Below are 72,089 nucleotides of genomic sequence, written 5' to 3'. Positions count from 1 at the left end.
TTCTATTCCGTCTCCAAGATAACAGCCAGTGCTGTATGAGTCACAGGAGAGCATAGCAGGCAAGGAAGAAAGCATAACCTGAAATTCAATTGAAAGACACTGGCACAAAAAAAAAAAAAAAAAAGATTATATTTTCTTGACACTGGAGTTCTGTCCCGATTTCATTTTTCTTTTAGTTTGGGAAACTGCTCTTGAATACTGGAAAGTGAACATAGTGTGAACATTTGCTTTCTTGCCCCTCCAATACATGAAGATCTCTCACATCTCTTCCTTTTTGGAAAACATTTTAAAGCAGGAGTGCTATAGCTCTTCCCAAGAGGCACAGTTCTCCTTTGTCAGAGTATGTGCAGGGTATTTTTTCCAAGGTTGGTGAGAGGGATGCAACCTACAACATCTGCTAATGGCTGGAAACCTGCTGTGCCTCTGAATTAGATTTTTATGACAGACGAGATGTGTCTGCCAGGAAAGAGGCCTTTAAACTGGTCCATCTATTATTTTTTTAATTTACAGAGGTGGCATGCACACCTTTTCAGATATGTTTCAGGAATTTGTTTCAGGAAAGAAAAAGCAAGAAGCAAGATAGGCACAGAGAGGATGAAAAGCACAGGGAAAGAAGTCCCCATGACTGTTTCACTACCTACACCATCACACCCTAGCAGGATCTGGCCCTTGCAACAAGACATCTACTAAAAGGCTGTTAAATCCCTGGCTCTTGGACACCTCTACCTCCTTTGGTGGGCTCAGAATACTGAATTTCTCTGCTCAGTCTTCAAGGTTACCTCCAATTTTCAAACCTCTTCAGTCAGTAAAATAGAAATTAAGGCAATTTAATCCAACAGTTGCCAGGCTTTCCAGGACCCCCAAGCCTGCTGCAGTTCACAGTACAGGCAGAAAAGGATTGTTTTCCTTTGGAAGTTTTTATACTGCCATTTATATTTTTATGATGAGAGAATTATATACTATGTAATTTTCACAAAGAAGACCCTTGAATTCTAAAAATAACCCTCCCTTTAGCATACACACATGCATGCATGCACATATACAGTGCATTTTTGAGGGAGGCAGTATAATTTGTTGAGTGGGATTAAAAAAATACAAACCAACAACATCCAAACAAGCACCAAAACAAACCACAAAACCAACCTCCCTCTCTGCCTCTCCACAAACAAATAAATAAGTTCCTAAGGCTTGGTACCCATAACCTTTGTCAGCTTCAGCCGTAAATAAAACTGAGGGACAGACACAGCCTTAACAAAAAATTGCCCACATTCTGAAAAGATTAACATAAGAGATTACCAGACGCCCTACACATGGATATTATGGATACAAAAAAGAACGTTCCTAGAAAAATTAATCTTTAGTTTTAGCCAAACACTCAGACTCATGCACTACTTCCAATCTTCCTGGTTTTTCAGCCTTAGCCCCCCATTATCTGAGGCTCAACCCTCTCTGGTAGAGACTCACTCATGCCAAGGTGTAGCAATCTGATGTTCTACAAACACAAAGAAATTACTCCTGTGATCATTTTCATTTCCAACTCCCCAATCTGAACCAGCAGAATTGTGTCTGCAATTTCTACTAGTTCCATGGATTTGGATTTCTATAGCAAACAGAAGATAAGGCATCGAAATTAAATATTTGAAACTATGGGTTCCAAAGTTTGATATTTCAGCTGAAGTAAGCATTCCCAGGCACAGCTGTTTGGCCTCCAAACATCTTAATTAAAAACCTTTTGGGGGGATAATAACATTTGCCATTCAATCAAACACTGGACAATTTTACAGCTGATACCAAATGTTATATGATAAACTAAGAGCTGAGTTTCAAAGCATCACTGGCAGTAACGACAATTAAAGACAGAGTTCATCTAAAAATCTCACGTAATAAGTTTCTTTTACACTCGTTGAAGAGGAAATATTTTTGTAAACTACTGTGGGACTTTTTTCTAATGTCAGTATAAAAGCTAATTCATGTGCAGTCCAGCTGAAATTTAGTTAGACCTGGGCATTAAATTCTTCATGAGCAATTCTATGCACCTGTTACAGAAAGCAATTTTTTTGGAATGGTATTCTGAAATCAATCAAACACCACTGTTTTAACAAAAAAAAACTCAAAAAAACCCCAAAACCAAAAAAATCACCAATGAGGGTGTAGTTTAACAGGAAAATACAAGCTGTCAGCAATACCCAGAATAATGTCACAATGCAAGGATGGAATTCTCCATTAACGTGCCTACTTTACAATACATCCTGAAAAAGGGAAAGCAAGCTCTTGATGTTTACAGAATTCACATAATGCATACCAAAGTTTTTTATAACTTGAACATCACATAGCTGATGTTCAAGTTATGAAAAGGTTTTTATGTGTTACGTGTTGTTCATAACACTATAAAAGCAAAGTATTAATTTCACTGGTTCAATGTGTTGTGTGTTATTTTTTTGTGGTTGGATTTTTTGGTTTTTGTCCTTTCTGTATGTAACCATATATTCTGTATTGTTATGCTTAGCTCTCTCGTATTCCATTTTATTTCTGGTGGTAGGTACTTAGTCATCTAACACAAAAGAGAAATTATCTTTCAATGCTAAGAAGAAAGACTACTTTATTTTTGGTTGGTTGGCTTTCTTTTGTTAATGAATGCAGATGATTTAAAAGCTAGATTAAATTGCTATCTAGTGCAACAGCAAAACAATTAGTGTAAAACCATATCCGTTAATTATTTCTGTGAATGAATGACTGACTCAATACTTCAAAAAGTCCTACAAGTAACTTTCCAGCAGCCCGGTACTTATTGGAAAGAAGTAAGGAGAAATAAACTGTTGCTGCTTTAGAAAATGAGGTCACAAGGAAATTCATTAGATGGACAGAAATCCTCAAGGCCTCGATTCTGCAATTAGATGCAGGATATTGGAGGACTGTGTCTCTGGAGAATCCTACTACTTTGAAATAGAGTTTCAGTTGTCTGCTGTGGGATACCAAACTAGGGTGGAGGGTCTGTCTCTGTTAGAAGGATTGATGAAATAATGACATACTTGAATCATTATAATTTGCAAAGTTTTGCATCCAGTTTAAGTCAAATAAACAGGATTTCTTTGAATTTCTGTCATAAATAAAAGGTCAGGAAACTGTTAATAGGAAAGATGAAGACTGAATCCTAATTGCCTGCTCTGCAGCAGGAAGAGTTTCTTCACTTTGCATATGCTACTTTTTTACCTTTCTAAATTAAATTTTTATTCGCTGGAAGAAAAACAAAACCAAACCACAACCAGCCCTTTGTACTTTTTCTGCCCTCTACATAACATATGCTTTGAATATTAACACACTTGAAAGCCCAGGGAAGGATCTGTTCCTTTCCACAGTGAAGCTACTCAGCCTTAAACCTAAGGGTCATCAGACCAAGGATCACAAGAGAATTTCTATACTCTGTAGATATTGAAGTCCATTATTTGAATTACAGCATTGAATCATAGAATATCTGAAGTTAAAAGGAACACATAAAGACCATCAAGTCCAAGTCTTCAGTCCTTGCAGGACTATCTAAATCTAAACCTTATGATGTTGTCCAGACCTTGCTTGAATCCTGCCAGGTTTGGGTCCATGACCACTCCCCTGGGGAGCCTGTTCCAGTGACAACCACTCTGTGGGTAAAGAACCTTTTCCTAACATTCAGTTTGAACTTCTCCTGATGCAGCTTCATTCCATTTTTTGGTGTCCTATCACTGGCCATCACAGGAATAGGACAAGGTCCTGATAGTGGAAATACTTAACAGTAATGTTCTGAAATTTTTTTAAGAGCTCCTCTTTGCCCATAGTGAAGCCACAGAATTTATTTCATTGTGTGCTAAGAAGAACTTCTGAGTTTCTCAGAGTTGAAAATCTCCCATCCCACTTTTAATTTCACACATTGGAAAAGTAAAGGGTGATGTTATTTGCACATTTTAAGGAGGTGAGTCTGGGGCCAGGAGTTTTAAGTGTTTATTGACTGTGCAATAATCAATAGCTCGAGCTGCTTAAGCTATCACTGCCAGAACAAAAAAAAAAAAAAAAAAAGTGTTTATCCTGCCTTTTGGGCGTGGAGAGAGGTAGGGTCATCTGGTGAGCAAAAGCTTTGGTGTGTGCCAGCAACTCTGGTGCAGCAGCAGAGCCTGGGCTAACAAACCTCTCCTGCAAGTGAGAGGCTGCAGCAACCACAGCACAGCATTAATATGACCTTTTGTGTCTGGACCAGAGAGAGTGTGAAGCAGTCTGGGCTCAGCTCCTCTTTGCCTGCAGGTGGTACTCTGAGGACCTCCACAGAGCCTGCATGTCCTGAAAATGAGAGTTATAAAGAGCCTACCTAGAGGACTGCTCGTTACAAGGACACCCAGCAAGGAAACCTGCAGAGGAAACTAAAAAAAAAATAAAAAAAAATCTGCATAATTTTATCATCTTAATCATGAGACTGTCCTTTTTTCCTTCTACTATCCCTGCTCCATATAGTATCCATCTTTCACATTCTGCAAGCAAGATGGCAGAAGTTAATATGAAAAAAAATGCACCCCAAAAAATAAGCAGCTCCCAGCAACACATAAACTGAGAGGAAAAATCTTGCAGTCTTATTTTCTTTTTTCAACGATGATTAGCTACGTGAAAAATGCAATTAATCTTTCCCTAATTGTTTTGTTTTGACATTCATAGTAGCTCTTTTTTAACTGAAACCCAGCATGTATATGTCCTCTGTGGAACAACAGGTTGTTTGCAGGCTTTTTCTTACTACAAAAATTATACCATCTAGGAAGCTAACATAAAAAAGCAGGACCTTTGCACTTTTCCATTTCTCAGAGAATTGGAAGGAGATCACAAACACATTAATTTCTGGTTAAGAGAATAAAGTATTATTTTTAATTTAAAAGGGAATTATTCTGGACTTTGACAAATCAGCTTCATAAGGAGGTTTAAATTAAAATAAAGTAAAAGGGAGCCCTCAAATGGCATTTTGTTAAGAAAGAGGTTGACAATGAATTGGAAGAGATTAAATTCAGATTACTATAGGTCTATATGCTAATTATGGAGGTCAGATTAATTATAAAATCCCAAAATATAATCAGGCTTCTTTATTTCAAAGTCATGTCCTCTAAGTTGCCTGATTCAGTTTTTATAATTAAGCTCACCTTGTTAATTCTAGTAAGTGAAAAGAGCTTTGTCCACTGCACTGGAAGTAAATAAGGGATCAGTCAGGACTTGTGACTGGGAATATTAGAAATTAGCCTTGAGGGGAGCAAAGAAAAGAGCACAAAAAGGAGATCTTGGTCCTTCAGTGTCTCATGGGGTCACCAAAAGGGGCCACAATCCACTAAAATTACTGCTCTTATTGCCAAACTGGCCACAATAGCCTAAAGATCTGAGCATAGTGATCTGGGCCCTGTGCAAGGGTGGGAGGAACAAAATCAAGCATTCATACAGTAATTTAAAGAGGAACTAGAATAATAATTAAAAAAAAACAATTTAAACAAGGAATAAATTGGAAAAAATATTGAACATACATAACGTTCAGCTATAATGAACAAGTGAATACACTATAAATTGTGTTTTTCCTGTGCTCAAGTAGATTTCCATTACTGACAATAGTAACTTTGTACTGCCTCATGAAGAAACTGTTGATGATTGTGTGGTCAGAATTATCCTTCTAAATTTTTTTGGCAACTAAAATACTGTGACTCTTTCAGTTTATGAATATTTTTTAAAATAAAATACCCACTGAAGCAAGATGAAGATAAATATATTAGTAGCAGAGCTTCACTGCAAAATACAGCATTACATTTGGTATTTGGGCTCTCTTATGACCCCCTGTCGTGAAACATGCACAACGTCCTCTGCCTCTAATCACACACCAGGGTGCCATAAATCCAAAGCATCAGGAACACACTGCAAGATCATTATTTCTCCAAATAAAAGCAGTGTGAATATATATAGCCACCTTCCCTCAGTCTACAGTTAAACCCTTCTATGCACCACAAACCTGACTTATAAAATGTGTCCTTTGAACTGGGACAGCGAGTGCTAATGATAAACAACAGGTTCCTGTAAATTCTAAGAATTGGCTACTAGTCACAAAAAAACTTTGATTAAATTTGGTTTAGCACTCATTAACCTGGCATGATGCATAGAGTCAAATGCAGGGAAAACCTTTCATTAGCTGCAGTTCAGCTTCAGGTGTCATGCCCAGTCGAGCAGCTTGCCCACCTCCTCCTCTCCAAGGCCCCAGCTCTGCTTTGGAGCACTTCTGAGGGGAAACCGTTTCCCAGACTAAGTCTACAAATTGTTTTCAAGCTGCCTGTCCTCCCTCTGGAGTCATTAACAGCTAATTAATACTTGGTCTATTTGTCATCTTGTCTGCTCTTCCCTCAAATAATCAATTTATTTAAAAAGGCCATGTCCTAGCAGAGACTGGCAAACCTTGCCCTTCAGAATATGCAGCTAACCCAGACATGGTCTCAATGTCAGTAGTTGTTCTTTAAGAACAAATACTGTAAAAACTGCAGGAATTTTGGATCTGCACACAGAAGATATGCAGCTTATTGTAAAGGAACAGCCAGCCTCTTCCCAGCAATGCTGCTATAAATTTCAGATTCATCAGTTTGCAGATGACAGCATGGAGCCCACAGAGATATCTTTTAAATAGTTTAATATAGAAGAGAGTTGAATTATTCTCAGAATTCCTTTACGAGTGTAAAAAATAAAATTTTAAATTGAACTGTTGACAGGACGTTTTTCTCTGATGTCACAGCAGGATTATCAAAGAGTAGTTGAAATGCTGATATGGAAAAAAGCCTCTGAAATATATATATAGGGGAAATCCTCACTGCCTGAGGTAATGTCAATGCCCAGCAGGCAGCTCAGCCTCACGCAGCTGCTCACTCCCTCTTCAGTGGGATGGGGAAGAGAACCAGAAAGGTAAAGTGAGAAAACTCATAGGTTGAAATAAAGTCCTCCTTGTTTCCCAGTTGTTTTTATTGCTGAGCATGACAGCATATGCTCTGGGATATCCCTTGGGTCAGCTGGGGTCAGCTGTCCCATCTGTGTCCCCTCTCAGCTCCTTGTGAACCCCCAGCCTGGTGTGTGGGATGAGGAGCAGGAAATGCCTTGGCTCTGGGTAAGTGCTGCCCAGATATAACAGGAAATATCCCTGTATTATCAAAGTGATTTTCAGCACAAATCCAAAACACAGTCCCATGCCAGCTCTTATGAAAAAATTAACTGCATCCCAGCCCAAAGCAGCACAGGTAATATTGTGATAACACATACTATTAAGGGGAGTGACTATGAGGATTACACATTACTTGGAAAGGGATAAGACATCATTCATCCAGGCTAGTAAGACATAAAATTCATGAAGACACTATTAATTCTAGAGTAAGGTAAAGATTGACTGAAGTCTTCATCAAGACAACAGTCAGTCTGGCAGTGCCATACCTGCAGGCACAGGAAGGCAATACCTGTACTTAGAGAGATAATGCTCACAGAGCATTACAACCTTCACCTACTGCTATTGCAGTACTTCTGGAGATAGAGGGAAAACTTCAGCAAGTGCAAGTCTTTGCAAAGCTGTTCAGTGCCAACTGTAACAACCAGAACATCCCTCTTGTGCATGAGTGGAGAAAAAGGGTGGGGCTATCTGAATCCACAGCAGTTGCAAGCCTAACATTAACCCAATATCGCCTGTGGATCAATATGATAGGGGACAGATTTGTCTCTCTAGACTGTAGCAAGCATTTCTAGTCTAAACTTCTACAGAACCAGATGTTAAAGGAAGTGAGAAGTACTGTTGTCCATTGCCAGACAGACACCCTCTATATCATCCCTTCTTTCTGTACCCTGCCTACTCCTCTACTGTGCCGGTCCAAGAGTAAAATGGTGTTCCTTAAAAGCAGAACAGAAAGCTTTTGTCTGGTCCATTGTGCTGTGCTGCACTTTAATTCAGGCTTTGGAGGCAATGCACGACTGAGAAAGCAGTGTGGGAAAGGGACTGGAGCCAATGGGCACTGGAGCTACACTGACAGAGTTGCCAGCAAGGATATCTGTGAAATGATGGCTTCACTGTGGCTGCCCTTAGCAGTTTACTAATATTTATTTGAGTGGAGCAAATGAGACACAGCTGTATGCAATGCTGACATGCCAAGAAAGCAAACCAGTTTGGGCAATCCAGTCATTAAACTCACTAATCATGTTCAACTGAAACATTCCCACAATGAGTTCAGAATGTACCACACTGAAACCTGTGCTTTAGCACAAGCTTCTAGAAATACAGCCTCTAGAAATGCAGTCTATCTTATTGCTAGAGTGGTCTGAGCTATTCCCAATTATTTCCAGAAAGATCTCACATTTTGAATATTTTCTCAAAGATATCTAGATCATATAGCTAAAATTCCTTCATAGTTTGAACTCTGCAACTCAGCACAGGCTTTTCTGGTCAAATAGCTATAGGAGACCTAGACAAGGCTCGCTCACAGAAGCAGATGTCAGCTTGCACCTATTAGCAGCAAGGGCAGTATTAAGATGAACATATGTTTGCATATTAAAGATGTTACAGCATCCTTTTTCTTGGCAGTAAGATTATGCTTTTGCAAATACCATTGACAGAAGAAACATCTACTGACCCAGTAAGAATCCTAGGAACAATATTCCATATGCCAGTAGAATGACATCTAAATTGAGGAAAAGGTTACATATGGACATCAAGGTAAAATTAGCTACAACCAAAGGTTAATGAAATAATACAATCACTTAATTTTACAGCTTCTCCTGAGAATTAACAAGGCTTTATTTCAGAAGAAATAGAGAAAGAAATATACATGTTCCTCTCTTTGCCTTTCACTCTGCATTTTGGTTTGGGAAGACTGAACACTACTTACATTGATGATATTATACTAGGCACTGCTAGAGAGAGTTTGAAACATTAGCAATAAAGTTTATGCCCTTTCTAACTTCCTCTTCTCTTTTTAATGATGGGAAGAAAATGTCAGTTGGAGACCTATTTCGTTTGAGTTAGCCTATGCTGAACATTTAGAGGTAGTCTGAATAACTCCAGCACAGACCTTCATTATTTATTTGACAGCTGCAGTCAGAGCCTGAACTCAAGTCATATCATGCTATGCCCTGTGCCATCATAAAGTGAGGTAAAGTGTCTCTGGCAAGAGAGTTTATAGGCTAAATTTGGGCTATAAACTGGCAGGTCTTTTGACATTTTAAAAAATAGTCTAATTTCGGTGGAACTTCTTGGGTTCCAACAACTTGGGTACAACTCTTTTGTACCTGATAATATCAGGAGCCTGGTGTTACCCCAAGAAAGTCTGTGCTCTGTGAAAAGTGGGTGAGCCTTCCTTACACAGCACTCAGCTCAAACTGGTGAGAAAACTGCTTCCAAGGCCTGGCTACAGGGACACCAGGCTGGACACATCCTCTTGACTGTGGCAGTCAGTCAAAAGTGATTGAGCACATATGGATAATATGATGCCACCTTATTCCCAGGAAGTTGTACAATATCTGTAGCTGACAGTCTGTGCCTGCTTTGTGGACATAACAGACAAGTGACTGATGAACACAGCAGAACAGACAGTCACAGTGCCACACGTGGGTAAGAACAATTTGAATTCAATATAAACATCATGGAGTTCAAGGAAATCACTCTTCTACGGGATATACATCAAATTAAGTAAGGGTTGAAGTCTGAAAACCTCATCTTTTCCTTAGAAGGGAAAAAGCAGAAAAATAAAAAAACATTTCTCAATAATAGTCAAAGTTCCCAGAATTTTATTTTCTCATGATCTGATTACATATCAGAGGAAATTTGTAGTCTGGGAAAAAAAAAAAAAAAGGCAATGACATCCTCTGTCTATATCAAAACTGAATATATCAAATTACTTTTGTACTCCATTATTCCAATTTTAGAATGGTTGACCCACAGGACCCAAGATACCAGAGGAAATATATACAATATATAGTTAGGACTCCCAACAGACTCGAGCAATATTGACTGTAACCATTAGCATCCAATGATTACAAAGATAAAGCAAAAGGCTCTTTGACATATTTCTTGTTTGGTTTTTTTTTAAAATCTAAAATTAAAAGAGTTGAATAATAAATAGCAATACCTACACTACAAAACAAAACCCAAAGAGTATTATTTTCCATTAGGACTACTTAATTTCTGACTCTTATCTTCTGCTGATAAAAGGAAGTACTATGGCTCACTACATTCAGTGCTCAGGTCAATGATTTTAGGAGGTATTAAAGTCAGGTATTTTTACATGCAGAAAAGAACTTTTCATTTCAGTGGCACTGAATCTTTAAAAGTGTATATGCTGCACCTTTTGCAAGAAATTACTTTCCTTCAGTCAGTGCTTACAGAAGTCAGACGTGGTCAAGGAAATACTGACTGATTAAAAACAAGCTGCTGAAAATTAACCACCCACAAATGTCCCCTGCAAATCTGATTCCACTTAGATTTGTATGCCAAAATAGAAAAATTCTGGCAAGACACCTATTAATCATTTCTATTGTCATCCACTTGAACCTTTAAATAGAGTTATTATATTTAATACTCTTATAGAAAAATAGAGACTGAACAAAGTTATTATCCAATGACTGTACATACTGCAAGCATTTAGCTTTTCCCCCTACTTTGTTCAGATTGATATTAAAAAAAAAATAAATTAGCTTGGGCACAGTAGAAAATCCCAAAAAGCTAATCTGAGAAAGGTCAATTTTTTTTTTTTCCAATTCTAGTGAAGATTGAAAAGTACTTCCAATTTTGGTATATCATTAAAGACAGCATTCTACTGCAGGAAAATTGGGATTCCAAAAAGGAATGTTGCACACTGGGGATCTGACACTGTTTAATGATTGGGGGATTTCTCAGTGAAATTTTATTTAACCCATCTCACTGTACTAACCTGTACTCTCTACTATTGTAGAGGTACATCTTCACCTAGATTTATTTTTTCCAAGACTGGCATTCCCATACTTCAAACTTCACTATATCCATTTATAGTAACTCCCTCACCAGAAAACTTGTGGGATTTTAAAATTCAAACAACTAGAGCATAGAAGTTTTATTATCCCCCAAAATACAGTTGAACAGTTGCTGTGATTTGACAGGTGCCTTTCTGTTTTAACTGGGTCCTAGTACTCTGAAGAAGCCTCAGAATTGCCAGCTGTAAGGATCACGATAACAGATGAATACACATTAATAGCCCAGTTAATTTAATTTTTTTTTTTTGCTAATGGAGCTACATCCAACAAGGCAAAGGGGTGAGTAAAGAGTGCACCAACAGGCTGACCACCCTAAAGACCATGCAACCTTCCTGCAGCTGCATCCCTGCTCACTGAAGGCACTGCTGTCCCTGCCTTGGCTTCTGGCTCACCTCCCTTTGCAGAGCCTCTCTTGGGCTGTTCCCCGACACCCTGTCCATGAAAAAAATGCAAGTGATTGCCAACAAAAATTCTCATTTCATTAGAAAGAGCTGATTAAAACCTAAAGGAAAATCTGCTTTGTTTTTCCCTCAAAACATCCTTCAAGATTCTACTGACAACTCCAGAAAGGAGGACAATTATTGTATTAGCATTATGGAACTGAACTTGGAAGTGCAGAAAACTTCATTTCACACAAAACAACCTACTGTCACAGAATAAATCCATTTGTTGTGATGACAAATTATCCTGGACTTCACCTCAGAGGCTTAAGATTGCCAGTTTGCACGGTCTCCAGAAGGAGGGACCTCCAACCACTCCTGTGCCTTAAGGGGGCTGACAGCAGGCAGCAGCTTTACCCATTTCACAGTGAATGCTCCACCTATCCTCAGACTTTTCTTGACAGAGAGGCACCAGCAAGACTGAGGTAGTAGATTGCCAGAGTTTGCAAATGAAGGAACATCTTATTTAATTCCAAAGGAAAGATATTTTTGTAAAATTACCTCTAAATGCACTTGAGGTAATATTTTGACTCCTATTAAAAGCAGCCACAGAATTCTGTCAGCTTGGATAGAAAGAGAAATGCAGCAACAGTAAAATCTATTACAGTTCTTCAGAGCAGATGCTTTAGTAGAAGTAACTTTTAAAACTATATCATAAGGTCTATTCTCAGTTACATATATCATCTTCCTGACATTATTGCTCTGAGCAGAGCTCCTCAAATGCAAACTGTGAGCATTTTTAAAATGTGATTCTTTGTTAAGTAATAAAGTTTTAAAGCAAATTTGAGCATTATAACAGTTATTTAAAACCCAGCACATTTCTCAGAACATTCTCACTCATAAATCAGCTGTCAAATCTTTTTTTTCCAATATTGATGAATGAAACTGGTCAAAAATTGTCTAAATTTATCATAACTGCTGGTGTCTGAGGCAGCTCAGTGTTGTGACACTTGCATTTGCTGAGCACAATATGGAACAGCTAATGAAGGCACAGATACAATTTGCCTTGTGTGTTGAACAGCTCCACTACATACACATGCTGCTTTTAAAATAGGATATGATCCCCATAAAGTTTTTAGGGAGCTCTGAGTACTTTGGCACGGTGCATACATCCATCTGTTCCCATTGTCCTCTGATGCTCTGGTTCTTCCACGAGGGTTCTCAGAAAGGCCATAGTTCACCTTCTAACATGAAATTTTCTTACTCACCAGAGCTAATTGTTTGTCAGATTATGTGAAAAATCGGTTTGGTTCACAGAGCTGATTGATGAAAGGTGTTGATTAGTGAAATCTGAGTTGGATGCTCCTCAGATTTCAAAAGAATCTGGATTATCCCAAGCAGAGCCACTGTAATTAGGAACATCATCTCCAAGTCTCAAAATGGTGAATAGGATTCTCTTTTCACACAAATATTGACCTGGGATTACATGAGTAGGCCATACTTCTTTTAAAAGAGTGAAAATTACTGGACTGCATAGAATTGTGATGAAAGCTGAATTTCATTAAGATATTGCAGTATAAAGTTGATTTGACCTAGTATGTGGATAAAAATCTAAAAACAAGAATATAATCACAACTTTGTTGAGAAGAGTACATTAGTGTAGTTTTGATTTTGTTTTTTTTGTTTTTTTTTTTTTAAGTGTTCCATTGACCAAAAACTCAGTCAAATAAAACTGTATAAGACTTATGAAATGCACAGCCTATTTTGGCAGGAATTTTTCAAAACCAAGTTATTGAACATCAATCACTACCAAATCCCACTAGCATCGAGAACTTTTAAAAAGTTATAACTATGACTAATTTAATAACTGTATGACATTTTTCAGAAGATAAGTTACCTAGATGAAAATATCCTAAGATGTAATCAAAGACAAGTTATAAAATGTGCTCCCATGTGCCTTTTGAGCATAAGACAATTAGAATAAATGACAGGAAAATGTTTGCCTCATTTATCACTGAAAACATTCTGCTGCTACAATAAAGATGAAACTGTTCAGAAGATTATGTGAGACAAAGCCCTGTAAAACTTGGTGCAAAATTAAAAAAAATTAATTGAAAAGTCATACATGAGAATGTTTTTCAAGGTAAAGCAGTCTCTTGAGATCTTATTAAGGCTGAAAAACCCAGATATTTGCATGAAGTCAGTAAGCACATTCTGTTATATTTTATCACAATCACGTCAGTAAGAGCTACCCCTGAAATTTTATACAACAAAATCAAGAGATGTGTCTTTAAGTGTCGAAGGGGTAAATGGAAATATAATTAGTTTGTAAGACTGTCACAGTTTGATGGAAAGTGTCCTACAGCAAAAATGTTTCTAGTATATCTCCCTCAGCTATGTTCCCAAACAATAAAAAATAGGGGTTTTAATTATATTTTAAAAAATAAAATAATATCTTAGTTCACTTGGAAATTAATTATCTTTCCAACTGATATCTTTCCCTATCATTTCACACTGATCAGAAGTGAAAAAATATACTAAAATTTGAATACTTAATAAAACAAATATTAGAATTGGTAATAACAATACACGGCTTCAACAGTGGAAGTGTCTGGCAGCATGTCTTTGATGGACACATTACAATTGATGGACATGTTACAACTGTGCAACAATTTAAGAGGTTTTGCTTTCCCCCCCTCCCCTTGATATTCACCTGTGATTTGGCAATTGAAAGTCTAAGTCTGTTCAGGTTCTCAAAGAAAACTGTGGAAGGACATTGTGTTTTCTTTTCAGAACAGGAGTGGATGGGGCTCAAAAGAATATTCATGATACAATTCACATTCTCCCAGGCCAGGTCTGCTTCTTTTTTCTAAAGCATTCAGAGCTCTGTCTGGCTTGAGAAATGACAGCCAACATGCTTGAACTGCAAAGAATTTTCATTTTTTGCTCTATATCAGGCCCTGAGACCTTTTGACTACATTGGATCTAATGCAAGACTTACTGTATATAAGGCCAAGGACAGTCTCTTTAAACAGAATTAGGTTCTGTTGGTTCAATTGTCTTATCTCTAAGTCAACAGAACAAGGTATTCAGTGTGAAAAGAGACAAACAACATATTTTTTGGCTGTTAAAATAGTTATTCATTTCTACCACGTGTTATCAGCTTATCTGAAGCAATGATAACAAAAAAACCCCCAAGACTGAACTACCAGAATTGTTTTTTTTTCAGAAGTCCTCAACATGCTCAAAGTTTTTCCAAGTAAATCTAAAACCTACAAGGGAGTGGGAACTCCTGCCAAAATAGACTGAAGTGAGTCTCTGTTGAAATGAGCCATCAAAGTTTTTTTATTAGTAAATCAGTCTTATCTCAAAGATTCACTTTCAGAAAAGAGAGGACTATATTTAGTTCTAGTTCTCAGTCAGTGACTGTCACTCTCTCTCATTGTATTGAGGAGACATTAAGAAGTCTATTCTTCCATTCTTTTGTCTTGCTCCTTGCAAAACACTGACAAGCTGAGTGGGAAGCAGTAACCAGAAAAGGAACAGGGGAAAAAACCCAAACCAAAACATAACAAAAACCCTCCACAAAAAGCCAAACTCACAAAAAAAACCCCACAGGGTAAGGAGCATTTTGGTCTTGGCTTAAAATCTCGGGGGCAGTGGAACACATTTGCCTTGGGGAAACTTGCTCAGTGAGATCTTAGTCAAACAAGCAGTTAAGAAGAGAGTGATACCAAGATTTAATTCAAGCAGAGCCCCCTCAGTTGCTTCACTGCTTGTAAAGAGCAGCCAAACAAGACCTCCAGCTCACACGTGAAGGAATTGTCTCAGGTTCTGTGGCTCTGCAGCAGTCAGGACTCATCTTTGCCCAAAACTCATATGGCAGAACAGAATTTGGTTTCTGTTATCGAATCAGAGCCTTGGGGAATGAAAAAGGTTCTCTCCAAGCGTATTACTGCCTGCTTCAGAGGAGTAATAAAAGGAAGGATAAACCTGACTTATCGTCATCAGTTATGATGGGGGTAGTGCCATTCTCCTCTGCAGCACTTGAATCACAGCCCTTCACATGCTTTCCATCTCCTGAGGAAGCAGGAGATGACTCTTATGACAAAGCACTGTTTCATTTTAATCCACTGCCCGTGTCCTGAGATGAAAATGATCAGTCAGGGTAGCAGACCATAACCAGAAAGCAAGGAGTTCTAAACACAGCAAGCAGATTGACAGGCTAATAAATAAAATAACTAAATCCCAAGCCTCTTTCAACCAGAGGGATATAAAACCCCTTCTTATTTTGGTTGTCCTTGCCCTGAATTTTTTAAAATCAATCTCTACAACAGAAAAAAAAATATTACCATCAACGTAACCACAGCAGCAAATCTTTTCTGGCCAAGCAAAGACAAGAAGATCTTAGATTTCCTGCAAGCTTCTTGCACTGTAAATGATGCAGTTTTGAATTTCCACAAGTACAGTGATGAATATGGGGATATTGCATTTATATTTGTATACTACTCTCTATAAATCAGATGAACAATGTCTGATCCCTCACTGCTGATGTACCTGGTACTGTCACTTCCATCTGTGCCTCAGCTGTTCCTTCAATACTGAAAGATCTAGTGTGACTGTGACAAGTTCCTTATTGATTGCAAAGACATCATTCAGATTCCAAAATCAAGGAACTGCAATGCATAATCTGCTGCTGAATGACTCCTGGCACTTTAGTATGTAGCTGAACTCTCCACTCCCATCTAGTAGAAATGTTTTATGCTCAACTTGTGTGCCCATAAGTAACATATCATGAAGACCATTGGAAAGGCAGCCCAAAAACACTGGAAAGCAAAAGCAAGTATAATGAAATGAGAAATCTTAAAATTCACACCCAGAAAAAAGAAAGAAAAGTAATTTCGGGGAAAAGGCAGTAATATTTAAAAATTCAATAAGATAAGCAAACACATGAAAACACATTTTAAAAAGTTCTTGTTAAAAAACCCACAAATCCCCCAGCATTTACCAGCAGCTACCACACTGTGGCATCCTATGATAACACAGCATGTGACTGTGTATTCAAAAGAAATTAACTTTAAGAAGACCAGAAACACCTCTTATAATCTAGTGCAAGATATGTGGATAAATGTTGACCTTTTAACAGCAACGACCATAAAACAGTAGACTTTTCGTCTCTCAGAAGGCTGCTTAAATTATTGTCTTTTACTTAAGGAAGGGTATTTAATCCATAATCTTTGCAGTTATCTGTGAAACATTTCAAAGTTCTCAAAGCAAAAAAAAAAAGTCTAAGGTATTGACAATAAAAAAATGCTAATTAGAAGGAAATGGAAAATGGAAACGGAAAGTGACTGTCCATGTAAAGTTCATTTTGCTGTACTGAGTTATTCTAGTCCTTTAGTGGTATAGCAATATTCATGGTATTGTCAAGAGATTTTATTTAAAAAAAAATAAGTACTTGGTTTTATATTTGTAAAAGGAGAACTTATAAACAAAGTAGAAATATTGCTGCATCGTCTGTACAGAGAAGTCACCAATATTGGAGTACATACTTAATGGTAGATGTTGAATGGTGCTAGAATAAATTGAAAATCCAAAATTATGCAGCATAGCTCCATTAATACATAAAGATTTCATCATGATTAATGGCAGTATAATGCATACTCAAGGAATGAAAAATAATTTGTCTCACATAATGGGTTACCACCTTGTCAGTTGAGGAGACTCAGTTTTGCTGTGACCTTCCAACAAATGCAGTCACAGGTTCATTAGCCACGTTCTTTGTGTGACCTAGAAAAATACAATGGAAATCCAATTTTTGAAGCCCGTTACAAAATGTTTTTCGATTTCTGGGCTGAATGAAATGATGGGATGAGTATATATTGGAACAGGGGACTGATCAGTAAGAACCACCCTGTTCAATCTTATGGTTTCTCATTCAGGAATACAGGGCCATCAGTTGTTCCAGATCATTCCTTTTGTAGCACAGAAGGGATAAATAGGTGTGTACACTTCCACTTTTAACAGAATGGTCTTACTTTATTGTAAGCCAGCTGACAAAGTGCTGGGTTTTGTGAGCTTTCAGAGGAGTTTGAATGTGTAGAATCTCCTTACACTTCAACACAGCAAGTCTAAAAAAGCCACAACCCAAGTCTTTTGTTACAGGTAAAGGCTTGAAGGTTGGATAATTTGTTCAAGTGGGGGGTATTGTTATCTCAAGTGCTGTAGATGGTTATCACAGACCCACGAATTTGTTATCTCAGCCAGAAGAAAATTACTTTCTTTAAAATGGCTCATCTCAGCTATCATACCTAATGCAGTGTGGATTAAGACAAGGAGGGCTGACTAGAGGAGGGGAAGCACAGCTAGATCTGCCACCAAGAGCTTGGAAATGTGACATGGCACATTGTACATGTGCTGTGAAGTAGCAGTATGGCAAGCTGGTTAGCCTGAAAAATAGAAGCATTTTTCCCCGAGGTCTGCTTGACATCACATCATGAATAGCTATTAAATTGCTTTTACGTTTATTCAGTGCACTCAGCAGGTAATAACACAGAAAGGATAAAAGATTATAAGCCAAATTAGACACAATGGTCCTTCTCTCAGTGTGTGAATGACTCTCTGAAACTTCCTATCAGATGAAGTACAAGGTCACTGAAAACTACCCCAGCCAGCTTTGAACATAAACTTGGGTTCAAAGCAGTGCAGCTGCAAAGATGAGATGCTCTGCTCAGACTAATAAAATATACACACTTAGTATCACTTCACTGCCTCACATGCAGTTGTACTGACTTAAACCTCAGTCTCCAGAGGATGACAATTTCCTCACAGATCCTGATTTCAACACATCCCTTTGACAAGCCAGAGGCAAAAAACACACCCCAGGAGCCCCCCACTCAGGCCCCCAAAATGACGAAGTTTGAGTGACTGAGAGAAAATTTTTACAATGGTACAGAAAAATGTCCAAAAACCTCACTAAGCATTGGGAAAAGTTAACTCAGGTATATGCCTAAACCATAAGTTACCATGTGTATTTGGGGTTTATTGTGCCAGCTGGGGTAACCACAGCCCCAGAGTTGGAGCACCATGGAGTTGGTCCCATAATGATCATCAGGGCAACTAATTCAGCATTTGGATCTACTTTGATTGCTAAAGCTCAAGCCACAGCCCTTCTGTTCTCCACACAGACAATAACATGATGTTGAGGGAGGATATATTACACTGACACCCCTTGCCCATACATAGAGAAGATGACTCCTGGCAAGTTTTTCTCCACTTGTTATATTCACTATACCCCTGTCAATGAAGGTTGGACTTTTCAAAGACATTCAGAGGTCTACAAAGCCTAAGGAAGATTTTGAGAAGTTCCCAAAATCAAGTGTCTTCCCAAATTTAATTTGTCTGAGAGGTCTTTCTTTGAGTTTCATCCTCTTACCTTCTCTCATTCCTTTACTTTCTTCCCTTACACTTCAAAAGTTTTTTGTATTCACTGAACAACTGTATATCTTTTAAATCCCTTCCAGAGTCTTTAAAGCCAAAGGAAGAAAAAAAATAGTCACCCCAAATCTTTAGCTCAGAAAAAGCCCCCACTTTCTCAAAGATCTAAAAACCAAAAATTTGATAGAACTATCTTTCAGACATCAGTTCAATATGGCCACATTCTCCTACTCATGGTCAGTGAAAACTGTATAGTCAGAGAAACAGGAAATTTACTTCTTTTCCCTGCCCCCTTATCCATTACACTACAAAAAAAAAAAAAAACAAACAAAAAAAAAAAACAAACAAACAAACAAAAATAACTCTTTCAATGTTGAGAAATTCAGAAAAAAACTCAAATAATGACACACACACACAAAAAAACAAGTTCAAGAAAAAAAAAAAAAAAACAAAAAAAAACCCCAAAACTACAAAAACAAAAGCATAGCCTCAGATACAGTTACAATAACTCTTTCAATGTTGAGAAATTCAGAAAAAAACTCAAATAATGACACACACACACACAAAACCAACAAGTTCAAGATATGATTTCTCTATCAGAAAGAGGGATCTGAAAACAATCAAAAATACATTAGGGTGGGTGACATGTTCAGTAAATTGAAGGCAAGACAATTCCTGTAAATCATCCTGATGTGGTAGATTAAATTTAAAGCTACTCAGGATATGGACAACAGTCTGTCCTAGCAGGGTTATTTAGATGGACATCAATTAAGACTGTATATTTATTTTTTCCTCTTGTTCCTATACTATGTCATATCTTTCTGATAAGCTGTTTTTTTCAGTGGGGAAGAAAGAAATAATCATAATGATCATATCAGGAAGAAACATTCTACCCTGGTCAAAACTGCACTTCTAAGAGAACATTTCTTTAGTTAGCTCAAGAAATTTTCTATTTCACTGACTTCATCTCAGAGTAAGCAAATAAAGTTCAGCAAACCAGTAAAATTTTAAAGCTAAGATGCTACTTTAAAAAATATTGTGGGGAAGGGAGCACATGCACCATAGAACAAAGCAATCTTCCAGTGTTTATGGTCAGGGAAATTTAAGTATCCATAAAGGACCTGAGACTACTTGTGGTTGAGGTGAAATAATCAGGTTCTAAAGCAGTCAAAGTAATGGATCTCCTCCTTGGGTTAAAGTAGAGTTATTCCACTGGCAGCACGAGGGGAACCCAAAGGACATTTTGTTTCCTTTAAGGGAGCTGAAGTTTAGCACAGCACAGAGCCACAGCCTGGGAGCTCCTATTGGTTCGGTTTAATCTCATTCACCAAACCAGAACTTATTTATGTCAGGAGCTCATCACTGTTAAACAGACAAAATAAAGTGTTGGTATTTGATAAAACTGTCTTAGCACAGTCAAGGTGACACAGCAGCAGATCTCTGCCCAGGCAGAGCACTTTTATTAGGGGGAAATGAAGAAAAGATGAGCCAATGACCTTTGTACTGCCTTTCTCAATCATTCAAGAACAGGCACAATTTTACCTGAATGAGACAGAATTTTGTGGCTTGTCCTCTGCAAATTCTAGGCAATACAAAATAGCCAAGAACAGAAGCAGAGCATAGGAAGTGCCATAAACAATCAGCAAAAATTATTTTCTAAGAAGGATTTCTGTTCACTCAGCACAGTGTAAGTCTCACTCTCTCTTTAGTCAGTGCTATCGTAATAAAGCCTTTGGGTGGCTATAATTCCATCAGTGCTGCTGTAGTGATAAAGTATACTGTCTATTAGTTTAAATTTATTGCCTAATTTTATACAAAACTACTCATAAAAGCAATGGAGAATGATCAGTTATTTTTATTTAAAAAAAAACAACAGCACAAAAAGATGCCAGACTCTGACCTGGAAGACACGTGGATAGGATGACTATCAAATGAGGACAAGAAGGGAATAGGACAACTCAGAAAATTATGAAGGAGTATAGCAATACTCATGCTTACATTTTCCATGATTCAAAAATGATTTAGAATAGTACTAACTGCGAGTAACAAATCTGGATTCCATTGCATCATCTTGGGAGATTCATAGCAAATGTTATTTCAAAGTCACTGCCTGTTGAGAATACAAGCTTTTTATTTAGTCCATGTATCATATGATTTAATAGAGCAAAACAATATTACCAAGATTTGGGCTAGTATTATTTAATTACCTTAATATTATACATGAATGGAAAGACAAAAAGAAAATTAGGATACATTTCTACATGACTGTCATTGATTTTCCTGCTGAAAACAGGAAGTCCCTTTTCAATATTCCTAAAAAAAAAAAAAAAAAAAAAAAAAAGGAGATACTAAAATCTTTATCTAAAACATTAATAGACACATGCAAAGCTAACCAGCCAAAACAGGATTTTCTTATATGCTGTTCATCTTGGATGTGCCTGTGCTAATCACTAAAACTGATGGCAGAAAGAAAAATGTGCCTTAAGATGGTTCAACAGCAAATAACGGGCCAAATACTTGCAAATTCAGCTCTTCAAACTAAAGGATAAAATTCTGGAAAACGTATTTGCTATTTTACAAAAAAAAAAAACAAAAAAACAACAACAACCCCAAACAACAATAAAACACTAAGTTTACTTTGTGGCTAAGACTCAATTCTATGCAATATAAAACAAAGTAAAGCTTTGTGGTCGAGCCTTCTGAAGATATTGTTTAGTAATCATACATCCTTAACTGCATTAGTGGTAGCTTATACATCTACGGATGCCTGTTGCTACTTAATTTTAAAAGGTTTCTAATCTTGTAATGAAACTGTATTTTTGACCAGTCACAAAGCAGAATCTGATTTGAGCATCATAATGTAATTAATTGTGGATTTTAGTGTCTCATTTGAAATAATTTATTCAGATTTGAGAAATACACTGCACATCTATGATTGCATTACATAAAAAGCAAATAAACTACATAATTGAAAATTAACCACATGGATTATTTATCATAAAATGGAGTTACTTGGAGATCAAAGACTGGTGCCAACCAGTTTGCAGTTTGTCTCTTGTTTGGTCACTTGCAGCTGTAAAACAAGAGACTGAAACTCTGCTGCTTGATTTTTAACTGCTTTAGCAGTGCTTGGAAAGTGATTGGAAAAGTTGGATCAATCACACTTGAGACTCAAAATGGGCTTCACATTTGGTGGGTGAATAAAAATATTACAGTGCAACCTATAATTTTATGAGCCTTCATAGACTGCTAAAAGAATAAATGAAAAAAAAAAAAGAGAGGAACTGTAAGGCCTCTGGAAATGTACAGTACAGAATATAATTGCTCTGATTTCCACCTGCAGATTTTGCATCTGAAGAATATCAGGAGTAGCAATATTTTGGTGTGTTGTTTCTGAAAGCACTCTCTGCTGTTATCCAACCAGTCATCACCCATGACTGTCATAGCACATGGTGACGGGGAGATATAATAGGCAATTTTCAAATTTCCTATAATTTCCTATAATATTCACAGGAAAACTAGAAACTTGTGTGTGTTACTTGACTGCTTTGTTACCTAAAGGGTAGAGCAGAGCTCTCTGGGGTTCACCTGATGCTACATCTGAAGAAAGGTGAACAAGCACACACTGTGGGTGCTTAAAGAACAAAATACAACTGAATGGGAGCGGTGGAAAAGCAAGACACCAGGCTATGGATAAGGAAATAATGGAGCTCACAGTAAGGAGGAATCTGAGACCACACTGAGAATTAGTACTCACACAGCATCAGAACTGCTGGTGGAGCTCCTAACTCAAAGAGACACAGCTCTTCTGCTTGCTTTCTTTGCTTACACTGAAACACAAATGAAAACCAGACTACAGATCAACAGGTTCTTGCCCTCCTTGTGCTGGGGGTCCTGGAGTTGGATGCAGAACTGCAGGCAGGGTCTCACAGAGCAGAGGGGAGGAGAATCACCTCCCACGACCTGCTGCCCACTCTGCTTGTGATGCAGCCCAGGAGATGTTTGGCTCTCTGGGCAGCCAGAGCACATTGATGGCTCAAGTCCAGCCTCTCATCCCTCAGCACCCCCAGGTCCTTCTCCTCAGGGCTGCTCCCAGTGAGTTCTTTCCCTCAGTCTGTACTCATGTCTACACTGTAGTCCCCCTCCACTACAAAACCTTGCCACATAAACACAAGACAAGGATAAAACAAATGCTTTTGGGCATATCTTCTCTCCCTTGTTCAGCTGAAAAAAAGGAGTAACAGAATGGTTTGGTGGGCACCTGGTGCCCAGTCATGGTGAACCCATCACAGTCCTTTTTCTTATCCACTTCGTCCCCCTACCTTAATAGATACATCTCCTTTCTTACTTCCCTGCTTTCTATGTCCTTCCAGTCTGTCAGTCAGCACAACCTTTCCTGACACATTTTGACCTTTACAATTCATAGATAAAATAACATTTTCTGACTCCATATAATTTCAATGTAAAACCGTGGAAGGAACTGGGCTATCCACATCAATTTTGTATAATGTGTTCTGCCAAATTAGTCAGTGAATATCATGACATTATACAGAAAAGGCCTATTTGGTTTCTATGAAGCCATTTATCAGGCATACTATAAGGAACAATATATCAATAATGTGGTACCACACAAGCAAATGTGGCAGAAGTTTTATCCCTTCACTTTTGTGTAATTTCACAGTGCATAAAGATGAGATAATTTGACCCTTGAGAGAATAGTGCCTTCATGCAAACATATGCACTGAAATCAACTTGTCAGATTATCACCCAAAAGTAGGGCTAAGCAGATTTTATGCATTACTAGTTTGCCTTTCAATTCTGAAAGTACCATCAACTTTCTCACTGATGCGTCAGTCAGCACAAAATCCCAGCACTCATTTGATGTATTAAATTCTTACAGGGAGCTGTCCCACACTACCTGTTCTTGGCCCACTGCTCTCCCCTTTAATTTATCTTCTGCCTACGACCTTATAAATTTGTATCTCCTCCAAATATGCAGAACACCCAATTGTCTGAGTTTACACCTGTTGTATCTGCAGCTTGCTAAATGAAGAAAAATTATTAAGGCGTCCATACTTCAGCTGTTTTGACTGTCTGTACAACAAAGATAATTCCATGACTGACATTATATTCAAACAACTCTCACGCTGGTTCATATGTCTTTGTGTGTTTATTTTCAAGCATTATTAAAGATTTGATTACATGCCATATGAAACTTTTGGGAGAACTATTGTCCAACATCTGACACTTCATCATTCTTCTAAAAAAAGGATTCCAAAGCCACTCAAAGCAATTGCCACTGTGCCCTATGCATTTGTGCTGCTCAATTGATGTGGACAATTATAAATTTCCTAGTAGACCAAATTCTCTCCCTGAAGCTCAATGAAATGTGTATCTGGATGCAAGGCAGAACAAGCACAGAGAGGTGCAAGTCTGAACAATTTATACCTTTCAAAAATATATATTCAGTGAAAGGCCTGAGAGGAAGGTCTTATGAAAGGTAAATTAAATACATTACCTTTCACTACCTGCTTTTATTCTGTGTGGAAAAGCTGTCATTTTATCAGGATGAAAAAATAATGTAAGAATATATGTACTAAATTTGAAAGTCAAGCTGAAGTCTAATGAATTTTGTATGCTCATGAGTTCAGATAATTTTTTCCATCTGTTTTGATGCTGACTGATAGAGAATAATCTAAGTGAACAAAAACTTCTCAGAGGTTCCTGAGCACCTTGGAGCTTTGTATACTTGAATATTTCCTATATGACCTTTGACTATGGTATTATAGATGGAAGTTCTGGTAAGGAATTAGGAGAAGCAAGCAAATGATTAAAAGAACCAATCCCAATTTGCATTTGCAAAGTCCAAGTGATAAATACTGAGGTCTTTAGTTCCTATGTGAAATTCAAGGCTTCAGAGACAGAAGTAGCAGTTTTAGAACATCTTCAAAATGTAATGCCTTTCTCAGTGTTTCATTACTTCCCCCCCCCCAATATGTATTACAAAAATTAGAGTGAACACCATTGAAAGAAAGCCAGAGGAGAAATGGTACTTGTGTGGCTCAGATCACTATTACTGGGATTCACAGAAGTCTACAGAAAGTAAGGCTATTTACAGTCTGCCTCAAGGCAGATTTTATGACATCACTTAACACTGTCCTATTATAAATCATCACAGAAAAATTCACGCTTAAGTTGCTTTCCTGTTCCTGCAGGAGGAAAGGGGCACAAAGGAGCTCTCCCTTCCATAAATAACTGCTAAGGACTAGAGCCATTTGTTAGGAAGCTAACAATTTTTCACTTAAATCTCTATATGTCTTTTCAACACAAGGTCTTCACAAAATGACTGCTTTTACTGACACAGAGGCAATATTTGAGAGTGTGCACAGTAGTAGCATTCGCTAGAGAATGATTTATTATGATTAATCAACTTGTCCTGACTTAGATTTCGGAATATCCTGGTCAAGGCAGACCATATTAACCCTTCCTAACTAGTAATGTGCATTCTTCCAAAGCAGACAACTTCAAAAGTTGGCTTTATTGGAATTACTGGTAATGCACTACTTTGAATGAGTAAAGCTATGACAAGTTCTTTCCTATATGAAGTGCTACTGCAAGTAAAGTGTGTGATTGAACACAAGAAACACTATAAAATGCCTTGAACTTTCAAAAATAATAGCTTGTTTAAAATTATCTTTAGAACAATAGCCCTAAGTAAGCTTTTTGCAGGTGATGATATTTCAGATGTCATTTCCTCTATGAAGGTAGTGCTGGAAAGATTGGAATTGCTTTTCTTCATAATTATTACTTATATATTTGCAGATTCATAAATTGTTAAATTCTACATCCCCTTCAGGAATCAAAACACTAAATGCATCCCATGATTCCTTCAGAAATTCTCATTGAAAGGAAAAATCAAAATCTTGTATGAGTATTATAAATTATTATTTTGATTAAATGTTACATATTCACAACATATGTCCGTACTAATGTCTTACCTTCTTAAATTTCTTCCAAGATAAAGTCCTGCTAACCCTATTTATGACTACAGTGAGATCACTCGCAATGGAGCTGTTTACTTTAGCCATTACCAAACCAAAATTCAGTCAGCTTATTTCAGGAGTAATCACGCCCAAGTTTGGGTTTTGACATAAGAATATATTAAAAATACCATTAACATAATAATAACATTTGCTATTTACAGAAATATTAGACAAATTTTATAGGTAGTTTTAAGGAGGCCAAATTCTACCAAGAGCTAAGTATCTCTTATGTGTTACTTGTTGGTTTCTGTGACCAGTTGAGTGGTCACGGCCATAATTCTGTATACCAGGGTCAAATGTGCTGCTTCTGTAAATTGGAACAGCTGAATCAGAGTGGTTCTGTTATGGTGCTGTCTGTGTGGGAGAGATGTAAAATGTGTATATCTGTCACTGCTTAAGAAGAGAATTCTCATTTCATGGAGAGAGTGATGCTTTTTGCCTCCACAAGCAAAAAGCTCAGAATGTCTCTTTTAATTGCCTGAAGTTATAACTAAACCCACTAACAAATGTATGTAGCATATGCACAATGATTCACACAAGAGACTTTGAAGATGTAAATAAGAAGTGAAGAAGTTTCTGCTTTTCAGGGCCACCTGACATGAACCTATAAAAGATGTGGCTGCATATACAGAGAGAGAGGAGGCTTGGAAAAACACATAACCATTTTAAACACCTGTTCCATAATATTTTCTCATAGAACACTTGAAGCCATTTTGTGTCTTATTTATGATCCAACCACACAGCAGATGCATTAATGTAGCTAAAAACACTCCAGGAAAATACACACAACAGGAAAATATTTTTCAAGGACTTAAATATCTCGAGGCAGTTCTACTTTAGTTTCAAGTTAAATCTAATAAAGCCTAGTCACATTCCAAAAAAGAGACTGAATATCTTCCTCTGAGCATAGATATTAAGTACAGTAATGCACAATTCTGGTTAACCAGCAAACCTACAGGCATAAGTTTCTTGTTTCACCCAAAAATGTTTTCCTTATGTACTTTATGTAAGTAAATCTTACTTTGTGTAAGCCTAAAGTAGGTTAAACTAGTTTTAGGCATGTGTAAGTGCAAAGCATGTGTAAGCAAAACTGGAGGACAGACAATTTGGTCATTGTCTTCCATCAAACTGGTCTAAAACTTTTCATGACAATGAGATGCTTCAGAATTTCTGAAGCCATTCTCTGCACTTATTCCTTCTAAGAAAAAAAAAAAACATTATTCTGACACAGTTCTGGAACAGATTACATGAAGTAATATCTTAGAGGACTTAATCATCACAGAAATTTACAGCCCTCCCCCTAAAAACTATTGTGAGGAGGAAAAAAGTAAGATGAAAATTTTCATTCAGGCTTTCTCTGCAAATCTCATCTTTGAGATGCCTGCTTTCATCAACCAGCTACCACATCCCCTTTCCCTTTAGAAATCCATACATTTGTGCCACTGGCAGCCACATAAGGAAGAGGGAGCTCAGCTAGAGAACAAAAAGCAAAAAGGAAAAATAACTGAAGCTCCAGAGATGGTGATATCCCTGTAGGAGGTAGGAGTGTTCCACTTGACCTGAAAGCCACTGCTACAACCTAAACAGGAGTCCCATCAGCACAGAAACCCTTACCTAGTACTTGTGGTTTGACTTCATAATTTTCTGCCAGTGTATAAACCAGATAAATCCATTTATCCCTCTGATTAATTGTAAGAGGAGGAAGGGGAGAGCTTATTCTAATGCATTTAAAATACTGTCACATACAAAGCTGCCATAAATCACCATTGTTCCCTTCACCTTAAGCAACCTACAAGGACTAGAGTATCTGAACAGCTGCTCTGTTTTCCTTTTGTGTGCAAACATTTTAAAATTTATTATATTGACACGATTTCAACATAAATTGACTATACTTTCTGCCCAATTACTTCATGATTTGGATAAGCAGTGTTTTGAAATTCTGTCAGAATCATTCTTACAAGATGAACCCTTGGAAAGCCTTGAACATTTGCAAAGAAAATGTTAATTTAACTAATTTTTATTCATGTGACCTATTAACATTTTAATATACAAAAATTTGGCTGTTTCAAAATAAACATAGTAAATCATTTGGAATTCAAATGGAGCCAATTAATTTCATTTAGTAATGGAAATGAGGCTTTTGGCTCCCAGTGAGTCACAAGTATGCTTTTACTTACAAAAATGTTAGAAGAATTAGAACATTAAATATTCCTGAGAACAATTCATTTATAATTTTAGCCAGGAACATTTTTAGTGAGCATTTGAAAGACAATAAAATGAACAGAAACAAAGAAACATTTTTATTCCATTCCAAATCATCAATTTCCTACAATTAGGGTTTTATGTTGACATAATCCTTGCCTTCTGGCTCTTTTCTGAGTCAATTATATAATTTGCTTTTGACAGAAATAAGATTTGACTTAGATATTGAAATTTCATCAGCGGAAAGTACTTAGTGAAAACAAAAGCAAGTAAAGGTTGTTAAGACAACATAAGAAGTTTTGCCATGACCTGTGTGTCTCTTGTGCTTCTTTCCCTTCCCAATACGAATATTAGATTACCTAATACACTGCTGTAGTTATGGCCTTTTCTCTTTACTCCTCTCCCCTCATTACACAGCCAAAGGAATATATTCCTTACAAATCTTTTATGGAGTTTCTCCTAACCAGTTCTACCTCAGGTGTCTGAGTTCTAATTGAGTTGCAAGAGAGTGAGATCAACTGTTCTTCCATTTCTCTGTGGAGGAGAACAACATTTTTTCAGTATTTGTTCTAGTGTCTTACCAAAAGAAATCAAGACAAATCCCCACTGTTTTTTCTTAATAGTAGTGTTTCTTAACAGTGACTTCATAGATGAAAAGCTCTCTAGTAATGGAAGAATAAACAACAGCACAGTGTGCAAAAATATACCAACAACCAAGCAAGAGAAAGGAACCTTTCAGAGAAGAATAGGAGCTATTATCTTTTCTTTGGTACTTGTTTTGTTTTTGGCATCATGAGAATTCTCTAAACACAATAATACACGAGTTTCAGAGGCAAAGGCACATTTAAGTCACAAAGAGCAGTAAAAGAATAAATCAGAAAAAAAAAATCTACTGACAGAGAATCCACCTCGCAGAGAGGTGAGAGAGCCCTGCAGCAGCTAAAGAGTATTAATGGTTTGAAAATGCCAAAGCAGATTCTCAAGGAGAACACATTCTTAGAATGATCTTGGACTACTTAGCAATGATACGGTGTGATTAATAAGGAGGAAACATCAGGAACACCATTTAATAGGAACCATTCTTTATACGGCAGCAATTACAATAGTTTTGATTGAAAAAATATTAGGAAAAATAACTCCTCTGTGGTACTATCTGCTTCCTAGCTTTTAAGTAATTGTTTCCTATCAGAAAATTTTGGCCTATTATAAGCTTCAGTAATTTAGTCTGCTCTTCAGAGCATTCTCCAACTCTTTGCACTAAGCTACGAAATCTTACCCTTCAAAGATCCTCATTTGTTTTCCTAAAATAAGCCTACAGATCCTGTCTTGATTTAAAACACTTAGCAGTTACTTGACAAAAATTTATACTTAAAACCTAAGAGATTTCTTTTTTTTTCCCCTATAAAAAAGAATGTCCAAGACAGTAGCAGTTTCACAAGAGATCACAGTACTTCTCAAATATTTTCATATATTTCTTTTGACTTCCACTTGATTTTGGTACTGTTTAAATTACTGAAACCAAGACCTGGAAGAAACAGGTGCAATTGCAAGTAGAAAATAGAAGAAGCAAAAGGAAAAACTGGCCACCTATCTACAGCAATGACATTTCAGCGCATAAAATTCCATCACTCAAAAAATATGTTTAAGGGTCCTAATGAACACATGAATGCTGGATATATTCATAAAGCATGATCAGCTTGCTGTATTTCAAAAATCTACATTCTTAAATTCATGGTCTGTTTCGTCCAAACTGGATTAGCACCACAACTTCAGAGTCCAAAACCAAAGTAGGACACTAAGAAGTTTAAATAATTCTAAATTACATCACTAAGGTCATTTTCTTGATGCAGATGAGCCACTTGATTATATCTCAGCTAATTCATCTCAGAGCAGACATTTCAAAGTGAGAAAAAAATAAATCTAACTTCGAGTAAAATCACCTTCTTGGAATTTTTTCATGTCATGTATCCACAACAGCTTACCCTTTTTTTTTTTTGCATGTGTTTCCTCTTGTACACAGGTGAAACCTAAATAAAGAAGTAGCTCCTGTGCATTGTGCTAAAAGTCTACTAAAGATAGCCCAGAAAATATCTTTGGTGTAATGCAACTTGAAAATAAAAAGGTAGAAATTAAAAAAAAAGTTGTCTGGTGCTACTTAAGTTATCAATCATCACATGATATCTTAAACAGGCAGTGTCAAAACATATCAAATAATATCTTCTAACTCTTTTTTATTTTACTCACCAGGAAAGTGTACTCCGAAGATCGTGAGGATACACACACATTACTATCTTTAACCTGCAGTAAAATAGATCTGTGGTGGTTTCTCTCTTCTCCATATCCTATTTCCAGGAAACACCTTTAGTGTCTAAAACACCGACACTTTCTGAGGGAACCACATCCAACAGAGACAAAAAGCACCACACACAGGTATCACAGTTTTTAAGGAGCCACTTGAAGCCACAAGAGGCACCAAGACTTTATATGTGCAATATATATCTTTTTGGCTTGTGTATTCAAGGAAAAACCTGTAAGGTCTAGATTCTTCTAGGTCCTGTTCATATAATATGGGGTCAATAAGGGGTGGGGGGGGGAAAGCAAGGCAGATAACCAGCTGCACCTGATCTGCACAGCCTTTTGAAATTTCTCAAGGAATGGCCCCTCTTTTAAGGATCCACTTGCAGCCTTTGATTGGAGGTCTCTCCCACATAAACTGAGGTGAATTGCTGTAATCACAAAACTTCACTGATAATTGGCAGCATCTGCTCTTGCACAGTCATCTGTCAGATATTCCTTTCAGACTTTTTTTAGCTGACATGCAGATATTCATCCTAAAAGTTCACAGGAGTGATTTCAGTAAGATTACTGTCAAATATTTATCAGTCTTTTTAAAGGAAGATTATCAAATGGATGGTAGGTTATCAAATGAGTCTTCCCTCTGCTGTATGTCTGAAATCTAACTTCTAGCTTCTTAAAATCAACTGGCTTTCTACAGTAATGAAACACATTTAAATACTTGTGACAAGTTAAAACAGAGGCAGAATATGTTACAGTTTTCTAGTACAGTTCTCCCAAGCACAGTCCTCCTAGGACCAAGAAATAACAGGCATTTTATAAGGGACCTGACAGTTTTATATTAATTTTTTTAAAATGATATTTCAGGACAATGCATTTCATCATCATAGGAAAATAGTAGTGATAATGATCCCTTTAGTTTAGCACCTTCTAGGCCTGTTTTCTACAATTTTTCTGCTACATTTCAAATGTCCTTCTTCCTCTCATCTGCCTTCTAGTCTGTAGCAATGTCAACACTTAGAATTGTATTTCCTTAAGATATTGTCAATATGGATAAAAATTATACATATCTAATTTTTATCAGCATAAGGAAAATAACCCCAAGCACTGTAGCAATTAGTTATCTTGTAAGCTTTGGCATAAAATAATGAATGAAAAAATTATTTTAAGGTAATATATCACAATGCCCTTCACCAGCAAAGGAAGCCTATCATTCAGGAAGCCTCCATTTCCATTAGATCTAGCCACTGACAACACTGAAACTTAGATTTCAAATTTTAAATTTAATTCAATTTGCTGCTGCAAATTTCATGCTGCAACTGCATGAAACATATCCACATTATTTCTTATTTAATTTACCCTGATAGTCCTTAGAGCACCTGAGTCCTACATCGGTCCCTGCAAAGCTTGTCTTGGCCAACAGAAGATATCCTTATTTATTACATCACTTTGCTCATCACTCTCTCCTAACACGAATTTTGCAATGCTACTGATTCAAAAGTGATCCCAGTTAACCCTCTGACTGCCCCTTTCCAACAGGAGGGGAATTTTTCTGGTTAAAACTAAATGAATTTAATTGAATCTTGGCCATCCCCACTCACTCTGCCTCCAGCTGTGTTATCCATCTTCAACCAGGCTGCTACATATTTTAAATCGAAGCTATCCTTAACACTTAAATAAACAGGCATTACAATGTTTGTGCATTGTATTTTAGAAAGTAAAAAAGGGAAACCTGTAACTTCTTCCTGGAACTGCTGCTAGCAGGATGGGGGATGGAGAATCCCAATGACTGAGCAGGATTCTGGAGTCACATTGGCAATCTGCTTAGTTATCCTGGTTTTAATTGGTTTTTTTAGCTGCGAAATCATGGACTCAATGTGCTGTGTTTTGGTACAATATAAATAGACTTATGGTTTATGAAACAAAGTGGTGAGGTGTATAGTCACACAGACAGATTGAAACATACCTTAAATAAAAAAAAAAAAAACCTTCACCACTAAAAAATTTGTGGCTTAGAAAATTCCAGGTTTGTCATAAACTGTTTTAATAGCTCTGGATTGTACTGGTAAACACCATGAGTATCAAATCTTTCATGCTTGCCTAAAGAATGAGAGCTGATCTAGACACAAAGAGTAATTCTTGAAGGCATATATTTCTCATGTGTATAAATAACATCTTGAAAAAAAAATCCTCAAAATTCATACTATGTTTTTTCAATCAACTTAAATAAGCCATTCTTGATTTGCTCACAAGCTGAGACTCTGTGATCCATTTTTTGGCTGGGGTGATTTTTTGCAGTGAAATCACAGACTCTTGAAAATAAAGTATTATAGTGAAAAGTCTGTGAGACTCTGCAGTGTAGCAGCAGGAATAGTGCTCCTAGAGTATTAAGAAAAAGCTCATACAGCTACTTTAAAAGCAGAGAAGTAAGATGGCATCAAACCTAAAACACAGCAGCATTTCAGTAAAGAGAAAAAATTCATCATTCTGGCAGTCAGTAATTTTATAAAAGCTCCTGTTCTCATTATGCCTGTTAGTGTTTTAACTATAGATGAAAAATAGAAACAATTTTAGGCTATTCCTGGCAGACTGAAGTAGGTCTAAGGGTAGGTAACCAGATGGAAGAGGCTTACTTTTAAAGCTCTATATTTTACCTTCCATTCCCCCGGCAGTGAAAGGAGAGGAAAGCACTTCTGAAAACTCCAGGCTCTGCTTGTAGAAGCAGTAATATATGTTTAACTAAAATGATTTTAAATATGCTGCTGTTACTGCTGAATTTACTACAACAAAAACAACTGGAACATGTTTCACGTAGCACAGGAAGTAGCTTGGGAAACAGCAATCTTTGAAGAACATAAGTTCAGGTTTATTCAGGGAAAGCAGTCATCCCTTGAGAAAATGTGTGTGTTCTGGAGTGAAACACAAGATGCCAAAGGTCAGGAAAGGTTTATATGGAACATGACTAATAGTTATTTAAATCTGCTCTCAGGAAAATCCCCTTGTTCTGACGTAGTGATGAAATGATTGTTCTCTTGGCCTGTGGTACCTCATGTATTTGAAAATGAATTTTACCTTCTGAGCTTCCAGTGCAGAGAGGTTATTCTTAGTCTTGGCACATGCTGAACCACTAATGATGTGCTGTATAGACTGTGAAGCACATTCATTCAGTAAAAATCTCTGTCCATTTTAACAAGCCACGGTCAATAGGAGTCAGTTGATTGTTCCCACTCCATCCCTATGGTGAAATATCTTTGACAATATTAATTGGGATCCAGTTCTGATCACCCTGACATTAGTAAAAATTCAATGACAACTGGGGGATAAGCATAATACTCCCTACCCAAACCTAGTTCATCATACAAACTGCAAATTTTTCAGTCATTTCAACTATTAGGCTTTTAGTAATAAAATTATAAGAAAAAGAATGCCAGTCTTTTGCCATGCTAAAAAAAGTTTAAATGTTTGGCTTTTTTTGTTGTTGTTATTGGTTTTGTTTGATTGGTTTTTGGTTGGTTTTTTGTTGTTGTTCTATTTTTTTTTTTTGTGGATACCAGCATGAGAAAACATATGTCCACAATTAATGTATTTGGGACCTTTTTCTTAACTGTCACTCAAAGTCAGGGATGTTGGATGCTCTGTGTTTGGCTGTTACATAGAAATAATGGATTTGGAAGTTTTACCAAAAAAAGCATGCTCTTCTCACTAGGATGCAAGCGTTGGGTTCAACAGCCAACCTGGAGATCAAAGCCAATAATAAGATTCTCTGTGTGATTTCTGTGGAAAATTCATGAACAGCCCACTCAGAGTTTCTGTGTGGTGCTTCTGAAGAGGATAAAACTCACAGTGCTTTCCAAGTAAGAAGTGACTTTTGAAGTAGGCAGTGAAAGTGGAAGGGATTCCTATTTAGTCAGCAAACTGAGTTTAGGTATCAACAAGAAGTTAAGTTGATAGTACAAACAAAAATAGTCTAAATGTGTTGGTGTACGAGTGACCCAATGGCAACACACCAGTTCCCCAGACAGTATCCTGTGAGTGCCAGTGTGTCTGGTCACCTTTGCTGACAGCAAAACAAGCTCATATCTGCTTTTTCTTGTTGAAATGTATCTCGCTGCAAACGCAGAGCAAGGCTTGGACTCTTCAAGTAATAGAAGAAAAAGAGCCACTTTGAATTTTAATGCAAACAATGGAAGTTCGTTTGTGCAATTCCATTGATTTCACCACCTGAGTTCCTTCCCGACCTGATTAAAACTGAAAGAGCAAAGGGTGAGTAATTCAAATCCATGGATGAACATGAGACATATGGTAAGAACAAGTGTTTGAAGCTCGATTGTTGGGGACCTAATAAGTTCCTGATTTTTCCACTGACCTTTGTGCAAAGTGCAGTGTGTCTGAAATAAATTGTAATAAAAGCTAAGAAGCCTAGGAAATGTAGCAAAAAAGTTATGATTATTCAATAAATAATAAGTTTATTGGCCAGTTTGCTAAAATATGCAATTATTAGCATTGCTACAATTGAATTTGCAGATATTACATGTTTGAGCCCATAGCTTGTTCTCTTTTTGTACTCTTACTGGTTTAGTTTACAGAAGCTGAGCTAGTGAAATCCATGGGGAAAGATTTTCTTTCAGACATGCTGTCCACCATCAAGAGCTGGACTCTGATAGCTTTCTGATATGACCACTTGCCTGGAAGGCATGTTGGTCTTTTTCATATATATCAAACTGAATAGAAGTTCCTTTGATTTACAAGTCTTTAAGGGATAAAAATCAAACTTACACCTTTAGAGTGAAAAAAAAATAAAAAAAGCTAGATTTTAGCTTTATTAGAGGGTTTTAGGAAGAGGAAAACTGAACAAGAAACAGAAATTGGGAATGGAGATTCTGGAAAACACAGAAATATCCAAATGTGCACAAACCTAGAGGTGTGTTGGACAGAGGCAAAGTGTGCAAATAAGCAGCAGAAAATCAGTCAGAAACTTTCTCTATCTTATGCAAATTTATTTTAGGCTAATAGTTATGGTAGTCTTCCTATCAACTGAACCAGTGGCTTTGCACAGTTCACTGATTATGATGCTCTGAACTACTCTACCCTTACACACCTTTAGATTTTATGACTTTTATCTTATTTTCAGATGGTTGCTTTGGTTATATGATGCAGTGACTACCAGAGTACCTTCTTATTTCTGTATATAGCTGTGGGAGTGTATTTGTATTTTACTACATAAATGTCCAGCATGAATAAACAGGGAAGTTAAGCAGACATTCTGATTTTCTTTTCATTGCACAATCTTAACAATAATGCTCCTGGGACTTGTTCATCTATTGCATGGACTATATCATCCATTTATACTTATTTTGAGCAATGGTCTCTAAAATACCTGTTCATTTGTATGCCCATGTGATTCAGTCTACAGGGTACACAAGAATGAGGGTAAATATCAGGGCAGGGGTCAATAGTTGAGACTGGAGAGGTATAAAAAGATTCTAAAAATACAGTTACAACTCTTAGTCATTCCCACACATCTTCTCATCAAAAACACATAAAAAGAAATTCAACAACCTTATTGACCACTTATTTGACTTGCAAGAGTACTGCCTGTACTGAAGGTTTCCATAGGAGCCATTAGCAGTATTTCATCCTTGCCATGTAAACTGCAGTTGTTTAGTCCAGCTAATTAGGCTGAAAACCAGATTATGTTTTGTTCAGTGGTAAATTATGATTCTGCATCCAGTGTTTCATCTTTGGTTATGACTTAAAAATACCGACCCCAATTATCAGCACTTCTATACACAATACTTACCATCTTATAATACCCATTCATCTCGGGCACTGTACACTTAGGTTTTACAACTATCAAGTGATAGTTGTCAGGTCATATTCACCTCAAGGCAACTCAGCTCTGTGGGCAAGACAAAGTTTTACTTCTCCAAAGATAAAAGGAGACAGACTAAGAAATTAATCTAGTAGCTGCAAAAGGAAGCCAGGGGAACAGTAATGGAGCCAGGGGATGATCCTTGAAGATGTGACTGGTAATTGCTGCTGACACCAGATAGTCCTACTAATTACAGCTGCTGCAGCCCCATACAGACTTATTTGTCCATCAGGGATGATATGGCCACAGTCAGAGAGCTGCACACTGCTCTAAGCTATGCAAAGTACTCAGAATTTTGGCCTTCTATTTGGCCAATGGCAGTGCAACATCTACAGTGCTAAACCCAGTATCATGGAACTGGAAGCCAGGACCCCTAAAACAGAGAGAGCTCTACTGGCTTGTCCATCTGGGACAAGGGAGAAGGTGGAAATTTCTCTTGTGGTTCCTAGGGAGTTTTGTCCACTTGGTTTGCAATCCCAGGAAAACATATTTTGTGGTTGACGTGCCAGCTCAGCAAAGGGTTTAAATACACACTTCATGAAAAGACATTTAGGTAGATGCACAAAAATCAGAATGCTGACAGACTTTCTGAAATAGGGCTATACAAACACCCACTTATTGTCCAGAATACTGCTTGCAAAAAAATTACCGTTTCATTTGTGTCACCAGTCACTCATTCTAGTTTTGCAGCCAGGGCTGCAGTTTCAGAGAATTCATTCATCCTGAGAAACAATCAGTTATATAAATGAAGAGTCTGACCATAACTATTTTTAATCCATGACCTAATGTCTGTATGTCAGGAGGAATTCTAAGAGTGAAGGTCACCTCCACAGCTGCTGAAGACCATGCAGTGGATGCTCTTGTATAGCACCAGAAGTGCAGCCAGAGCAAACTGAACTCTGTCCATGGAAGCTGCATTGATTCCTCTTGCATGAGCTACTTGGGAGCATCAGCCATGAGGATTTGTCATGACTGTGTTCCAAGTTTATTGAAGACAGTCATTAGAGATCAGCAAATCATCATCCATATGACTGCAATCTACAGTTCCTCAGCTATGTAAGTCACATACTCAAGCTCACTGCGTGTATATTGACTATAGCTTGGCCTCAAAAGTTTGTCATCTAACTTTTCATCCTCATTTTTTATGAAATCTGTCATTAAGTTACTGTTCATAATCTCATTATAAAGTCTATTTCTCTTTCGTGAACTCTTAACAATTTATGCTAAGTCAGAAATTGGCTAGTCCTCTTGGGAAACAAATGAAAATTTCAACCTGAAATAGAATTATTGTAATTTTATTTTTTTTTTAGTGGAATCTGGCTAACCTGTTACTAACCTATTACTGTATAAAGAGTATTAGGTAAGTTTTAAAGTTTTACTGGAAAAATGCCTGTCTGCCATCAGTTATTCTTGTACATTTTTAAAGAAATATTTAAAAATTTTGTAGGTATATACAACCTTCTTTCCCATTAATATTAAGGAGAATTGAAAACATCTGCCTAAAGCTATAAAAATCTTGAATGAACTGATAATATAAAGTACAATACAGTGAAGAAGACTCTGCCCAGCTATATCAGCTGAACAAGATACAGTACACAAGATTCCTGTGTGTATATTAAAAAGATTCTGTATCCTTTTGTTTATAAACAGAGGTAAAGATAAATGTATATTCTGGATCTACTTTATCTGTAATTCTGCAAAGCCAAAGAACTGCAAGATTTGCTGGCTTTGAGATTGTGTATTTCAATTATACTAAAGACTCCATTTCTTAGAAGAATTATCACTGCTTTGCAAATTACACCCAATTTATGCCCAGTAGCAATGAGTGACTAGTTAATATTCAGATCTTCTACTGATGTTGAGAACTAAGGCTCTGCATGAGCTCGTACTCACATTCCATTTGCAGCGAGCAGGGAAAGGCTTTAGTCAGTTGTTCTAAGGCTGGAACTTTGAGAATCACAGAATATCCTGAGTTGGAAGGAACCCACAAAGATCACGGAAGTCCAGCTCCTGACCCTGCAGAGGACACCCCAACAATCCCACCATGTGCCTGAGAGCATTATCCAAACACTCCTTGAGCTCTCTCAGCCTTGGTGCTGTGCCCACTGCCCTGGGGAGCCTGTTCAGTGCCAACCACCCTCTGGGGGAAGAACCTTTTCCTGAGATCCATGAATCCAAAAAAATCAGCCCAAAAGACCATTCAGAGATTTTTTTTTTATCTTCAAGCAGCAAGGTATTTGTTTATTCAACACTGGGAGCAAGCCAGCTTGCGCTGGGCAAACTTGCTCAACTAGAAAGTGCAAAAGCAAGCTATTTTATACACTTTAGATATGTGGTTACATGATTTATTTTACATATTAATATGTAGGCTAGTCTCTGGGCAGAGTCTTTCCAGACATGTGCAGTCTTCTACTGTGGGGGTTTTCTCCTCAAGCCTTCATCCCTCTGGTGGTCACCATGGACGTCTTCCTCAATTTGACCTCTTCAATTAGGTGACCTGAATTCTTCAAGCTTGCAAAATCCTGGCTCTGGGCCTTCTAGATCTTATTCAAACCTCTAGTTTACCTAATTTATTACTGTGTATGTACTACTCCTTTCTATAAGAATAGAAGTGAGTGTCCAGTGAGCAGAACAGAACATGATATTACCCAGTGCTCCTAGCAAAACAGGTATTGGGGTTTCTTAACAGGCCAAGATATCTCAGTTAACTCTTTTAGGCCTGGCTCCTGTTTCATCCAACCTCAACTTTCCCTGACACAGCTTCAGGGCATTCCCTCGGGTCCTGTCACTGGTCACTCCAGAGCAGAGAGCAGTGCCTGATGCATTTTCAAAATAATCAAGTCCCAGCACACACTGAACCAGACTGTGCAGTGCAGATCTCCCAGGGCTTTAGTGGGACTGGGCTCCTCAGGCCCTTGTGTGCAGACACACTGCAGTTCTTACCCTCTGGATGGCAGGGTCTAACCTCGTGCCATGTGATGTATGTAATATATAGAGGGACACAGACACACCAAATTGCCTTTCTTCACTGAATGCCACATAAAACTTAGAAATACTGACAACTAAGCCTGGCCTTTTGTCTTATATGTTTATTGACTGTGCTTTTTACTACCTAATGGATGCCTTTATGGTGGGACTGTGCTACAGAAGATCAATTTTAAGTGTTAACCTTGGCTTTGGCAATTGTTTTTGGGTAGAAAGCAAAACTGACTGTTACTATGAAACTTCTGTGGAATAAATGAATTGATATATATCTGAAATTGTTTTCATAATGACAACTCTTAAAGAAAGGTCTACTGGAAATGCAAATTATTTTGAAATGGATGGAAAAGGTTTTTCTAAAACACCTTGAACTTTAAATTAAAAAATCATATTTTTATTTATTTTTAATTTATCCTTTAATTATTCCCATCTTTATAATGTTAAAGATTCATTTAAATCATCATTGCCTATAATTTTATATTCTATATTCTACAGTGCTTCTCTTAGATAAAAGAACTTAAATGGATCTTAACAGGAAACTGTGATTTTATGACATCAACCTTTTTGAGGTTTTTTGTGGAAAAAGTTCCTGTAAAATTACAATAGAATTTTAAACTCCTAAGCATTCAAAGATAAAAAACCAACTCCTGCTGAAACCTCATCTGTTACACTACAAAGAGCCATACATTGTAATCCTGAAATGGTTCATTATAATATGAATGATTTTCTCTTACTTATATTAGTTTCTCAGTACAACATGAAAAATAATTTCAAATCAAAAAAAGTGGCCCTTGACTTTTCAAACATCTGAAAATAAAATATTTTTATATCTTTAAACATTTTACATTTAGATACCCTGAAAATCATACATTTTCAAGCTTTTTATGAGTTAACATTTTCTGAAGGCAAAATTCTCAACTTTTATTTTGGGTGATGTAACTTCTAAGATCGCATTTTACTGCGATTTATCACTTCCAGGTTTCATTAAAAAAATTCCAGGAGTTTAGTGCAGTAATGTTTCTTTTAAAAACCTATTTGTTTGGTATCCAGAAAAAAAAAATACCTCTGTTGCTAAGATAAATGGCCTACAAATATCTGTAAATTAGACCAAGACATATAACAAGGTGACATTTATCAGTAATGCTTTATCTTGCAAATGACTGAGCACACTGGCCTCAGAGCAGCTAAACAAGTAATGGGCTACTCACTGTACAATGATTAATTCATGCATAGACTCTTTGGATTATTAGAGAGCAGTACTCAGTGTCTAGCAGACAGACTTTATAGAGAGCATGTTAGGAAATGTACAGTGGCCTTAAAATTTTGTTCTGAAGTGTGAATAAATACAGGAATAAGACTCCTTAACTCATCCAGGAAATAAACGTCAGGCAAATGTCAGGATGAGTCAAGGAAGTATCACAGAAGTGCTTGAGCTGTACCATAAGCACATGCACTCTTACTGGAACCCATCAGTCAGTGCTTTCCCAGGACACTTTTTGATGGAAATCACAGGGTAGTGTACCTATGTCTGAGATTTAAACAAAGAAACTCAGACTTGCCTAAACTAGACAGCAAGGGTGAGAGTAATTAAAACAAATAACCCAAGGACCATTATTGATTATATGGGTTTAATCAGTAAAGGCTGTATTTCTTTTAAAGGGCCTTTTTTTCCAGTTCAGCATATTGGCCTTGAGGAATGAATGTGAATAAAGCCCATGGCTTGCAGTAGGTTCTATTGTAGCAGTGACTCCACCCAGCTCTTCAATTATTCATCTATGAATACTGGCTGCTTTACAAAGAGTAAAGTCAAAGGCCTTGACAGTCAACTGGGTTTGCTAACAGGTGTAAATATAGAATAAATACAATGAGGTCATAGAGTTTTATTCACTGAAATATATTAAGAGAAAGAGAAATTTAACCCAAGCTATCTCAGTTGAATGGATGTCAAAGTGCTTGAGGAAGAAAAGAACACATGTAAGACAAATTGTATGTTCAGGTCTCAGTGCTGAAGGCATAGCCAAATCACACATTCAGGTCTCAGAGCCTTAACATCATGCCATAAGCATTTTTACAATTTGCAAGAGCAAAGTATCACCTCTTTTTCAGAGAGAGAAACTAAACAAACTACTTAAGAAGAGATCCAATCTTTCTAAGTCTGTATGTGTTTGCACCAACTGATGAATATGAGTAGGGGTTTCTCAGACTTACAAGAAGTTCTGGACACTCTCCAGCAAGCTCTCTCCTTCTACTCTGCCAAGTCTGCTTTTTTATTTTCTGTCTGTCGTTGTCTGCCACTCACAAGGCAGAATGAACATTGCCTTGGATATGGGGTCTAAAGTTCCTTCATTGCATCTGTGCCCATACTGACCACATTAAACACCACTGCTCTGGGGGAAAGAGGTGAGGTTTTACTCTGGAAAAAGCAAAATCTTGCAAAGGAGAGGCTTCATTATTCCCAGACAAGCCTGTAGAGCCATGCAGATCACACATATTATATAGGTAGAACAGCATATGAAGTCACTGATGTGCTACAGTTCTAGGCATATGAGGAAGATTAAACCTTTAAACCACAGGCTTTAATTTTCAGCTATTTTTTTGTTTGTTTGTTTGTTTTTCACTACAGTCCCTATTTCCCAAAACTTCTGAAACCTAACAAGTGCCCACAAAACAGCAGCTACTCACAAACAAGTTACTCCTGAGCCACAGCAAACCAGTGTTTCTTCTTGCATCATTCCTACACAGAAAATCCCTAGGAACTCAAACTTTTCCTGGGGTTCAGTGCTAAAGTACAGGGAAGCTGTCTGTACTCCAGTCACTTAGAATTGACTCAAAAAGTCTAAAATAACTGGATGTTTCTATCTTTACAAAACAGCCTTAACCAAAGGTGGCAGGGCCGTGTGAACGGGAACAGGTTGTGATGGTTGCACGCTGCATTTTTCCACATTCCTGCTCTGCCCTCTCCTGGGACAGCCAGCATGGTGCTCACCCAACCCACAGCAGGCCATGGCATGGACAAACAGCACAGGAAAAATGACCTACACATCTGAAAGGCCCGCTGTGAATCACTGCATTTTTCTGAATATCAAGTAGAAGAACAAACAACCCGAAAAGTAAGATGATTTGGGTATAGGTTTGCTATTTACTGTCACATTTTAATTAAAATATTTAGAAGAAAAGTGCAACATTTTTCTTAAACAAAAATTTCATTGTAACACTTCTTTATTTTTTCTGTTGTATTACCTGAGTATTTTATTTCAAATTTAAACTTCAAAATAAAAGGAAATCAAGTGATATGTACTTATATGGATTTGTAAACAGATTTTTTTTTTTAAAATTCAAAACTGTGTTCTGATTATATCATTTAGGGGTTGATTTTAACTGGCCTACATCTTTTGACTTATTTTTCAATGGAAAGAGACACTTCCAGTTAATTTCAGATTAATCACTGATTACTGGCCATCATTGCTGGTAATAGTTAAAAAAAATAAAAAATAGCTTTTTAAAATGAGAATGCTTAAAAATAAAGCCTGAAATATATTTTAGGAACCTAAAATAACCTGTATCCAAAGCTTCCATGCCATTTTGGGGCATAATAATCCCAAACCACTTCAAAACCCCATCCAACCTGGCCAACTTCCAGGGATGAGGCAACCACAGCTTCTCTGGGCCGTCTGTGCCAGAGCCTCACTACCCTCACAATAAAGAATTTCTTCCTGATATCTATTCTAAACCTACACTATTTCAGTTTAAAGCCATTCCCCCTTGTCCTGTCACTACATGCTCTTGAAGAAAGTCTCTCTCCACCTTTCTTGTAGGCTCCCTTCAGGTACTGAAAGGCCACAACAAGGTCACCCTGGAGCCTTCTCCCCCAGGCTGAACAATTCCACTTCTCCCAGCCTTTCCTAACAGGAGAGGTGCTCCAGCCCTCTTATCATCTTCGTGGCCTCAAGGTACCCTAATTTGAAATTGTCAGTTTAGCAGCATTTGTGAAAACTTTTAACCAATTGAGAAAGGAGGTCGGAAGTTCACATAAGTACAGTTTATTTCTTTAAATGGTGGTAACTTTGTCTGATAACTTCTTTCTGATGGGCCAGTCAGTCTTTCGATCTGTTCTTTGTGCAAGTTAAAAAGCATTCTCTTACTAATGCTTGACTGAGTAACTGTCACTTTACAGCAAGCAATATCCATCAGACAAAATGTGTACATCTACTTCAATTACAGGCAGACAAGTATAAAAGTTGCAAAAATAAAGCATTTAAGAGGAAACATGCCATTTGCATTGACAAGATCTCCGTTCCGGGCTATCCACTCCCCAGGTGAGGTAGATCTCTTGTCTTTGTGAATTTTGATCTACACTATTTATAAAGCAGAGGGTAAGAACGTGGACAAAAACTCATCAGCAAATCATCAAGGCACAGCATAAGAATTTCTTCATGAATTGCCCCTTTGCCATTTAGTTAATGCAGTGACCTGTTGTACTGAGGATAAGTTATTAAGTAATGAAATGGGATGATTGGATTAAGCTAATTACTTGCTTTGAAATGACATTTGTACATAGATTCTTTGGCCTTGCCAGAATGAATTATACAGCCTAAACACTGTTTTTTGCATTCATTTCACAACTTCCAAAGCCACATTTTACCCGATAGATTGGATCACTAAAAATTTGATTAAAAAATTAAGTCACATAATGCACTACTGCAGTGAAACAGACTCTGTATAAGGAATCACAGGGTGATCAATCTAGCCTGAGGTGCCTGTATTAATAATTAGAATAATAGGTCTGATCAGATTATTTGACAGACCTAACATTCTGTGCAGAGGGGTATAAAACCTAGGACTGCAAAGTTTTATATAAGAAATAATCATACTGACAGAAAGACTGCAGTATGGAAAATGCTTTTTACTTCTCTTTTATTTTACTGGTAAAACCACAGTTCAGAAAGTAAGAGAAGGCTTTACTACAGTCTATCTGCTAGGGAATCTTTGTGAACAGGTTAGAAATTCCCACTGGTCTTGCTCCTCATCTCCTCTTTTTACTTTGTGTGCATGAAGAGAACAGTTAATGGCTTTCTGTGTAGGAGAATAAAAGGCTGGTAGGTGTTTCAAATTTAATCCCACAGCAGACACAAGCCAAATGAGAAAATGTTTCTGTGGTACATCTCTACCTGCATTGTATGTCCCATTATCTTAATCCACCCTGACAATCCTGCTACTGCTTCTGACAGGTTTTGTGGCAGGAACCACTGAACAGAGAAGATAGGATCCATAATCGATCATCAGCTCAATCACTGCAGCCTCTGGCACAAAGACAGAGTGGAATCAGGGTCAAGAGAGGCAGAACATGTTGAAGGGGTGGAAAAAAGGGGAGGAGAAGAGATATCACACTGCAAAGGAAGAGAATGGAATAAAACAAATGGAAGGAGCCAAAAACAAAAGACCAGGATGTGCCAGAAGCAGCAGATTCTCACCATTTGTCACAAATGGACTGATTCACTTCACTTGTAAGAGAGAAGCAACTATATACTTTAGTAAAGCAGTGAGTTAATTCACAAAATTCTATTGTAAATGTGATAGTGGTTTAACAAGATTTGATGCCAAGGTACCCTTGATTATTTACTGCATAGAGGACAGGGTCAGAAAAAGCTGTCAGGGAGACCCTCCTGTTGACTCACAAGGTTCAGGGAGGACCCCCTTGTTTTCTAAACTCCTTCTCAGAGAGGAGTCTAGGTTTGGGTGGATCCAGTCCTAGTCCCAGGTTTGGTCAGGGATTTATGTCTAAAGGATTATATGTGCACAATCAATCCTTTGTATCATGTAGCTAAGATTTCACAGTTTAGCCTGCTATTGATCCCTTACCCAGGATCTGCTGTGGCAATCCTTACTTAAGGGGACATCTGTTCTTGGAGCAATGTAAGATTTTCAAAGGTGAAAGGAGCCCAAGGAGAAGTGAATAAACTTTCCTTGCAATAGCTAAAGCACAGTTCAACAGATACTAGTCCTGACTGAGGACTGTTTCCCAGGTTGAGGTTTAGGGGAAGGTAGATGTACACCCACCAGGCAGCTAAGGGATATCGTTTCTTGTATGAAAATCTTGGTCTCTTTTCCTCTAAAAAAAAAAAAAGTCCTTTCAGTTTTATCTATCTTATTTTCATCTATTTTTTTTTCTAATTATTTCCTGAAAGAGAACTCGGTTCTTACAGAATGACTTGTTCTTTCTTTTAGTGCTGACTGCAAGTTGCATGTCACCTCAAACATTTATCTTGTTCTATACTATATATTTGCACCTTTCCTTGCAGGCATTTTGGCTCTGATATAACCATTCTGGAAAGAGCCCTGAATGAAATCTAGTGTTCTGCTTCTCTTGTAAGATGTTTGGCTATATTCTAGGTAATGTGAAAGCAACTTATCCAATTTGTCAGAGGAGCTTTCTGCTGTATTTAAGCAAGAATCAATCTTCAATTAAATGATGAGCTAATGGTGTTAAATATATAAACTCAGTGAAAATGGTTATAAAGCAGGATCCTGTAGGGCTCAGTTAGAAACATGGAAATAGCAAAGTAAAGAAGTTTTACACAGCTAAAACAATGAAGTTATTTTGAATACCAGCTTATTGGAGTAAATTTCACCTGACAGGAAAAGGGCTCTCTTTTGTAAATATTATCTGTGCAATCTAAGTGAAATCTTCAACTGTGGACAAATAGTTGGGATGTTTTTGTCTTGCTGTTTCTAGTTATTTTTTATGGCACAGTACCACCTAGAGGCTCTCTTGTCCTCTGTGCTTGCTCCTGTGAGAAGAGGAAAGCAAAACTTTTCAAACTTTTTACCATTTGTGTAGACAAGACAGAAACAACATGAGAAGGAAAAGGTGGAGAGGATGGAGTCCCTTCAGAAGAAATACAGGATCTCAAAGAGATAGCAGCCAAATTTCCTCTGTCATTGCATTTCTCCAGTATAAGTAGCCACTCAAACTGATGCAGAGATTTGATCTCCAGCCCTTTTTGCATGTCTCATGATATACCATGTCATATGAAATAACGCAATATGAAATAGTGTTTCCTAACCCCTCTGTCTCATGGAGGAGGTGCAGATGTATCTCTCTGGCAGTTAAAGGCTCCCTCACTCTCATCCTTGCAAGCATTTTTAACGCAGAAATAAAATAGATCACCTCTAGAACACAATTTTAATTATACTAGATAGAATTTTCCTTTCTGGTTCACTCAATGAAACTATTGACACCTGCCATGGAGAACGTTCATTCTAAAGATAAACACTGTCTAATTGTCTGAGAGTCTCATTCTTTTCGCAGACAACAAAAATCAGCAGATTAAAAAAATTATTACCAGCAGGATGTTCTGTATTTCATATGTAGCATGTAGCATCCTGCCTGAGCATTGAGGCTACCTACAGCTCAGGGAATCTCCTGGAAGTTACAGAGAAAGGTAAATAGGACCAGGGTGATGCTATTTAGTCGCTGCAGACCATCCAGGACAGGGCCCCAGAACATTGATACCTCCATTTAACAGAAGCAGGGGCAGTGTTTCTTGCCTCCTCACTTGCAAGATTTCCACACATACCCTTTATCTTCCCTCTGTGTATAATGAGAAAGAGCATTATTCATGTTAAGAGAAGTACCAAAGTGCATTCTTTCAGAGAGAAACACACCTCATGGAATTAAGCATAAGCCTCTCACCTCCTTAAAAGAGTACAAACTAAGTAAAACACTCAGTAATCTTTTCTATGATTATATATTTTACTGATATATTGATTTATATCATAAACACATTAAAGATAATTTCTAATGTGATATGAAATTCCTGCCATGAATTTCAAATGAAATATGTATCTTTTAAATCATCTTTTAATAACCAGAAAACAGATTTGTATTTATTGATAGTTGGCAATCTGTTAACAGATTGTCAGGAATATAAAATAGAAGAAACTTGTTGATGGATACTGCTTTGCATAGATTTAATGAGAAGTTAAAAAGATTATTCAATATTTTCTATTTGTAGTGGAGGAGAAGGCTTAAAGAAAACTGGCAGTATTCAAGATATCTTGTCATTGCTAGACTGAAAATCAGTACAGTCTGATGGGTTGGCTTGCTTTTCTTTCCTTTGTTTGCAAGTTTTGCTTTTTGTATGACCACAGAAGAATTCAAAAATAAAAAATGAAGTTAAAACCTCATTAATATAGACAATATGATTTCTTTGAAGTTAGCTTTTAAATCAGTTAAAATTACACTTGTTCTCCCCTTCTACACTCAGGTAACTGCTATATTCAATTTTATCTGCAGGGGGCAATACACAATAAGAAATGCCTAATCTCTCCTATGCTTCAAGTACTATCAGAAAATCTTCAAGGAAAAGACAGATTTTACCAAGCCAACCAGAAGTCCAGTATGTGAATTATAGCCTTTTATTATGGATCTTTACGTATGTAAGCTGAGAGCTTTTCTGCTATTAATCTAAAAAACTGATTAAGCGATTGTCCCGATTTTTCAAGCTGTTCAGATCTCCCCATAGGAACGTTCTCCTTTTGTACTTTTAGGGAACTGCACTATTTTCTGCATTGCCTAACCCAGTGATGCATGGCATGCACACACACAAACTCACTGAGCACAAAAGGAAGGCAGGCTGTGGGCACACTAGAGGGAGCAGATAATAAAGGGGAAAATCGGTTGTCACTTCATTTCCCAGTCAGAAAACTCCATGTAAAATGAACACACTTTTTTTTGGAAAGAAATAAGCCCTAAGATTAGGCACCTCATGTGTAACTGTTGGCTGTGCTGAGTGTTATGCAAGGACTGGCTCACAAGTGTGGGCATCTCAGAAAAAGAAACCTTGTGAATAAGATCAAAAAGATGATGAACAGGAAATTGCTTGAAATGGGATGTCAAAAAAAAATGCTTGCACCTCACCTTGGCTTTGTCAGAGCTGGGGAAACTAATAGAATTTAGTTTAGATGAAGTAATAGTAGCAGGCATCACGTTGAATAAGAAAGGAATGAAAACATATTCAGGAAGGGTAGAGCAAGGAAAGCTTCACTCTCCTCACAAAGATTTTGTTCAGTATTCTGCTATTCAAATACAACATCAGAGACCTTAAGAAATTTAATACCTGTGTTCTCAATACAGGTATTCTGACAGATAACTGTCATCTTAATCATTAACATATTTAGACCAGAAATAAAGATGAAACCTCCCTGCTAATATACCCAAGAGAGTTCACTGCTAGTGCCTTGCTCAGTAAAAGATCTGTAAAATCTCTTTGATAAGGCTTTGAAGCAGGCAGAGCTTTGCAGTGGATCTGCCTAGACCCTCTCCTCTAAGTCTAGGCAGAGGAACTCCCCAGAGGCCAGGAGGCTTTTGCATTAAAAAGAAAACTCCAACAGTTTTTATTCAAATATAAAACCGAATAATTAACTTTTTAATCAGACAACAGATGTTTACTGGGTAAGACAGAATATAAATAAAAAAATGGTTATATAAAACTCTTCTTCTGCCTACACATCTGGGCAATGCAGATACTTCAGCCAGCTCTGAGCTGCAGCAAACTGGCTCGTCCCTTTGGCCATTCCTTCCAGCCCCTCCTGGCCTGCTCTCTCCTCCTTCCTCCATCCTCTGACTCCTGCATTATCTAAGTGCCAACATTGTTTTCCTAAGCACAGAACTCACTAAATAGCTCTTTTGCTCCTTGCAGTCCTGTCTGGTTTTCCCCTTGATCAGCAGGATTGTTGGCAACCAACCTTTTTTTTTTTTAATTAGCAACAGCAGCACGGAGGCATTTTGTATTGGAATAGTATTTGACACAATTGAAAACAGACTTCCTGCCAAAAAGCCATGCTACTGCATTCTTAACTTTGCTCTTCTGTGTGACCCAAGCAGAATGCCACGAAGTGAATTTTCCTTGATCTTTCTCAAAGTCTCACTGCACATAGCCAAGAGGATTTTCTCTTTAGTGCTTGTGCATGGCATGAAACATGAATATTAATAGATGAGAAGAGGAACTTAACTTCAGATGTAAGATTTTTCTTACTGCTTTTGATTGTTTTAACTGAAAATACAAAATGCAAATATGAAGCTACTACAAACAATAACCAGTAAAACACAAAAGTCTCTTACTAGATGGCAGAAGCAAAAATGATACCAACTGCACACGTGAATTGAAACATCAGAAGTGACTTCCATTCCCATTCAGGCACAACGATGTCCTCTAGCACAGAAGAAAAAAAAAGTAACTAAATTTACAGATTGAAGTAGTTGTGCATTGGTGTCAAGAATATATTTAGAATGCAGTACTCCTTAGAGGCTACTTTTTGTGTCATACAGTATCAGATTCCAGTGTGTTAGAGGGGAAGCAATATTTCTCTGTAGGGTTTCTGATGCCAGGATGCTCCTCAGTGGTTTATTAACATAATTTCTTGGTTTTCCCTAAATTTAGTGTTTAGTAGCTGTTCTACCAAGAACATCTTTGTCAACATCCACATCTCTGCATATGTGTTGACTCCTATGTCCTTTTGAAATTATATTCTGGTTTGAATGAGATGTGATCATTAAATTCTGCATACTCAAACATCACTTCAAATATAGGCAAATATATTCAATGCTCTGCCTTGGTAATTCTTTTAAAGAAACGAAAAACATTCAGTAAATGTTTATCTCATTTAAGAAATTGTTATGATATGTTTTAATACTTTTCAGAGAGTTTCTCCAGCCATCCTTATAAAACTGCAGATATATGAGGTGCTGTTTTGGACATCCAGCATTTCTTAGAGAAGAACTCATTCCTCTTGGTTGCTGTACAGCCCGTGTGAGTTTTAGTGCAGTTGTTCCATCACGACTCTATTAGCCTGACACAAACTCCTCTATCACGAAGCCTCCCACTTCATGCATAACTGCTCCTACCTCCCATTTAGGTTCAGAGCCAAAGTGCTAAATATAACATTATGGTATACCTGGGAACTGGCAAGTTTTCAGCCTTGATGGAAGAGCAGGAGTGCTCTGAGGTCAAGGCAAGCAGCACAGTATACAGTGGTCTACCATAATCAGTCAAAGGCCTGAGCTACACAGAATTGTTCTTTGCAATTTCCCCTCTTGACCGCAATTCCAGCAGGTATCACGCCGGTGCTTTCTTCTAATATTGTTCAAGTTTTACGAAATCAAAGGATTACATTGTGTTTAGATCAACTGTGTCAGCTTGCACTTCTCAGAGTGAAAAAAAAAAAAAGTGTTGTCAGAAGCACAGAGAAATACACTCCGTTTAACCCCGAGGTGATGGGAGATAACATAAGATCTTCCAGAAATGTGATTGTAATAGAATATGAAGAGGCACAAAGCATTGACATAGCTTAAAATCATGCCAAGTCCAAGCCAATACATCCAGAAAACTGTAAAATCACTGGGATTTTCTACAGTTGCAATGTATCTCATGGTGACTTGATGAGTGTTTGGAGTTCACAGAAGCAAGAAACAGCTGACATTGGAAGGGACCTCTGGATGTCACCTTGCCCAACATCCACTGAGAGAAGGTTTACCAAGACCATGCCCAGATAGCTTTCAAACATCTCCAAAGTGTGAGACTACACAACCTCTCTGGGTAAAAATTAATTTAGCTGTTGTCTATTGTGAAGGAACAGAGATAACTCAGAAATTATTAACTTACTATTGAACAGCTTGAATCAAGCTTAGCAATTCCTTTTTGGACTAAATTGTTAATGTGTTAGTCTAAAAAGGAACAAGTTTTTTTCTACACTCATGTTGTAGAAAACACTTTCCTTTTGTTTGCTTCTAGTAAAAATGACTTCTGATTGTCCTATAACCCCCTAAATTCTCTTGACTGGATTCTCAGCTCATGTAGAGTGTATGAAAGCAATTATAAAGTGGTTTCCCTCAGCAGGTTATCTGACTATCAAACTGCCAAAGTTAGAGGTAATTTCCAAGGACATACTGATTTTCCCATAGTTTAATTTGTCCTTTTTTAGAATAGTGATATGATGGGCAGCTGTATGGCAGATTAATTGCCCAGTGACAACCAAAGTGGCTGAAGTTCAGTGGTGTGTGAAGTGATCCTCATACAAAACCTGCACCAGCAGAATAGTGGACTTAGATGACCTACTAGGTCATTCCTATTTCTGGTGTCCAGAACTGTGTTATAGAGTCGATAAATCAATGCAATATCCTTCTAAAAGGGAAATGTTACAGATATAAATGCTGCTAATTATATATAAGTCTGCAATTTACTTGGTAGAACTTAAAGTATTACTACTACCTGTTACTAGATGCCAGTAGGTTTCATTCAGTGCAAAGTATAATCTGAATTGCTAATCCAATGGCTTTCAAATGAGGTTGCTATTCATTTAACTGGAGATGTAAAAGACTGTGGTTGGAGCTGAAGGTCGTAATTTCATCACCCTTTATTATGTGGTTTAGATAATGGTCTGTTATGTACTATATGTGTATCTAGAGTATATCATCATGGTTTTATTTCCCTGGGCTCTGGCATAGTGCATTTCTGTGTACACTTCTGATGAGTCATTTCCCTTTTTTTCACCCAGAGGACCATCACAGAAAATGATGCCTTGCCCTTTGTAACATGAGAGGACCAGGAACTTGTTGCTCAATTGCCAGGGGCAAAAGAAGTTCAAAAACCTGTTTCCATTCTGTTCTTCTGCGTATTACAGTGTGGTAGTACAAGAGCCACTGACAGACATCTCCTCTCTTCCATTTGCTACATTCCCATGAGGAAACAATCACTACCAAAAAAAAAAAAAAAATAACCCAAACAAAACCACACAAAAAACCCACTGTTTTGTGCTTTGAAATGTAGGAAACAGAGATAAGACCATGATGGTTGTGGCTGGCATATATTTATGGAAGAATGATAATAATGATATTCCATAAAATGAGCTGCTACAAAGCTAATGAAGCTCTGGATAAGACACACACCTGTGCATGTGATAAAAACTGTTTGCTATCTGCATGTGTAGGTGAAGGAAGTGGCAAATGCAAATTAGTCCTCACCCTGCAATGGAGGAGCATAAATAAAACAGGAAAGTGGCAGGAGTTTTCAGCTTTAGCCAAAGCACTCCAATGTGATTTCCTGCATCCTCTTCATAATGGGCCACTGCAGCAACTCCAAGTGCCTCCAGGGTGCAGATGGTCACAGCGAGGGCCATGTTTAGAAAATTCATTAGCATAATCTAGCCAGAGGAAGAAAAATGACCCATCTCCACACTGAAAAGCCAAGTCATAGGAAGATGTGAATGTCACTCTCTGTCACAATAACAGAAGAATTTGGGGAAGCGACCAGAGGGTGTTTCAGCTCACAGAGAGAACTCACAAATAGGAACTCAGTCTTGGATCAGGGTAAGCACTAAATTGGTTTGAAGTGCAAGCACCTTGGTGAAGTTATTAACTCTCCCATACCATCATCTAGAACATCTGCACGTCAAAAAACCAAAGCAATGTAACAGTTTTCTTCAGTAAAGAGAGGCCAGGTGGGGAATTGGTGGGAGAAATTAATCTCTGAACCATGAGATATCCTCTTTGTTCTGCTACTGGTCTTGTGAAATATCTGTAGCATCTCTGGATTAAAGTTTTCAGGAACATATATGCAAACACATATAAATACATGGGAGTACTGCCTCACTGTTAAACAGCCCAAAATCTCAAACATGTTCAAGGCATGATTATTATTTCACCACAGTTCTTATCTCACAGTACTTAAACTAAGTAGTAAATAAAGAATAATTTGAATTCTGACTTCGGATAAGAGGTAAAGATAAAAATCCCTGTGCTGCTCTGTTACAAAATGTGAACTGCAAATCACCACAGTTGATTTAAATAAATCACACACTTACACTTTGATTCATCCCTTCATTCCAGTAGTATCAGCTGGTTGAATTAGGAATGTAATTGCCTTTAGAAGAGACCTGATTTTTCAAAATCAGGCAGTTGCCCATAAATGCATCTTGATATCTGTTGAGGAAGTGATGACTATTAAGGAGGTGTAACCTTTAAACCTCTGTAGCCTCAGTGTCTCTCTCAGGTACAGGACAAACCATTTAAATCATTCCATGGATGTCTAGAAATGACAGTTTCCCACATTTAGCATAACATACCTGTGTCAAGAATCAGCTGGATAACCCTATGCTACAGAAAGTAAAGGAGTTATTTAATTTTTTCTAATGGGTTAGAAAAAATTCTAACCCATGGGTTTCCAAAGCTATATTTCTCTTTAGAACTCCTTGAGCATCCCTGAAATGAGAAAAACATTTCTATGAAGAGAGTGTTGTGATTTTCTGTTTGATATCATGCTTTACTACTTCATTACTCCTCCCAGTAGAGAGTGTTGTGGGTAAATATTTTTGGCCTTTTCAGCAGAAACATTTGTCTGCTTGGCAGGTATTCCCAATGGTTACTTTTATAAACTAGGGTGATATTCTTGAATTTTACCCTTACTGGATGGATAGATAGATAGATACATTAGTACATATGAACAAACTCATCTCCCTGTTGAAATCAATTAGAAATACATACTTTGAAATTAAAGATTCCCTTTAATTTTAGCGGATTTTCATCATATATTATCCCTTCTCTGTACAGGACTAATTACTTTTTCCCTTAGTCTTAAGAGCAATCTCTCTATCTCTTCACTCTTGTCATCTTATCTCACTATACATTTTATTTTGAGAAGAACTTTGCCTCTTTCCATCTGCAGAAATCATTATTACAGGAGGTACAGAACTCTCCTTCATTTAAACGGGAATTGCAAAAACTCAGAAAATTCATATTGAATACATTTAATTCTCACTTTTCATTTAATAACACTTTAAACTAATGCTATGTCATTGGTCTTCCAATCATTGCTATTTTTCATATCTGTAGTTGCCTGTAACTTCTGTCTCACAGAGAGTGGAATTTCATTTTCAAATCCAGTTTTACTAATCCCATCATGCACCACACTTTTCAATTCACCCACTGTAGACTGATTTAAAGTTAAATAGACTTATTACTCATAGCAACTACATCAAAGTTTCTAAAATTCTTTACTAGCCAACTCTGGAAGAAGATGACATGCTGAAAGTCATTTTTATTTCTCGTGGGATATTTACCTATATTTTCTTCTCATTACAATTCAAATTCTCTGCCTTCCAAAGTCTAACAGGGAGACTGAGCAGAATGTGGAGTTAAATTATTTCTTCCAAGCATGTTGGTTCAGAAACAATCTTTTTTTCCCCTGCATGTCGCTTTGTTATAATTCTGATTTTAAGAAAAATAACAATAACTCTATAGACATCCTGTAGAGGCACATGTACTTATTGTTTCCCAGTGCCTAACCCTTTAAATCTCTATTTACCCTTCTTTCTATTTATTTTCTTTGTTGCCTCCTACTGTATGCTCTTTCAAGCAGAGATTAGCTTCATGTAGATATGCACAGCCGCCAGCACAAAGGATGCCACTCCCAATCAGAGCCTCTAGGCACTCCTGTAATACAAATAATAAATATTACCAGAATCTTCTATCCCTTTGACTTGCTGCCATAGTCAAGCATGGGCTTGCTATGAGTCGAGCAAAATTGTGGCATTAGTTGCATCCCAGCACTTTATAAGTCTGTCAACCCTTCAAATTCCTTAGGACATAAAGACTTTGAAAAACCTACCAAATGAGCCATTTCAAACCTAATGGACACCCTGTCTGAGCTGTTACTGTTTGCAGGCAATTATCATTTTCTTGGGGAAATGTCAGGGAAGGCTTTCATCTCCTAAAACATAGCACTTGGGTTTTATTTTTGTATGGATAGAGAAAAAGCACGAATTTATATCATGGATCACTTGTGCACCCAGCACACAGACAAGAAAAGTCTTAGCTCTGCAGAATTGTAGGAATATAGGAACTGAGTTCTTCCATTTTGTATGAATTTGAGAAATCATAAAACATCACAGTATCATAACTCCCCCCAGTCTGTTCAAAAATGGAATAGTAATAATTTGCTAAAGTCAGAGGACGTACTGTAAAGTATCTTTCCACAATACTAATTAAACATACTTTGAAAGATGCTGAACCTGTTCTCACATTGTGGTGTTTTGCTAGTTAACAGCAATGAGAATTTTTATCTGGGGGTAGACTGCTTTGCAAAAAATATTAAAAGTCATGACACAAAATTAATCTGAAAGTTGTGTCTCAATCGCAGCTGAGAGTAGAGATTCCAGCCTTTAATTAGGACAAAACCATGTCTTGGCAAGAAGAAACTCAGAAAATATATTTTTTTTTTTTTTTTTACTTTGGGGATGTAAACTACTGAAGAACCTAGTAGAAGTATCAAAGGACTAGGATGTTTTTGACTGTGATCTCATTTCAGAGCTTGGTCTTATATCTAATGTAATCAGAGTGCTGAACATCTCACATGCTGGATACTGTCCCAAGGAGCTTAATCTCTCAAAATTCCACTCCTCTTGCTGGACTGTAATTAGGCCATGTGAATTTGAATCTGTGCACACAGAGACACCAACATAAATTGAGTTCTAAAAAATTTGTTTTCAAAGAGTAAGCAAATAACATCCACACAGGTTTAATTCTAGCTGTGTTCTGGCAGTGCCCATATCTATTGCTTCTCATGCCCTGAAACTGTGTCACATGGATCAAACCCTTAAACTCAGCAGAAAGGCTACTTGACATAAAGATGATAAAGCAACGTAAAAATAACCTCTCTCACTACCAAGGAAAGGCAACACAACAGTAGGCAATAATATTAATTAATTTTTACAGTTGAACATCTAACTATAATTGTAATATATTTTAATGAAATACGTTCAAAGGCAACACAGTTCTAGTGAAACAAAGGTCAATACCTATGACAGAGGTACATGAGGAGTCACGTTCTGAAGTTCTTTGTCCCTTTCAAGGTACCATTTAAAAAGTGTTCATATTTTGATAATAAAGTGCACTGCAATTCTAAGGTCTTCTGAGGTAGCCTGGCCAACACAGGAAGGGCTGATTAAAAAATATTATTCCCCTCTTATAAAAATATTTTTGAGGGTGTGTAAGCAAAAAAAGGTTATTGATTTGTGTCGTTTTTTTTTTTTTTGCTTTGAGTGTTTTCAAGGACAACTCAGGATACTTTAGATTATTGTATCACCATATGGATGTTTTTATTTGTTTTCCAAAATCTAAAGTGAAATCTCAAAAGTTATTTGCCTGGTTGTCATTTCATTTTGTTGTTCATAACAACCAAGTTTCCAATGCTCCCTGGGAATGTGTAGTGTCAAAGGAGAGTAAGAAAGATACTGCCATGGTACTCATTCAATGATTCTCATGACTCTGTGATATTAATAACCAAAGGTTTAGGCACCATTACAAGTATTTCAGAGGAGTATCACTGTGAGATTGAGCCCTCATGGTAGTGGGGAAAAACGGAAAAGCAATGCCCAGGGAACTGAAAACAGTTCACCGCTAGTAAGAATGCTAATTACATACCTGTGTACAGAACGTGGACCTGAGTAAACCAAAATGCTTAAGACAATTAAAGAAATCAATTACAGTGGTAATTAGTTTATTCCACAGAAGAGCTAGTTGCTCTTAGGCAATTTGGTTTCCCCACTCAGGCTGTTCTTTTTGAAGGTGAGAAGAAGAGATAAGCATGGTTTCTCAGAAGAAAAGGTAAACCAGTAATTAATAACATGTTACCAGTTACCAGTATTGCAAGTAGCTATTTTCTATCAGCAATTTTCAGGGTACCACCACTCAGTGAGTATGGAACCATGCTGAACCAGGAATTCATCTCCTCTGCCAGTGCAAAATTGAACCTGGAACTGGTTTATGCACGACCTAAACAGCAAGCCTTACAAAACTTGCAGAAACAGAGAAAAACTTTCAAAAATACACTCTTACAGTATCTAAGTGCCCACTTACTCTGCAGCATTTGCAAAGGGAAAAAAAGGGAAATAGATTGAAACATCACAGAGATCCCTAACAGCCAAGCCAGAACACCAGGGACTTCTCCAAGAAGGTAAATATTTGCTGAGACAGCAGGAACAAAATGCTTCAGCAAATTAGATTAATCAGAAAGGTTTTGGCAAGTTCTCACGGGCACAAGGTGCTTTAAGATTTGTAGTTCCAACACACCATTTGGCAAATACTTTTCTTGTGATTGCTTTTCAGAACACACTCAGCATCAAAAACCAGTTCAGTATTCCAACCTGCAAATGTCAAAAAGCTCTTCCAGGAGCAAAATCACACTTGGAAGGCTTACCCAGCTGTGACAGCAATGCTAGCAAATAGTAGAAATGATTATTTAAAAAAAAAAACCTAAAGGAGTAACGGAAATAATATGAAAAAAATAACCAGCCCCGAGCTTAACAAAGCCAAGAGTTTTGAACTGAACAGTTTAAATGAGCACAGTGATTGAGACTCTTAAGTAGACCCTGTGCTTGCAACTTCTGAGAATCTATGAAAGTCATTATTTTTGTGGTTGCTGAAATGCTAATAAAGATCTGTAAAGTTTTAGAAGACTTTCAGAGCCAGTAGGGTATATTGTTATAAGTAAATAAACAGATTTGTTACTCCCCAACAAATTAGAAGGTTCCCTGTTGAATATATGTAAAGAAACCCATGAATGCCAGATTAAGAAGTAATTCAGTGTGAATTAGCAGCTTAGTTAAATTCACAAAGAACAGTGTCCTCTTCTGATTTATACCTTGAGTTAGCATGGTTGCAAATTTTAAGATGCACATGGTGCTGAAGAAGGACAAAGAAAATAAACAGCAGCCAAGCATATGTCATAAATAAACCTCAGTCAATACAAATGAGATTACTACAGTTTCATACTGTAATTAAGCAAAAAAATTAAAGAAAGAAATCAAAAAAGTGGTTCAAAATATTACAATTTTTTGTTAGTCTTTATTATTTGTTTTAAAAGTGGTGGCATTCCGCTCAAAACAAAAATACTAATTCTTTCAATTCTGTGAAGGACCTAGAATAGCAGAAGTATCCTTTTTGTTCTTCATGTTTCTTTTTTTTTTGTTTAATGATAAATTACATCACCTACGATGAAATGTGGTGTGTGCAGGAAAATGAAGAGTCAGCAGTTTAAAGATATCGAACTTTTATGGTAGACAAAACCTCAATTATTCATTCTGCCACTGGTTTACCAGACTCAGAGGCATGGAGGTGTGTGCAACTCTATCAATAATTTTGACATATGTGTAACTTTGTTTTTTTCATATAGTCAACTAATAAACTTGGCACTGTAAACTGTCCCTGACTTCATTTTGTGTTGTAAAATACTGCAAGACAACATATTCCTGATGGCAATAATTAATGTGGGATGTATTACTCACTACTCAGATCAGTGAACCCCAAAATCAATCCTGGATTGAAGGCAACTTTTCAGGTACCATAATTGTTCAAAAACTTCATAATAGGAAAGTAAACAAGGATCTCTATTGTTGGTTGTTTGATTTCTTTAATTTCTTTTTTCGGTATAATTCTGCTCCTAACACCAGACATTTCCTCATGTTTATGGTCTTCCATCTAAGCACTTGTATTTCAACTGATCATATAAAACCATATCTAGCTGATTCAGGTAGTCATAAGATGAAATGAACTTACTATCCAAAAATAAAGTAATGCCATTTATATTGCATTGCTCTCAGGCAAGTTACCTTAAATCAAGATGTTTGAAAACAATTACAATAAGTCATGGCCAGAGCTGAGCCTGCTTTAAATTCAGTTCATTTACCTTCCTTATCATTAAAGAGAGAGCACAGTTTCTCACATGAAAGACTGTGTCTGAATTTCATCAATCCAACTCATGGAAATACTTCAAAAAATTTTGTGGAGAATGTCAAGAAAGGGAATAATAGCCTTGTTTTTCTTAATACAGTTGTAGCAAGTTGACGATCAAGCTTTTTGAAGGCAGGGACTTCAATAAAAATAAAAACCAAATAAAAACATTGACAAAGATGATAGGAGAAAGACAACACAGTTTTAAAAGAACAGAAAAATAGTTCTGTCACCAAAATGAACTTCTAGTGACTCAACTTCAATCTGAGAAATTTATTTTCCCACAAGGGTTAATGAAATGTTGAAAAGGATAAAGATAATAATGATGGTAGCGATAGTAATAGATACTTATATAAAATGTGGATTGTATGAAGCTTTAGGAATTAATGCAGATATCTGTAAGTACAAAATTTTTCTCTGTTGCCTCTGTCATGTTAGACTTGGAAGGCATTACACAGTAAACATTGCACACTAAAATCACTGCAACTCAGTTCATACTACCCTGAAAGAGAAGCTCATCCATTTGTCCATGGAAAATTAACACTCCCTCATGTGAATAGAACATCAGAGATCCTGTGAGTTGGCCACAGCAACAAGAAAAGGATGAGTTCTATTTAAAAGGGACTTCTATTTTTGTGGGGCCTGTAGATCATACAGATGCTGTGCTTTGTCAGTCCCACTGCTGGATGAGGAGGATACTTTTGGCAAGCTTCTGGATGTTGAGATGTCTTGAAAAGTTGACATTGCACACAGTATTCCCGAGAAGTCTGGTTGAGGTCAACAAGCCCTATGTAGAGCTGATCTGCCCAGGACACAAAAACTTGCAAACAATATTCGGTAGAGAAGAATATTTTATAAGAAAGCTTACAGAAATTGTAGAAATCCTAAAAAAAACAACTCTCAGGCAGAGACAATGACCAATTGTTAACTGGCTGTTAATTACATTAGAGCATTATCTCACTTTATTCTATGAAACTGTCTCTCAAAGTACGGAGCACCCCATTTCTTTGGTGTCATAATATTTTTTTCTGGAAGACTGGTTTTCACCTTTCTCTGTGTGCTTTGGTGTTTTGCTGTTTATTCCCCCACATTCCACAACCTGCTATTTGCACCGTGTGTGATATCAAATGCCTCAGCATTCCTCACACGCACAGAACTTTTAGAAGTTTATTAAAAACAAAGCGAGTTTTCCCAGATGGTCGTAGAGCAGTAATTAAGTAAAAACTGCTATTCCCAAGGTGTGCTCATTTCTGCTAATATCATCAGTACTGCTGCTGCATGCTCAAGCAGGTTAACAAACACAATCAGATTAGCTTTTGTTCTTCCAGAACAGCAGGGCTAAATCTTCATTAGGTATAAAACAATGGAGGCACACAGAAGAAGAATGGAATGCTGTGGGTTTATGGCAGTTGAACACCCGGTCTGTATAATTATTTGAATAAGGAAATAAAACAAAAAGGCAGGATTGGCAAAGAAACTTTAAAAAGTCAATCCATTTTCTAGCTTTCCAGTCAGTTAGATATGAAAGCCATCGGTTTGACATCAAAGGATTGTGTGAGCCATTCTTGCAAAGGTAAGAGCACATTTAATTCTCTGGTTGCAAACCAGTTGTATTTCTTGAGATGGGAAAAGAAATAAAAAGGAACAGATGTTTTTCCACATCGAGAATGTAAAGAAATTAATTGGAAAACTTCAGGAACCAGAGATTTTTTGACATTTTTAAGTGTGTGGGGAGCGGGGAAAGGGGACAAGGGGATGATTAAGTGATGTCCAGCGTGGAAATGTTTATTGAAAGAATTATATTTATTGGGTCAAATTTTTAATTTTTTTTTCTCTCTAACTTCTTAAGCGATGTCAGATCAATGATTATTTCTGAATGTCATTAAGCAATTAAAAGGATGTTTCAAACAAGCATAATTATTTTCTGTTTCATGCACACAGATAAGCACACCAACATAAGATGTATTTATCACAGCAGAGCTATCTATGTAAAAGATAGCTAAAATGATGAAAACTTCTAATTATCACAGGGCCTTATTTTTAAAGAAACAGGATCTGAGCGAAGACCCAACCTAGCTTAGTGCACAGTGATTTCTTCTGACAGACTCACTTATCAAAGTGCATTTCTTGTCATCCAGTTTGTTTTCCTGTTACTTAATCATCTATTTGACTGCTTTCAGCAAATGTCTCTGCGGTGGTGCATTCAGGAAAAGATTTTGGAAAGAGTTCCAACTCATGTGTTGAAATCCCAGGCTTTAAAAAAGTTTCCCTAAACTGTCGCTACCTACCTGCAAAAGCACTAACCAGCTATCTTGGCAAGCTTTACCATTTGACTCAAAATACTCTCCTGAAACATCCTCCACAGGAGCCCTCCGAGTGCTGCGGTTCACACCTCAATGTGTGTCTCAAAATATGGCCATAAGTCCTTTGAGGAGCTTTAAATAGATTTTTGCTTATTAGAATGTATTTTATCTGCATTTATTAACATATATCAAACACTAATTTGCTCCCACTACTGTTTCTCTTTTTCAGTCTGAAACCACTTCCCTGAGATCAGTCTGCAGCATTTTTCCAATAACAGCTCTTCAATAAGGCCTTTTGAAACAGACTGACTTGCTGGCCTCAAGAGGAACATTTTTACCACTGTTGCCCTACCTTGCTGGCCTCAGGGGGGACATTTTTTCCACTGTTGCCAGCACTGCTGGTGTTTTATGGGAACAAGGACTGGGAGGAGATGTAGTTTAAACACTCAACAATGAAGCATCTTGATAAACAGCCCTTGTACTGCTGCAATTACCATATCTCTTGATTGTCAGGAAATAGGCACTTGATAAACATGTGGTTTCATTGTTTACCCACGTTTGTTTTCAATTAAAGCCAGAAACCTATAATGTACATTCGAACACTGCTCAGCCTGGTTTGAAAATAGGCAGGTAATTAATGACTAGACATTGCATCTACTTATTTAAGACCGTCTCCAGAGATTTCAGGGACTGGTTATTCCAAGATAACAAGCTTGTTAGAAGGCCAGAGGAAGAACAGTTTCTTCAGGTATTTTTCTTCCTGTCCAGTTCTTGCACTTCAAGTACCTTTTTATTTTTTTAATTTAAAGTCTTTGGACTCTGCATCATAAAGGTTCAAGCACAGCCCTTCCCTGCACTCTGGATCAGGCAGTAGCCTGGATATTGCAATTTCCAGGCCTCCAGCTGCCCAAAGTATTTTGGAGCTGCTGAGCAAATGATATTCTCTAAACTGTTCCACTATAATCATTTTGCTTAGCTGCTAGTCTGATTAATCTGTTGAATTTTGTCAGGCTGTCACTTGGTAGTTCCTTGTATTAGTAAGAGACTCACAAATCTACTCAAAGTATTTTTGGATACAAGTATTACAGCACCTGTTGTCAGGTTTTGAAGAGAAACCACTTTGTGTCTGCAGTTATCCCAAACCATTTGATTACCATCATCTCTGCTTTCAGCCAAGAAGTATTAATAAGCTCTGTGCATTTATACCTTTGAGGAATCTGTATCAACAAAGACTGTGAAAGCACAAACAATTCCTAAGCATAAGATAACAGCCTCGAACCTAGAAAATACTGGAGCCTGGTACTAGTCATGCTAAACATACTTTGAGATTTGGTACTTCAGGAGCCATGAGAGGCAGAAACTCCTGCAGCAAACAGGGTTAAGCTGATGGACGTCCTGGCATGGAATGAGGCAACAGAGCACTCCTGAACTCTCAAGTCAAATTGGGATCATCTCAACAGCAGTGACAGTATCTGCTGGAACACAAACATTAAATAACATTTCTTTGAATAATAACCCAACTTGTGGGGTTATATATATATGTGACACTTCATATACCCTAAACTAGAAGAGGTCATTTGAAGCGGCCATTAACTTACAGCAAATGAAGAACAAAATATTCCAGACAACTTTAAAAAATATATTAGATGCTTAAATCTCTATGATTTTCAAAGAGAGGTAGGCACCTAATTTAGACAGAAGTTAATAACTATATTTTTCCTGACTAAAAAAACGGGATCAAAACTTTCAATCCACTATAGATTTTTCTTCATAGTGTATTTTCCTCTCAGAAAAAAGTTATACAGACAGACACACATATGACATACAGAAACACGTGCACACCCCACACATAATGTGTATTTATAAATGCACAGACACACAAAATGTACATATATAAGAAAATAAACCATATTTTTAATGTTAGTACATGGCTAAGCATTCATGTTTCCTCTATACAAAACAAAGCAGATCAGTTACTTACATGGTTTAAAGATCAAAGTCACATTTTTCAACGTACTTTGTGTGTCTATGCATTATACATACACATCTCCCCTTTCCTAGACTTATGTGACTCAGTTTTGTTCTGGAGTTGCTCATTCATTTATGTAACTGGAAGTTGTGCCTATGTGCCTGAGGAACATCAGTGATTTGTATAGAAAAGTATTTCATTTTTTCTTAGTATAAAAAAGATAATCATTAGTCCTAAATGACAAAAATTGCTTATTAAAGAGGACAAAAAATAACCTTTGAAACACCTGAAATGCAGACTAGATTGGTTCTTTTAGAGAAATAATAAAGATATAATAATAACATGACAATTTATGTAATTTAATAGTGATTCACTGAACTTCTACAACCGTATGGCAATAAGAAATCATAATGATGTTCAGCCACATCTGTTGCCATTAATTTAACCCCACTAAATTGTATGAAAAGACATCACCATGGTTGTACTGGTTATCTGAGCTGATTTCTCCTGATTTCAGTAGGAAATGTGTTTAGTCCTTAGCAACAGGCACAGCAGAATTTAAGACCAGTATTTGTTTCAGAAGTTTGAGAATAGGACCTTGTCTTCCATTTGGTCATAATTATTATGCAAGAGACGAAATTTTGCTTAAATCATGCAGTTCTCATATAGAAAAGATACACACATGCACAATTGTACTAGTAAAGACAGAGGCACAAGGGAAGCATTCCAGCTTGAGCTGAATTATGGGCAGAAAACTAGAGGTGAAAGAGAGGCCAATTTTCTCTCTACTTTTTTGAGAGGTGAGGAAATCCTAAATCCTTCCACTAATTCCTCCTTACTCAGTCTTCAAAATTTAGAGAGGTTCCACAATTCTGATAAAGATTTAGCTCATGAGGCATAGAAAGGATGGGATCATGTGAAAAAAAAAGCATTGCCAAGCATATCTACTATGGAGCAACAGTTAAATAAGTGACCCACTTAGCTTTCCCCATCCTCTGCCAATTCTCCTGTATTTATATCACCATACTACTCCTGTTGTTGCAGCACTGTTAAAGTGCACAGCCATGGTTATCTAAAGGAATTTTAAGCAAGTCTTAGACAATAATCACAAAAAGACCGTAATAAAATGAATAATGGACAGTACTTTTGCCAGAAAGCTGAATTATTCTAGCATTTACATGTATTGAGTCACATAACAGAATATCAGTGTTTAATCTGGTTGAAATGCAACCATTTTATATATAATTAATTTGTAGTAAATACCTAGCATGCAGAAAATGGGCCAGGAAATATTTTAATTTCATAGTACCATACATGGATGAATTATGTTAAATATACGATTGAGGAAGACCCATTTATATATTTACCCATTTGATGTGATAAGAATTATTTCCATTCCCTTATCTACACCATTTTGAAGGCCGTCTTCAGAGACAGCTTGGGGATGTAGTCAAGGAAAAACAGAGGCCATATTGGCCACTATTGGCCATCCCAGCTGCTTCCAGCTATCCTGCAAGTTTTTATTTTAAAATTATCACTAAATAAATACTCATTACACTGTTATACATAACTCCTAATCATCTATTACTTAACCACTCAGGCGCTGACTAACTTTTACTAATAATGTTCAACCACACGACCTTTCAAACCACAGCATATCCCAGTACCATTGCCTGAGTCTGGATAAATGGAACAAATATTTCAGTTTCACCAAGCACTGGCCTAAATCAGGAGATATCTGAAGGCCTTCTTTAGGAATGGCTGTTCAATACATTCAATTTTGTTTATTTGCTCATTTGTTTCTTTTCTCTGCCACACCACTGATTTAGGTACTTTCATGACGGGGAGAGTTTTGAAGGTGAAACAAATGAAACGTGTCTTCTGGTGAGAAAACAGGTATTCAAAATATTATGGATATTGGTACTCCTCAGCAATGCTGCACCCTGATTCTACAAGTATTTAATCATCCAGTGTTTTAGAAATTGGAACAGGAGTTTTGTCATCAATTCTACCCCTGAACCACAGGGAAGATATTTCCTCCCCATTTTGAAAAGTCAGTTCAGTTCTGTGTTACTAAAAAAACCCCACACCTTAGCCTCAAGAAAAATGTCATTTCACTTCTTTTAGGAAATATTGGTTTGGCAAGTACCCTGCTCCTGCAATACTTGCCTTACTACATGAATTCACTCTTTGTTATTACCTGGCTTTCTAATTTTTCTCGCTGCAAACCAACAAACAAAGCCAACGCAAAACACCTGACAGCTTAATTTTACTGCTTCTCAGTTCTGTGAGGCAATAAACATGCCAAATATATAGCCAAATATGTGTAATCCAGAGTTTGAAAACCAGAAAACAATGAGAAAAATGAATAAATAGGTTAACAGGTCTTTTAATTTACTGGAATTTAATATAGTCTGTTTGAATAAGAAAATACATCTGCCTGAAGGCTTGTAGGATTAGGACATGCATCTTTAATTGGACAGACTAAAATCTCCAGTACAAAATATCCTGAAAATCTACACTTTGAATATGCATCTGAAGTTCTTATCTCAGATCTGTGTGATGCAGGTTCCTCACATCATCAAAATCTGTCCAAGCAGAAGTGAAATGCAGGTGGAATGTGACTCACGATCATTTCAACGAATTGGTGTGCAAAATAACACACCACTGTTTAAATTTTCTGTCATCTTTGACACAAAGCTATATGGACATTAACTCAAAACTATTTTCGGTAGTTTTAAATATTTGCCCCAATATTTTCACTCAGTTCAATTTTCCAGATTTCCATAAGTGAGACCTGTGGTAACTCTCACTGTGTTTCTTCATAAATAGATTTTAGATCTAATTTCAAGCCTTCCTCCACCCACTGGGAGATTTTTTCTATCATTAAGAACTGACTCCTGGACTTTTTATATCTTTATGAAAGGCAGATGAATAATTGTATAAGAAAGTACCATTCGCTATAAAAATCTAATATTTTTGATCCATTTCTCATTTCAGTGGAAAACCGAACCTTCACTCTAGCTTTCTGAATCAAGTTTCAATGCTAACATCCTGAGCACATCTTTGTGAATAACTGCAAAGAAACATTTACATAATTAAAAAGCTCTTCCTGTAAGCAGTCATCTTTTCTGAAATATATTCATGATTACTCGAATTTGTTCTGCAGTTTCGTATACGAATCAAATAAGTAATTACTTCTAAGTGGATGCCAGTTGATATTTAAAACATACATATTCCTCCTTTCTTTGATTTGCCAGGTAAGCAGCATGGTTGTGTCAGCTTCCTTGCTGGCAAATTATACAGATGTGCTTTGCCATACTTGAAGCTTGTAATTTAGAAATTAATATTTCACAAACATTCGTGCCACTCCAGATCTATTGTTCAGCTCTTGCCATGAAATGAAAAGGAATGAAACTTGTCAGAAGAAAACACCACGTGGAAAACATTCTCAGAAACACATTAGTGATATTAACTTGGAAACAGTTTGATATAATGAACTCATTATATATCCATATAGGAAATCTTGGACAGATCAATAAAGTAAACATAGGCTTTATGTTCTTGTTATGGAAAAAACATAACCACTTAGGGACAACAACATTTTTTGCAAGCTGGAAAAGTGGAATGTATTCACCAAACTGACAAGAAGGCCACAAAAATTATTCCCACTTCTTTTCTTATCTTTCCTTGTCCCATGATGTGCTACAAGAATTATTTAGAATGAATGAGCTTTAAAGGCCTTCCACTGGCTTTAGAGTGGGTGGACATTACTGCAAAATCCAGGTAATATTTGGGTGAGATTTGTATAAAAATAAGCATAACACGTCTTCAACTTTTTGGTGTAGCCGTAATTTCAAAGGGTAACTTTGGTGTCTTTGACCCTCCCCTGTTGCAAGTGTATTCTCAGGGACTGACCAAAGAAACAAAAGTCTTCAGTCTGCATTCAAACACAAAAGCAACAGTGGTTCAACACCACATGATCTCTTCTCCCCAAGAAAATTAACTTCATTTTGATTATGAGAAGCCTATGAAATCTCAAAGCTACAAGCTCATTGTTGGCTTGAAAATACATGATACAAACTACATTCTCTCCTAGTATATAATTGTTTCTTCTTCTTCCTCTGTATGTAATGAGCTTGAATTTTTAATTGCAGTGAGATTTCAGTGGTGCTTAGTTTGACTTTCTGCTGTCTAGAGTTTCAGTATTTTGAGGATTAACACCTTTACCTCTGTTTTCCTGGTTCATGTATAAAGAGAATGAGTTGATTCCTTCTCTCCTGTAGAACTGAGAGCTAGTCCATATATAGCAAGTGTTTTTAAACAATCAAGTGTTGCAGTGCTTGAGTAATAAGCACATTATTGCTATCAAAGCTGTTTTCAATTTGTCTTGCAGCATTCAAAGGTTGTCATTTAAACATGTTTTTTTTCTTTTAAACAGTTTTCATCCTGCTACAGATGTCAGAGCTAAATGAACAATAAATAAAAAGCTGTTTCCACCCTGATATTGTGCTTCTTTCTATTAATTTGACCCTAACTGCAGCAGTGACGTGGGTAATCTTGAGAAACAATTAAAGACAAGGACAGAAGCCTAGCACCAGTGAGAATGACTTTGATCATTGTCTCTTTGTCTATACAGTGTCTGGCAGGAAATATAAGTGGCACTTTTAATGGGAAGGCTGAGAGAATGGACCTATTAATTTAGCTTTCAGGCTATTTTAAAGCATGCATTTCTCTCAAAAACTATTTTCTGTAGCCTCTATTCAGCAAAGTCTCAGCTGAGCTTCCCAAAGTAGAAACACCATTCTGTTTTCTTTGCTTCTAATACCAGGGTCGTTTTGCAGCAGTAGGATACACATCAAAAACGCATCTTAATACTCTACATCAGTTTTGTGCATTTTTTTATACCTTGGCTTACAGTGCTGTGAAGGGAGAATCACTCATGACCACAGTTGATTTACTGTATTGCTGAAAAAGCAAAGAACACACCAACTTTTGACTCAGGTACTCATACAAAGCCGTTGCTTTTGCCAAGTGCTTTCAGTACTGCTGGTACAGATCTGCACAACCAACTTAGAAAGAAGGTCTCTCCCCAGCCTCTTCCAGGGGATTCAGTAACATTTAATAAAAGAAAAAAAATAGGAAAAAGATCCATATTCTGATTCTGAGCATGAGCTTTAAGGATTCCCTTACCTCAAATTACTTAACATATTAAATAGCAACAAGTCACAAAAAACCCCAAATGTTTCAGCTGTTTACACTCTTCAGGTTGTTCTTGAAAGGGAAGTCCCAAGGAGATATCAAAAGCATTAATATGACAATAATTGCCATGTGATATTTATTCAAGCTGTAAGCCAAAATGAAAAGTATCTCCTATATCTTCTACCTACTCGTACATCATTGGCTCCCGTCTAAACTTTAGCACAACAGAAGTTTTGCAGAAGAAAAATGGTGCCGTGGAGGAAGAAGACACTCCATGGCAGGGATTGCAACCCTCTGGCTAACTGGAAAGTTCAGTTTTCAGGTTCAGCTTCTAGCTCCTCTAGAGATTTAGGAAGCCCTTTGGGACAGTGATGAAAGTTTGCAATCCTTGACTCTTCGGACATGAATATCTTAAGTCAGATCCTGCTCAAAATGCAATGGGAGACAGGAACGTGCTAGGAGAATATATGAAGGCTGTGAAGAATTCCAACATTACAGTAGCAAAATCCATAAAAATAGCTTCAACTGCAGAAGGCTGTTGGTCTTCTTATTGGCCAAGCATATTTTACTTTACTCTTTATGCTACAATACTTCTTTAATGATACTGCAGTGGAGAAAATTACTATGGGGAGTTGATGATGCCGTCTGGTGTTTTGTTTCTAAATGAAGATGTTTGGATTGCCAGCTCAGAGCACTGCAGTGCTGCTGAAATTCAGCAGACAGCCACAGACAAGCATTCAGAGAGGTCTTTTTACAATCTGAAATCTGAATCTGTTGGTTGTTTATCCTACAACAGCGCCTCGGAGCACAAACTAAGAGGTCAGACCCCTAATCAAAGAGGTGGTGCAGAAATACCATCTTGTCTCCCAAAAAGACAACAGTTCCACAGGGCACTTTCTGGTAGTGATCATCAAAAGAATGGAAAGTAAGTAGGATCAGGAATTAGATATCAATACCCTAGGTAATACTAATAATGAAGGCATTGTGCTGAATTACTAATACTAGTTGCTTTGTATCAAGTCCTCACTGCCAGATCATCTGAGCACTTCTTAGTTGTGTATTAAATAATATAATTAATGTAATAAAAAGAGACCATAAAAAAACCAGCGTAACATAACATTCATTTACTGGAATTTGTGGTGTGAATTACATTTGAAAACCGAAAAACAGTTGTGGACCAAACATGAAATATTCTCATTCCTGCTCTGATCCTCAAAATTATAGAAAATACTGTTCAAAGTTAGAGCACTGCAATTTGTATGAAAGTTCAGCAGAAGGACACAAAGTGTACTCACTTGTAGCTTTGATTTTTTGAAGCAGAAATGACTGCTTAGTGAAGCAATTTCATCAGTATTACACACAGATAACTTAGTTGCAAGAGCAGTCTAATACTTTCTAGATAATTTCTATGTTATATTGTTAAGTGCAGGTTTAAATCTCTGTGACTCAGATGCACATTCCCATGTAATTATAATCACCAATCCAGCTTACAGCAGTGTACCAAGAGCTGATGTGAAACCACACTCTGATCTGTATTTTTGTCCCTACGTTACTATCAGTACATGAATCAGTGATTTTGAAACACTCGTATCGTGATTTGTAGCATACACTTATGAATCATTTTTTGCAAAACAGGGCTTCAGCCTACAAAGTTCTTATCACATGATTTCTTACAGTAAGTTTGTTATTGCAACAGCCAAATCCATGGTGGTACATTTATAGCAAACAATCTGCTTTCATGGTAACTATTCCCAGTTCTGCCCCTTAGCTGCAGAATGATCTGGAGCAGGATGGCACTTTGGTTTCTTCAGTCATAAAACTGGACTGGAATATTATTCCCTATGCCCCAGAAGTATCTCAGACCTATGAAAACTTTGCAAGAGTATGCAAATTCATGTGTCCAAAAATAGGTACTGTCAGTTCCTTTAATGTCCTTGGTCACTACAGAAACAATTCTTAGGCACTAGTACCAGTAGTAGTGGTGACAGATTATATGAGGATGCTTTTATCTTCATATTCAACTGATGATCTACAAATATAAACCACTAAAAATGACAGAAGTGAAATATTTTTAACCCAGATGCAGATGGGAGTGGGTGGAAAGGAGAGAGCAGTTGGGATGGAAGCAATATAAAACCATGTATATAAAAGGAACCTTTACTGGTTGTTCACTAGAGAAGCAGAGTATTGAAATCTCTCTCACCACATGGTGCAGAGTATATCAGTGTGGTGTTAGATACTGAAGCTCCTTCAGTCCTTCAGATGGATTCATGTTTTTAATTTCATGGAGGGAATGAAAACTGATCAGCAAAGATGAATTATGTGCACTGCAACTACACTGTAACTCAACATATGTTGAACCTGCCACTGTCATCATGTTTTCACAGTTCATGCTGGCAATTATATTTGTGCATATGAATTCTTTTCTAATTGACAACACACAATATGGGTGTCCCAGGAAAACAGAGTTAAAGGTATTCTCTCAGGTAATTGTAACTTTCCCCAGTGAGTTTTAGAAGTACTTATGACAGCTGGCTAAATTATACTCGTCCTTCACTTCAAGAAGTGATGTTTGTCAGACTTTGCTTTCTTGACTACTCAAGCAGCCTGTTTTATGACTGTTTTATGTTGTGCACTCCTGTGATGCTTATTCCTTATGCTGTTATTTATCCTTGATCAGGATCTTTCGTAACTGTAAGCTCAGTTTCCACGTTAACATTATGGTTTGACATAGCCAGTGGTGTCCAAGGAAGCCTGCCAAGAGACATAAATCCAAACCACTTTGCTAAGTGTGTGAACAGAGAAGGAAAAGCAAGCAATCCAGCTGCTTGGTGAGGATGCCTTCTGACAGCTGTTGCATGTCCTTCAGGAAAGGATTGGTAGCAACTACCACTTTCCTGAGCCTGGTTCACTCAACACCTCAGTGGAGACACCACCTGAGACCACACAAAGAGATAAATGGAGCATTAACTAATGTCTCTATTGAGCAGGTACTGTCATAAATTTACTCATTGAAGAGCTTTAAAGAAAATGCATGGAGGCACTGTTCCTGTGTATAGCCCAAAGCTCATCCCAGAAACTGCAGTTTAGAGAGGACAATAAAGGGAACAGCAGGTGGAAGGTCTCATTCCCCTTGTGCCCAGGAACCTAAGTACTATAGTCATTTTAAAGAGCAAGTACTCATCTCAAGATAAGTGTAGCAATATTACTTCAGGCAGGGGACCAAGAATGGTCCATACAGAGGTTTACCTGTGACAAAGAGTTCTGTATAATCAGCCCCACAGCTGTTGGTTGAGCTTTGCAAACAACTTGTTCCATCACTCAGTTTTTGTGTTAAAACACATTTTTTCACTCATACCATCTCCATACTTCTGTACTAGACAGATCTCTGTCTAATCTGTCAATTTAAAACACTGTGTGTGCTGTCCTGCTTGAGACTTCATTGTGGAAAATAACTTTAGAATGGATACCTTCAGGTATCTATGTCCTGATTGACACCTGCACTGAAATCTCTTCCTTTGTAAGAAAGTAAAGTGTGTATCACTAATTATTTTTCAAGAGTTTTGAAGTATTAGAAAGCATCTTACTTTACCTTCCTGCTAAGTTCACAAGGC

Source organism: Manacus vitellinus, unplaced genomic scaffold (assembly GCF_001715985.3).
Source record: "Manacus vitellinus isolate BGI_N305 unplaced genomic scaffold, ASM171598v3 scaffold_19_pilon, whole genome shotgun sequence".
Taxonomy (NCBI): Eukaryota; Metazoa; Chordata; class Aves; order Passeriformes; family Pipridae; genus Manacus; species Manacus vitellinus.
Note: the sequence above shows the minus strand (reverse complement) of the source record.